The sequence below is a fragment of the Castor canadensis genome, chromosome 3 (genome assembly GCF_047511655.1).
Source record: "Castor canadensis chromosome 3, mCasCan1.hap1v2, whole genome shotgun sequence".
Classification (NCBI taxonomy): Eukaryota; Metazoa; Chordata; class Mammalia; order Rodentia; family Castoridae; genus Castor; species Castor canadensis.
In genome coordinates, this window is record NC_133388.1 from 99424885 (window position 1) to 99496973 (window position 72089).

Sequence of the window (72089 nt, forward strand, 5' to 3'; positions counted from 1 at the left end):
TTCTCACATACTCAGGTCTTTAACATCACTTCACACAGGCCTCCCTGACCACTCTGACAATGCAGCTACTACCAACCCCCGTATCGTCTTCCTCCAATGTTTTGTAAAATTCATTTTTTTTCAGATCCTCTCCTCTATATGAAATTATAATACATGTAATTATTGCTCTCAGCAATGCATGTTCAATCAGGAAAGCATTTTCAAAATATATTTACAATTATTGAAACCATGCAATAAAAAGTAGGTTAACCATAAAAGAATAACTGTAACATTCTAAATCAATATTTAACACAGCTCTGTTAAGGTGAGTGCAAACATAAGAGCTACCTAGCCCTCCTGTGCCCCACACAAGCCAGGGCAAGTCACCTGGTGTCCAGTATCACAAAGCTAGGGTTACAAGTCACTATGCCAACACCTGGTGGTTATATACTTCACTGGCAAAAGAAAGGCAGATTCTATTGAGGGGTCCTCGTGCTTCCTTGTCAGTTGGCAGGTGAGAAGGCTCTCTTTTTACAAAAACCAGTGCACAGTATTGACTTACATGTATGGCAGGCCATGAGACTTCCGCAGTTTCCTGGATCTTCATCTGGGCAGTAAGTATTCCAAATGGTGCTGGTAGTGATTAACACACACTTCAAGGCAGTCAATTGCCACTTTTTCACTGCCTTTGTGTAATTTGGTGGGCTTTTTTTTTTTAATTTAGCAGTAATTCTCCATGCTTTTCTGGGAGTGAACCAATTGGAAACAGTGAAAGGAAAACAAAACAATGAAAATCTTAATTTACTTCCAGATGTCATGCTTTGTCCTGGGATATTTCATTTCCCAGCAGGTGAGGGTGTGGGAACCTAGTCCCACTAGAGCTAAGCCAAGAAAATTCCTGGTTGCCACTGGCAGATGAAGAGAAGCTGAGATGGTGTGGCATGGGGTGGCAAGGGAAGAGGATGAGAGAGAGTGTGTGTGTGTGTATGTGTGTGTTGGCCCAGAAGGTGTTCAAAGAGGGTTTAGTTTGGTGAGTGAGGGGATGGGTGAGGATGTAAAAGAATTGGAGAGGAGAGTGTGGAGAAGAAAATGGGACAGGACAGGAAGGTGGGGATTGCTGAGTGGAAATCACATAATGTTACTGAATTCATATAGAAGGATAAAAATAACTTGAAGTTAATTTGAGATGCCAGTTTACAAAGAACAAAAACTCCAAGCAATTCAGAGGTTGATACAGGTGGTATGTGTCATTGAACCTGTTGCTTCTCCTTTTGAGGCCCTGTAAACTGGTGCTATCATTTTTATTACATCACCTGTAGTAGTACCATCCATTCACATGGTTTGTATCAACTCCGATGTGCTGTAGATTATTTTCATCTTTTCATTCAAATTCCTGCTGGATTTGAAACACATGCATCCAAATCCTGAGGACATGATCTACCCTCATACATCCTAGCTGCATTGTCTATGCAAAGCTGGCTACTTCTCATCATTTCTCATAAGGACCCAGCCACATAACTTCTCACCATCCTCACCTCTGCCTCAGACAGGGTCCTGGGTGTCTCTACTCTCCTCTTCCCATCTGTCAGCAAGCTTGCCAGTTTTGTGCTCCCAAAATTTGATCTTTATTCTCTGTGTTCTTCTTAATCTTTCTTGCCTTTGTTTCGGCCCTCCTCAGATCTCTACAATAAGAAGCTATGAGATTGAGATGTATGACAATCTTTTTGTACCTTATTTTTTGTTCTATTAAAATTGGACAGGTGTCCATTTACTCTAGTTTTCTCTGAAAGTCATGGTGTGTGCCAATTATTTCAGCATAATTTTTGGGGGTCACAGAAGGAAAGTTGCAGAGGTCTATATCTTAAAAATCTGTTATACCTAAGTCCATCCTCATGCTCCAGGGCATGTAAAAGTGTTTGAGGGAGAAGAGGATCAGGGACACACAGCATTCACTGTTCCTAATATGTCTATATCAGCAGGAATCAGTGTGCTACTGAGTTAGTAACTATCCTGTCACATGGCTGTGTATTGGCCATTTACCATGTGCCAATTGTTCCCTTTAGCATTTTACATATGCCTTATGTAAATCTATAACTGCTTACAAGTGTGCTCATTTTTCTGGGAAATAAACTGAAATTTCAAGAATTGAAACTGTGCAAGATGCCATAGTGGAGATTAAATCCTGGATCTCAAATTTGAATTCTTTCAAACTTAAATACTATACCACCTAAAAGTCCACCACACATAAAATAACACTTTTATAAGGATAGTCTCCTGAGTGATGAGATCCTAGGACTCCCAGCCATAGAGTTCAAGGCCAAGGCCATCCTTCTTCCTACTGTGTAGAGATAACACACTTTGGGAAGGGGGAGTATGACTTGAAAGCTACTTTTTACATGTTTCTCAGTATCCTTCGCAAAACTATAGGCATTGTATGTGTTCAATGTTTCTATAAATGCAAAATAATATTTCTTATTGAGGAAACTTATCACTAGTGTTGGATAAATCACAGAATTTCAGGTTATTTATTTCTCAGATGATCATATCTAGGCTCCTCTGCAGTTCTAAATTAGACTTCCAGCTTTGTAAAATTGAATAACTAGTTCTTTTCTGATAAGCAAGCCTTCAGACTGTGTATGCCATTGAAACATGGCCAATATCTAAGTAATTTCTTTTTCCCTCTTCTTTCCTTTATCCCATGGCAGTCATATTTGTAGTCAAGTAGAATCTGCAAATGATATGTGCCTTCCTACAGTTTTTAAATAAGGCTGCATCTTCTCATGACAGACCTTTAGGGTATGTTCTTATCTGACTACCAATCACTTATGATTGAGGACATGTTGTTTAGATTCCAGGAGGAATTCCAAAAAACTAGGCAGTCAGGGTTGCTGCTGTCCTATAAGTCATAGTTTGATTTGTCTCAATATCTAGAACACATGAAGAAGTAAAAATCACAGCAGGGAGTGAAAAAAAGTCCTTCTTAAGTTCACTGATCGTTTTGGGGTAAGACAGTCTTTGGGCTGGGTCTTGAAGGGCATGTATGGTTAAAGAGGTCAGAAAAAGAAAACTTGTAAAAATGTAGTAAACTTATAAAGGTTAAAGTAATCTATCACTGATGAGCTAAAGTAATCTCTTTTAAAAAGAAATGATTATTAGCATTTAATCTCCTTAGTCCCATTACCCAGATCAATATGAATGCAAGCTGTTCACTGCCTAATGAGATTTGGCCAACAGCAGATGGACCACACAAGACTGCAGTGGAGCTCGTGATGTCAGATGCATATTAACATCACAGCACAGTGCCTTACTTGTGTGGTGACACTGCTGTAAATAAGCCAACTGCACTGCCAGTCAGATAAAGAGTACAGTGAACACCATAATGCACAGTCCTTCATTGATCAAAATGATAACAAACTATGTTGCTGATTTGTGTACTGAATATATATGTAACTTACTATTATTTTACATTATTTTTATAGATATAAAGTTATTTACTATAAAAAAGAATACTGTACTATCCCTCAGAAACCACATTTACCTCATCTCTTGATATATTAAGAGATCATATTGCTGGGTACCAATGGCTCAGGCCTATAATCCTAGCTACTCAGGAGACAGATCAGGAGAATTGAGGTTCAAAGCGTACATTGGACAAAAAGTGAGATGCTATCTCAAAAATACTCAACACAAAAAGTGCTTGTGATGTGGTTCAACTGGTAAAATGTCCAAGTGTGAGGCCCAGAGTTAAAACCCAGTACCACCAAAATAATAAAAATAGAAAGAAGCCATGTCAAGTGACTAATATACTAGGTGTTTGTCATTGTACTCTACCATGCTCCCATAGCAACAAACATGAGCAATCACACAGCCATCAAAGTTATTACCACCCTTAAGCAACACATTGCTATACTTTTCCAGCAATCATTGATTCTGCTTAATGTAAATTTATTGGGATGCAAGTTAGACTCTTCCCCCTTCCCAAACTGGTCCCATGCTTCTGAAAACATATTCTCTGACAACTAAATATCTACTGTAGGGTAATCTGATGGGAACAAAAAGAATCAATCTTCATTTCCTTGAAAGCCATTTTTCTTAGTGTGTAGTGTATTAATTGTACAATGGGGTTTCATTATGATATCCCTATCTATGCATGTAGTGTACTTTGATCAAATTCACAACTCTATTTCTCTTTTTTTATCCCCTCACCCCTTTTAAACAATTTTAATGAATTTCATTTTTCTATTTTCATACATGCATACTAAACTCTTTTTTATTAGTCACCCTCCCCCCACTGTCCTCTCTTTTGGCCCTTTCACCTCCCCAGACAGTCCCTGTTTTTCAGTTTTATCATTCATTTACTTTTGGGTCTAGATTCTACATGAGTGAGAATTTGTGATACTTGTTTGAAAGCCAATTTTAAGTTCTCTTGAAGTAGGACACTTGCAGGAATTTTGACAGAGTGATGGAAGAATAATGGAAAAGAACAGTAGCTGAATCAAGGATGTATTTTCAGTAAACTCAGTCTTGGCTAATTAAGGTAGGGGATGGGGAGGAGGGCTGTTGGAACCCTCCAACATTGTATTTTAATGTAGACATTCCATCATGAAGAAATTTGTTCAGACTGTGCACTGCAGTTCCAATGAGCTGTGGATGCCCCAGGTGCAAGGGTGATTGGGAGGGCTCTAAGTCTCCTGTGAACACTGAGACACATCAGAGTGATGCAGCTCTTCTCAGCAAGGTGGAATTCTCAAGAGAAAATTGTGTAGGCATCAGTCACCATTCTATGTTTGTAGCAGTTTGTTCACTGAGAAGTAGAATAAGTAGAGAAATAGAGAGAAATCTGAGGACACTAACAGTATGTATTGTTTTTGTCTCTTTGAAGTTCTCAGATTCATTCCATTCTCATACCAAGTAAACTCTATCTAATTGTAACATTTCCAGGATTCTCTGCCCAAAACATTCTCAGAGAATTCACTGGAGGAAAGTTAGTGGCATAACTAAAGACTCCACAGCTAAAGTCTCTCCCAAGACTAAAACTGAAATTCATTGTCACTCTCCAGGACTTACTGTAGATTCAGCTTCACCTTGGTAAAGACTTCTATGACTAGTACAGTCAGCTCTCCATATCTGTGGGTTCCACATCTTCAGATTCAACCAATTGTGGATCAAAAATATTTAGAAAATATTGTGTCTGTACTAAACATGTACACACTTTTTCTTTGTTCCTAAACAATACAACAACTATGTTAAGGCATTTATATTATAATAAGCATTATAAGCAATGAACAGAAAATTTAAAGTATTGACAGACTGCATGTAAGATCTATGCAAATACTGTGCCATTTTATATAAGGGACTTGAGCATCGTGGATTTGGGTATCCACAAGGGATACTGGAATTAACCCCTTTGGATACCAAGAGAAGATAACATCCATTACCTCCCTTTATCATTGTCTTCTCTTGCCCAGGATACTTTTCTTCTGTGATGACATAGCTGCTTATCTTTGAGGATTGGGAAGCTCTGGTTTACATGCATTTCTCCAGGGTTTGGTGATTCCACTTGTCCAGTTACAGTTGCACCTGGGTTTGGCAATACCAAGAGACGCCATTCAAGAATGCTGGAGTATGAAGCATAACACTTTTTGTGTCTCCATTATGACCCTACCACTGTCCATGTGCAAGAAGGCACATGAAACCAATTTATCACAAAATGGCCAGGTGATCTCAGAACAATGGTACCATTTTGGGGCTAGCAACTCTTCTTTCTTGATGACATGCCATAATTCAGCAATGGCCATGGCCACATGACTCTTGATGACAGGAAACCTTTCTGCTGGTCCAGCATAGTCTGCATGTCTACCACATAGCAGCTGTGTTTCCCATCCCTTTAACAGGGATATCAAAGGACAAAGGCCAGCTGATAGCAACTGACCAATTCTAACTGCCTGCATGGCTGTTTAGTGACTGCTTTGCAGTAGATGCTTGCTGCTACTGAGGCTTAGGTTGGCCCTTTGAACCATTTGAGGGCATTCTTCATGCTCATTTTTATTCTGCAACTAATGCTTAATGTATACTAATGTGTTTGCTGGTGCCAAGCTGCTCTGAGACACTCAAAGTTTGTGAGGGCTGGTATCATGCCAGGTGCTGCTCTTAAAATGGTTTTGGTGCTTGCCACAGTTGGTACAGTCTCAAGTGGGAAGCTGAGGCCTTAATAACTTTCTCACTGAGTCTTCTTAAAGGCTGGAGTATCTCTTTCTAACCCAGGAATATTTATTGCTGGGGATCTGCCAGACCACTTGACCTAATTTGCAGAGATGTCTGAGGGCAGCCTGAACCTCCTGCAGTGCTTTTTCTTGATGTAGGATCAACTCAACACCAGAAGATCTCATATCATCCAAAAAAATGGGTCAGAGAAGCATTCTGAAGCACAGAACATCCTGCCTGCAAAAGTAATAGAGAAGCTATAAAGGTTATGATTCTTGATGATAGGTATAATTTGCAATAGCTTGAAGGGTATGATGTTTGTGAAGATGCACTCATGACATTTTTGATACTTTTCTTTCCAAAAGATGAAATTTAATTTTGGCCACCCTATAAAGAAAGAAGTAAACTGCCATTTTATGAGGACACTCAGGAAGCCTGAGGAGAGGCCTGCATGGTGAGGAACTGAGACCTCCTGCCATAAGTCACTTGTGTGTGCTTGGAGTAAACCCTAGCATATCAGGCTTTCAGATGACAGAATCCCAAATGACAACTTAGCTTCACCTTATAGAAACCCTCCAAAACTAAACCAGCTATGTAAGTCACTTTGATTCCTGATTGACTGAGAATATGAGGTTATTATGCTTTTTGTTTTATGCCACTATGTAATTTGTTACCCAGCAACCAATAACAAATATAAAGGCACCAAATCACCAGAGCCTAAAACTTTTTTGAATGTATACCCTCAGTCTGAACAACAGGAATCCAACCCAGATATCTCAAATGCTTGCTGTATTGCAGTTAAAATGATGCCATTAGCACAATGGACTAATGAAATGGCCTCTGGATATCAGATAATGCAGGTTTCTTCAGAATATATTTTTGTATGAGCAAGGGAGTTAAAATAAGTTCAGCTTTCTGTGCCTTTTTCATGTTAGTTGGTACAAATTACTTCTGATTCTCCTGGTCTATGAGTAAAAATAAGAGTAAGAATTCCATTCCTAGCCAGAGCAATTAGGCAAGAAGAAGGAATAAAAGGAGTACAAATAGGTAAAGAAACTGTCAAAACATCCCTATTTGCAGATGACATGATCCTATACCTTAAAGACCCAAAAAACTCTACTCAGAAGCTTCTAGACATCATTAATAGCTATAGCAAGGTAGCAGGATATAAAATCAACATAGAAAAATCATTAGCATTTCTATACACCAACAATGAGCAAACTGAAAAAGAATGTATGAAAACAATTCCACTTACAATAGCCCAAAAAAAATTCAAATACCTAGGTGTAAACCTAACAAAAGATGTGAATGACCTATACAAGGAAAACTATAAACTTCTGAAGAAAGAGATTGAGGAAGACTATAGAAAGTGGAGAGATCTCCCATGCTCATGGATTGGTAGAATCAACATAGTAAAAATGTCAATACTCCCAAAAGTAATCTACATGTTTAATGCAATTCCCATCAAAATTCCAATGACATTCATTAAAGAGATTGAAAAATCTACCATGAAATTTATATGGAAACACACGAATAGCCATGACAATACTCAGTCAAAAGAACAATGCTGGAGGTATCACAATACCTGACTTCAAACTATATTACAAAGCAATAACAATAAAAACAGCATGGTACAGGCACAAAAACAGACTTGAAGACCAGTGGAACAGAATAGAGGACCCAGATATGAAACCACACAACTATAACTGTCGGAGACAAGGCTCCCTTTGTGAGTCATTCTGTCTTGACCTTGCCCACGGTTGTTTGCCCCAACTTCTCCACCTCCAGCACAAGATGGCGCCGTCCCTGCTTCTCTTCCGGGAGTTTACCTTGCTGCCGGCTCGAACGTGCACCCTATCAGAAGTCCTATAGCAGAACCAGCCAACCAGCCTGCACCTCGTCGTACCCCTCACTCCCTCAGCACATAAATACCCCTGTGTGAACAATAAAATTTTGCAGCTTGATCAGAACTCTTGTCTTGCTGTCTCCTTCGTGTCTCTTGTCCCTTCATTCTTCCCCTTCTAGGTTCACTACCCACGCTGATGTGTCCTGCAGGACGGGACATCTGGCGCCCAACGTGGCTGTAGCTATTCCTGTGATTGCGGGGAGAACACCGTCCTCCGGAAAGGCTTGGCGCCAAGCAGAGTTCGCGATCGCCTCGGCTAACGCAACCGAGAGACAGATCCAGGAGGAGAGTGAGGACGGCGAACGGTGAGTGACCCATCATGGGACAAGCAGTGTCGTCACATGATTTGTTTCTTTCAGGCCTCAAGGATGCCCTCAAGACACGAGGGGCGCGTGTTAAGAAAAAAGATTTGAGGTCATTTTTTTGTTACATAGGAGATTTATGTCCTTGGTTTCCTCTCGAAGGAACCATTGATGGTAAGAGATGGCTCCAGGTCGGAGACTGTTTAAAAGACTATTATGAATCTTTTGGCCCCGAAAAAGTCCCTGTGACTGCCTTTTCTTATTGGAACTTGATTAATGAAATACTCAAAAGTGCTCCCTTTGATAATGGTACCTTAAGACTTGTTAAAATCGGGCAAAATGCTATGCAGACGGCTTCCCGCCCTCCTTCCAGGTGTCCTTCCGTTTCTATTGATATAGATTATTCACAATCTAACTCAAAATCTGATAACCCTGCCCCACCCCAGGACCCAAAGGATAAAGAAATTACCCACCTCTACCCAGTCCTAAACCCTGACGATGCCTTAACTCCTGAAGAACAGGCTACCCTTGAGGAAACAGCTGCCCGTTACCGTTCAGAGCAAGACCCGTCCTTGATGGACCCCCCTTTATACACTCCTCCTGCCTTTTGTGCTCTGGCCCTGCAAGGGCCTACTGCCCCTCCAGACATTTTCTCTCTGCTTCCCTTACCTAACTTAGCCCCCTTATGTGAGTCCCTCCAACACAGATGAGAGCAAATTAAACTTTTAAAAGAATTAAGGTCTCTTGACCTTGAACTTCGCTCATTAGCTTTAGACACAGAATCTATACGTCCCAGCCCAAAACAGTCTAAAATAAAAGCTAAGCCACACCATCGGGCTGTTCTCGCCTTTCCGGTCACTCGCAGCCAAACAGAGACAGAGCTTTCCCATACGGAGAATAGGGAAAATGATGATAGGGACTCAGACTCAGACGAGGAGGAACACTACAATACAGGAGAGGAACAAGAGGAAACAGGACAAAAACAAGGTTCAGAGGATGAGGAGCCCACCTCTAGGCAGGATGAAACCCAAAATGCCTACAAAAAATTAAGTCTACGCTTTCTCGAAAAACTTAAAAAGGCTTGTGCTCAATATGGTCCCACTGTACCTTATACGTTGGCTTTATTAGAAAATCAAAGCACACAATGGCTTACTCCAAATGATTGGAAATTTCTAGCCCGAGCTACTCTCAGTGCTGGAGATTTCCTGCTATGGAATGCAGATTTTAAAGAGCACTGTCGGGAAACTGCTCAAAAAAATCTGACTAAAACCTCTTCTAAATCCTGGACCTATGCCAAATTAGTGGGTAACGCGCCATATGACACCAACTCTAGACAAGCATGTCTCCCTGCGGGGCTTTTGGCGCAAATTCAAACAGCTGGCTTACATGCTTGGAGATGCCTCCCTCAAAAGGGCTCGGCTACCACCTCCTTGGCAAAAATTCGACAAGGGCCCGATGAGCCTTATAGTGACTTTGTTGCCTGGCTCAATTTAGCTGCAGAGCGCTTACTTGGTCCAAGCGAAAGCGAAAGTGCCTTTGTTAAACATCTTGCCTTTGAAAACACCAACCCAGCTTGTCAGGATGTTCTTTGACCACATAAGACTAAAGGAGAACTTTCTGACTTTATTAGACTTTGTGCTGGGGTAGGTACGGCCCATGCCATGGGCCTAGCCATAGGTGCTGCCTTTACCAAAGCTCTCCATAACCCTGGCTCACGGACTTGCTTTAATTGTAATCAGCCTGGCCATTTTGCACGTAAATGCCCAAAGGCAATAACCCCCCAGATCGGGGCTCAAACCGAGGCTAAACCACCCACCACTCTCTGCCCTCGTTGTGGCAAGGGCCGTCACTGGGCTAATGAATGCAGGTCTAAGACTAATGCTCTTGGACAGCCTATTTTTCCCCGCTTGTTGGAAAACTCCTCGCGGGGCCAGCCCCTGGCCCCGATATCCCCCAGGACAAACCCAGGGGCAATAAGGTTTGTCCCTTCCCAAGCCCCCAACCTTCCTCAAAACCCTTCTCCACTATCTCTTCCCTCCAAAGAGCCACCCCAGGCAGTGCAGGATTGGACTTCTGTGCCACCACCGATACAATATTAGATTCAATGCAGGGACCCCAGATAATACCCACTGGAGTTGTGGGTCCCCCTCCATCTCACATGTGTGCTCTTATTCTTGGAAGAGCCTCCACCACCTTACAGGGTGTACAAGTCTTCCCTGGCATTGTTGATAATGATTTTACTGGAGAGATACAAATATTAGCCACAGCTATTAATGGGGTTGCAGCCATTCCAGCAGGAACAAGGCTCGCACAATTACTTCTCCTCCCCCTACACTCAGGAGGCACCTCCACTGCCCAGAGCCTACCATGGGGGACTGCCTCCTTGGGGTCCTCTGATATCTACTGGGTACAACCCATCTCTCAGGAAAGGCCCTCCCTTACCCTAGTTATTGAAGGAAAAGAGTTTCAAGGAGTTTTAGATACCGGGGCCGACGCCACCATTATATCCCAACAACATTGGCTCCCGGGCTGGCCCCTCACCCCATCCTTAACTGACCTCAAAGGAATAGGACAATCAAAAAACCCACTAGTCAGTTCTAAGGTTCTTCACTGGTCTGATAGGGAAGGCAACAAAGGAACTGTCACTCCCTTTGTTATCCCTGGTCTCCCAGTTAACTTATGGGGCCGAGATATCCCAAGCCAGATGGAAGTTATTTTGGCCAGCCCTAACTCCATAGTTACCCATCAAATGCTCCATATGGACTTTGTCCCAGGCACGGGCCTTGGTAAACAGAGACAAGGAATAACTAAACCCATACTAGCCACACAAAAAACCAATACACAGGGGCTTGGGTATTTGGATTTTTAGTGTCGGCCCCTGACCCTCCTGTACCCCATGCAGATAAAATTATTTGGGAAACTCAAATTCCTGTGTGGGTGGATCAGTGGCCCCTTACCCAAGAAAAATTAAAAGCTGCTTCCATGTTAGTACAGGAACAGCTAGCAGCCGACCATGTAGAGCCCTCAACCTCACCATGGAATACTCCTATTTTTGTTATCAAAAAAAAATCAGGCAAATGGTGCCTTTTACAAGATTTGTGCGCCATCAATAGAGTCATGCGCCCCATGGGAGCACTACAGCCAGCTATCCCCAAAAGACTATTATAAAATGGTTATTGACTTAAAAGATTGCTTTTTCACCATCCCTTTACATCCTGAGGATAGACCCTATTTTGCCTTTAGTCTCCCTCGCATCAATTTTCAGGGTCCTATGCAGAGATTTTAATGGAAGGTACTTCTCCAAGGTATGGCCAACAGCCCTAGTCTTTGTCAAAAATATGTCGCACAGGCAGTTGACCCTGTGAGAAAACGATGGCCACAAATTTACATCTTACATTACATGGATGATTTGTTGATTGCCGCACCTGATACTCATAATCTTAATGGTTGCTACCTGGATCTCTATAAAGCCCTCACTACCTTGGGATTACAAATAGCACCTGATAAGGTTCAAACACAAGACCCTTATACCTATTTGGGCCTTCAACTCCAAGGCAACCAAATCCAAACTCCCAAGATACAATTACGTGTAGATCATCTTCACACCCTTAATGATTTTCAAAAATTAATGGGAGACATTCAATGGCTAAGACCGTATTTAAAATTACCCACTTGTGTACTCTTACCCCTTAATGATATTTTAAAAGGTGACTCCCACCCCACCTCCCCTCGAAAACTCACCCCCGAGGCTCAACAGGCATTAAACCAAGTCACAAAAGCCATTACCCAACAGTTTGTTACACAAATTTCTTATAACCTCCCCCTGATCCTGGTCATTCTACATACTCCCCACACACCTACAGGAATTTTTTGGCAAAGGGATTCACATTTTAAAAATAAAGGTTGCCCCTTGTTTTGGGTCCATTTACCCACCACATCCTCCAAGGTTATTACTGTTTATCCTGCTCAGGTAGCTTCTGTTATTGTCAAAGGTCATTTACTCTCTCGACAACACTTTGGCAAGGACCCTGATAAAATCTTAATGCCCTACACTAAAGACCAAACCCAATTTTTATTACAGACAGAAGATGAATGGAGCATTGCTCTATCAGGGTTTTTAGGAACAATTGATAATCACCTCCCAAGTGACCCCCTTTTACATTTTGCCCAATTACATCCCTTTATTTTTCCCAAAATTACTCAAAAGGCTCCCATTCCTCAAGCCCTCACTGTTTTCACAGATGGCTCCAGTAATGGCTGTGCGGTCTTTGTTGTCGGTAATCAACCTACTACCTTTGAGACTGCCTATCAGTCAGCACAGCTTGTGGAACTGTTTGCCATAGCACAAGTTTCTATAACCTTTCTCGATAAACCTGTTAATATTTATACAGACAGTGCCTACATTGCTCATTCTGTGCCCCTGCTGGAGATTTCACCCGCCATTAAGGCCTCTTCCAATGCGGCCTTTCTGTTTCATCAGCTTCAACAGCTAATCCAGACCAGACACCACCCATTTTTCTTAGGCCATATCAGAGCACACTCTGACCTTCCCGGTCCCCTTACACAGGGAAACGCCCAAGCTGATGCAGCTACACGCTCTATCTTTCCAATCTTTGCTGGCTCCATCCAAAGAGCCACCAAGTTACACACTCTTCACCATCTAAATTCCCAAAGCCTTCGATTGTTTTGTAAAATTACCAGATAACAGGCACGAGAGATAGTTAAGGCATGCCCTGCCTGCACTGTCTCCCTTCCCATTCGACAGTTGGGAGTCAATCCCCGAGGATTACTACCCAACCAGGTGTGGCAAATGGATGTTACTCATTTTCCCGAATTTGGAAAAACCAAATATATACATGTTACTATAGATACCTTCAGTGGCTTTATTTTTGCATCTCCACACTCTGGGGAAGCTACCAAAGATGCCCTTTCTCATCTTGTTTCAGCCTTCACCGTTATGGGTAAACCTACACACATTAAGACAGATAATGGCCCTGCATATACTAGTTCTAAGTTTAAACAGTTCTGTTCTACTCTACAAATTTCCCATACTACTGGGATTCCTTATAATCCCCAGGGTCAGGGCATCGTAGAACGTGCCCACCTCACTCTGAAAACTTGGCTGACCCGTCTTAAAGCCTCTACCCTTGCCTTTACCACTCCCAGAGATCGCCTAAACCATACATTATTTACCCTCAACTTTCTCACCCTAGACAGCGACGGCCACTCGGCCGCGGACAGACACTGGCACCCCTCGTCTAACACTGTCCGCCCACCCGTCATGTGGCGTGATCCTCTTACGTATAAATGGAAAGGCCCAGATCCTGTCCTCATTTGGGGCCGAGGCTCAGCTTGTGTTTTGTATCAAGAACAGGCTGCCCCTAGATGGTTACCAGAACGCCTAATAAAACAGTTTAATGACTTAACAAAACCCAGGGAGAAAGACCCTCTCCCTGAGGACGCATTATCTTCTCTTACAGATGCTGTTCACACGCTGGATGAAGATTCTACTTGCGACACTCCTGCTAAACAGGTTTGCTGATGGAGGATTTCGGGACCCTGGCTTAGCTGCTCAAGAGCTTTTTGGTGCCCCCTGTGAATGCAGGGGAGGACACTTGTCCACAGCCCCCACCAGCTATGCCCTGACCATGGATTGCATAACTAAGGTGGCTTATCAGCGTACAGAGCAAAACTCATACACTGGGGGATTTTGGCAGCCTTCTTGGGTATGTGTTAATAAACCAAAAGTCTCCATCGCTTCAAAAGAAATTAAAAATTGTTCAGCTACCTGTCACCACACTTCAGCAGTGCATAGCTCTTGCTATGCCCAATCCTCTCTCTGCTGCGGCAAAAACGGACAACAGTTTTTTGAGGCCATTCTTATAGCTGGCTCTGAACAAGGGGTCATAGGGGGAGGTAGCGCCGACTCTGTCGTGCAGATACCCAGCTTTCTCGGCCAAACCCAATATACCGTTCACCTCTCCTGCAAATTGGCTGGATGTGAGGGCAGCGCTGGCAAACCCTCCTGCTGGCCCCTTAAGGCCCCTACAGGGGTCTCTGATGGTGGAGGACCCACGGATGCTGTCAAACATCTTCAAGTGATTGAGCTTTTAAAACCCCAAATCTCCGAACTCACATATCACCCCTTAATGTTGCCTAAATCTCAGATTCCAGATTTAGATCCCAATACATTAGATATTTTGGGAAGTACCTTCTCCTTGCTTAACACTTCCAACCCCAACCTTGCTAAGGATTGCTGGCTTTGCATGACCACAGGAGCAGTAATGCCCATGGCAATACCTGTCAACTCCACCATAAATAATCAGGATACCTGCCAATCTGGACTTCCCTTTAAAGTACAGCCTATGGATGCACCTACAGTATGCCTTCAAGGCAGGATGCAAAATAATTCTTATGATATTGACGTTGGGGTTAGTTCTTTTGGAAATTGCTCATCAGTTCTAAATTATTCCTCACCCACCCCAGTTCTTTGTCCCCCCAACGGTACAGTTTTTTTGTGTGGAGGAAACTCAGCTTTCCCCAGGCTTCCAGCAAATTGGACTGGTGGCTGTGTTGTTGCCTTATTACTCCCAGACATTACTGTTATTTCAGGAGATGAACCTTTGCCCATTCCTAGCTTAGACACCTTAATTAAAAGACATAAATGGGCAATACAAGCCTTGCCGCTCCTTGCCAGCCGTGGAATAACAGCAGCTATAGGCACAGGTACAGCTGGCTTAGGCACGGCTATACACTCTTACCGTCGCCTATCTCAACAACTTATAAATGATGTACAAACTCTATCTGGAACCATTAAGGATTTACAGGACCAAATAGACTCCCTGGCAGAAGTAGTCCTTCAGAACAGGTGAGGCTTAGACCTGCTAACAGCCAACCAGGGAGGTATCTGCTTGGCCTTAGGGGAAAGATGCTGCTTTTATGCCAATAAATCAGGCATAGTACACACCAAAATTAAACAGCTTCAAGAAGATTTAGAAAAGAGACAAAGGGAGCTTTTCGAAAATCCCCTCTGGACTGGACTCAATGGAATTCTACCCTACCTTCTTCCACTATTAGGCCCCTTGCTAGGTCTACTTTTAATTGTGATCATAGGGCCCTGCATTATAAGCAGGCTGATACAATTCATTAAAGAACAAATTAACACCTTAGCCTCTAAGCCTATACAGGTCCATTATCATCGCCTGGATATGGAAGACCGTGCTCCTGAGACCCTCCTTTCAATAAGAACTCGCTAAATGCTCCATCTGGGTTTCCAAATTTTCTCTCTGCTACCCCCTCTTCTTATATAACATTCTTGACCACTCATCGCCCATTGGGCCCTCCTCCACTGGGCCCCTCTGCTTGGGGGAGGCAGCACCCAGGGAGAGTGATCATAAAGGCTTTTCTAAACGAGGGTGCAGGTAAGACTGCAGGAGGGTGGATCCTAGGATCCCCAGACCCAAGACCTCTGTATGACATGCCCTGGTGCATGGCGCTTGGCATGCTACTAAAAAATCCGCCTCCTCAAAATACATGCCTAGGAGATTCTCTTGAGAACTTAGCAAGGATGCTTGCTTACAAAGCAAAATGATCTCCACCCTGAGGAACTGGGCCTCTGTCGTCCCCTCTCAATAAGCCGACATATTCTGGTCATGTTTGTATAAGAATAAGGGGGAAATGTCGGAGACAAGGCTCCCTTTGTGAGCCATTCTGTCTTGACCTTGCCCACGGTTGTTTGTCCCAACTTCTCCACCTCCAGCACAAGATGGCGCTGTCCCTGCTTCTCTTCCGGGAGTTTACCTTGCCGCCAGCGCAAACGTGCACCCTATCAGAAGTCCTATAGCAGAACCAGCCAACCAGCCTGCACCTCGTCGTACCCCTCACTCCCTCAGCACATAAATACCCCTGTGTGAACAATAAAATTTTGCAGCTTGATCAGAACTCTTGTCTTGCTATCTCCTTCGTGTCTCTTGTCCCTTCATTCTTCCCCTTCTAGGTTCGCTACCCACACTGATGTGTCCTGCAGGACGGGACATATAACCAACTTGTCTTTAACAAAGGAGCTAAAAATATACGATGGAGAAAGAGCAGCCTCTTCAACAAAAATTGCTGGGAAAACTGGTTAGCAGTCTGCAAAAAACTGAAACTAGATCCATGTATATCACTCTATAACAATATTAACAAAAAATGGATCAAGGATCTTAATATCAGACTACAAACTCTAAAGTTGATACAGGAAAGAGTAGAAAATACTCTGGAGTTAGTAGGTATAGGTAAGAACTTTCTCAATGAAACCCCAGCAGCACAGCAACTAAGAGATAGCATAGATAAATGGGACCTCATAAAACTAAAAAGCTTCTGTTCATCAAAAGAAATGGTCTCTAAAGTGAAGAGAACACCCACAGAGTGGGAGAAAATATTTGCTAGCTACACATCAGACAAAGACTGATAACCAGAATATATAGGGAACTTAAAAAAGTAAATTCTCTCAGAACTAATGAACCCATAAAGAAATGGGCACGTGAACTAAACAGAACTTTCTCAAAAGAAGAAATTCAAATGGCCAAAAAACACATGAAAAAATGCTCATCATCTCTAGCAATAAAGGAAATGCAAATTAAAACCACGCTAAGATTCCACCTCATCCCTGTTAGAATAGCCATCATTAACAACACCTCCAACAATAGGTGTTGGTGAGGATGCCGGGAAAAAGGAACCCTCTTACACTGTTGGTGGGAATGTAGACTAGTACAACCACTCTGGAAAAAAATTTGGAGGCTACTTAAAAAGCTGTACATCGATCTACCATTTGATCCAGCAATACCACTCTTGGGGATATACCCAAAAGACTGTGACACAGGTTACTCCAGAGGCACCTGCACATCCATGTTTATTATGGCACTATTCACAATAGCCAACTTATGGAAACAGCCAAGATGCCCCACCACTGACAAATGGATTAAGAAAATGTGGTATCCATACACAATGGAATTCTATGCAGCCATGAAGAAGAACGAAATGTTATCATTTGCGGGTAAATGGATGGAATTGGAGAACATCATTCTGAGTGAGGTTAGCCTGGCCCAAAAGACCAAAAATCGTATGTTCTCCCTCATATGTGGACATTAGATCAAGGGCAAACACAACAAGGGGATTTGACTATGAGCACATGATAAAAGCGAGAACACACAAGGGAGGGGTGAGGATAGGTAAGACACCTAAAAAACTAGCTAGCATTTGTTGCCCTTAATGCAGAGAAACTAAAGCAGATACTTTAAAGCAACTGAGGCCAATAGGAAAAGGGGAACAGGTATAGAGAAAAGGTTAGATCAAAAAGAATTAACCTAGAAGGTAACACCCACGCACAGGAAATCAATGTGAGTCAATGCCCTGTATAGCTATCCTTATCTCAACTAGCAAAAACCCTTGTTCCTTCCTATTATTGCTTATACTCTCTCTACAACAAAATTAGAAATAAGGGCAAAATAGTTTCTGCTGGGTATTGAGGGGGGGGAGAGGGAGGGGGCGGAGTGGGTGGTAAGGGAGGGGTGGGGGCAGGGGGGAGAAATGAACCAAGCCTTGTATGCACATATGAATAATAAAAGAAAAAAAAAAGAGAAGTAATTGTAGGGCTTAATTGTTCTTGTTTTGGCTACTAAAACTATGAAAAATATCTTCAAAATTTATTCTGATTTTAATATTCCCATTTCTTTGAGAAAAAAATATAGGTGCTACATTATTAAGAACAGGGAATATTGTAAATGCATGTGAGTAAATTTAATCTTATGTCTAATTATTTTTCCAACACAATGCAAAACAGACTACTGAATTTTAAAATCATTCCAAAATTGCACTTGAAAACAAAAACTAAAAAAGAGAATTCTTGTTAATTTCTTTGAAAAGATGAGTACAAACGTGAATCTGGTACTTCATCAAAAAGATCAGAACTAGTACTTATATCATTCTTAAGTAAAAAGGACCAGTTCATTCTAGGTCTGAAGGAGACTGAGATAGGCATAGAACATCTTGTAGTGCCAGAAACAAAGGAAGTGGTCAAAGTCCACTCACAAACATCCCTGATGGCATGCTGAAAAACACTGGTGCCCTGGAAAAATTCCTGATAGCCAAAATAAAAAAGTTGATTAACAAAAATCAATAACACAGTGTTGACTTGTACTTCAAAGTATAAATATATCCAAGAACACTTATGCATGTAAATACATAAATAAACAAATCAAAATAAATAAGGGAGAAGAGACAACTCTATCATAGAGCTGAATTCTAAATAATTTGCATAGACTGGTTGTATTCCATCCTCAAGGTGGGGAAAGTCTGCACTCTCCACAGGGATGGGCTGTTCATAGGGACTTCTTCAAAAATACAGAGTATGAAAATGGAAATGAAGTAATTTTAATATGAATAAATCTGACAAGCACGCCCTTAATCAAATCAAGGTCAACATCAACAATTTTATACCATGCTGATATTGTGTACTCTTGAGAACAGGTGAAAAAAAGTTCTTATTTCTGAGGTCTTCCTTCCAATTCCCAGAACCCTAGTCATTTTATGAGAAAAAATGTTGGACAAATTCTAATAATTGAGCATTTGACAGGATATCTGCAGAGAATTCTTCAAAACTGTCAAGGTAATCAAGAATAAGAAAAATCTGAGAAACTGCTGCAGGCAAGAGAAGTCTAAAAAGATTGACAATAAATTATAATGTATTCTGGATGGAATCTTGAAACAGGAAAAGGACAGTAGTTAAAAACTAACTATTCAGTATAAAGTATGGATTTTAGCTAATAAAAATGCCCCACCATTGGTTCATTTATTGCAGTAAATGTGTAACAAAATATTAATAGAGAGAACTGGGTATAGGGTACAGGGGAACTCTGTATTGTCTTACAATTTTTTCTACAAGTCTGAACAGTTCTAAAAATCCACTGTATTAAAAATTCAATCAAGTTTCTCTCAATTTGAGAGAAAAATATAGTTATGATATCTATATCACTTGTGAGCTCTGGATGCTGGGATTTCAAATTTTGTACTTATACTAAATCTTTCCTGTTTTTCATTTTTATAGTTATACTACATTTAGTTTAATATAAACATTTAAAATCTGTAAGCCCTTATTAAAACTTGGTTTTTTGCTCAAACTTTTAGTAGTAGTATTTTTCACAATATGCTATATATGATACTTTTTCAGACATAAATTTTTGCTACTTTTATTTATATTTAAACTATAAGCCTCAACTATTATTAAGAGTATTTTATTGCTTCTACTAGTTCTTATTTTATTAGCAATTTCATCAAGTCACTTGATATGCATTGGATCTTGTCTCACAGGAAGAGCTATGCACTTACCTAAGACAAGCCTGGCATGAGCCTCTGCAGGGTCATTCCTTTAATAACCAGTGTTATATGTGAGAGCTATAGCTCCTGCCTCCATCACTTTCAAATGCACAGTAAATAGTTTAACCCAAAATGATATGTCCTTAAGTTTTACATTAAATGAAGATACCAAATCTGAAATCAGTTAAGTATTGGGGCATAAAGAGGATAGTTTATATGAGCAACTATTTAAGTACTTTGAAAACATATCCACCTAGCTACAGTAAGAGTAATAATCTTAAGGCCTTGTATGTCTAGTTCTAGATAATCTGAATTTTCTTTCTTTCCTTCTTCCTTCCTTTCTTCCTTCTTTTCTTCCTTTCCTTCTTTCCTTCCTTCCTTCCTTTTTTCTGTTATTTAGACAGGGTCTCACTAAGTAGTTCAGGTTGGTCTCAAATTTATTGTCTTCCTGCCTCCACCACCTGACTACTAGGATTACAGGTCTGTGTCATCATGTGAATGTCTGTTGCATTAAAGGTGTTTTATATCACTTGTTGATGGATATAAAAAGTATAATAATGGCTAGTATATCAATTCTGTGCTAGAATTTTCTGACACAGAGTAACCAACAGAAAATGTAACATATCAGTAGTGGTAATATTCATCTTGAAGAACTAAATGTTAATCTTCAAAACATAAGTTATATTGTGGCAATTATTATTCTTCATTCACAGAATGCGAGTCAGGTCATATTGAAAGTTTTATATATTTCTTAGGCATAAAGTTTAATTTGCTTGTTTTATGTAAATATACATTGCTGGGTTCCCCTACCCCATATACATAAACTGATTTAAAGGAGGATGGTGAATAACAAACTTGGTCAGCTCTATGTGAAAATTTGGCTTTCTTCCTTGAAGAGTGCAGCTCAGGAAAAAAAAGGGATCAGAAAAGACAAGTTCACACTATTCCACCAGTCCTTCCTCTCCATAACATCAACATTTCTCACAAAACTTTGATTTTTAGCAATTAACATGGGGTTACATTTGTTATCTCCTATTAAACAATATTGTGGCCACTTTGACATAAGTTTCTTGCATCTGCATAAAAATTTCTGAAGTCCTGAGAATATGTCCATATTCCCTTTCCTGGTTTCCTGAACCCACTTTCTACCTGGAAGGCAGAAAGAATGCATCTCTCTTAATGTTTGGATTCTAGATGTAGTAGGCTTGATCCACCCAAACTCAGAATCTTCTTTTCCAAGAATCTCACCAAAAAATGATCTTGACTCAGTGGGTTGGGAAAAGGGGAAGGATTCCTTGCTTCTTCAACAATTTTTGTGTAAGTCATTTAAGATTGTGGAGACTCCCCAAGAATTAAATGTATGTGGATGTGTAGGTTGTATTTTGAAAGAGAACAGAGAAGGATACAAGTGGTTTTGAGACAGAAGATCTGGTCCAAAATGGGAACTATGGAAAGGGGAACTCAAAAGAAAAAAGATGGCTCTAGATCCCAACTTTAATAAGAAGGTCCCCAAACCTGTGTTACAAATCCTGTTGTTTGGTGCAAAGCCTTCCGTTAGAGATGCTTTACTATTTTTCTGTCAACATAAAAGAGAAGTTTGCAAATAATAAAACACAAAAGAACATGGAGAAAGATCTACTCATATTTACACAAGCTGGGCCTCCTAGCAGTCATCAACTCAGAGACACAGTAAACTTCAACAAATTCAAGGGTAATGCAATAACTAGACAGAGTAGCATCTGTGAGAGACAAGAAACAAGGAAAAGACACGCCAATGTGTCCATTGCATTTGTCTCATTTCAGCACAGGGAGGCAGGTTTGTGGTGCACCCATGACATGTAAATCCAACTTCTTGTTCGCCTGAAGCTTCCAGACACTATTAACCACAACCTTTGCAGAGCAGGGCACTGGCTCCAGGCACCACAAAGAAGCCTTCACTTATAGGTCTCCCTGGAAGCCAAGAATTTTGAAAGGTTAAGGATTTGGGCTCTTGCTTTGTATATCCATCTCTGGACAAAGGGTGGGCTACAAGGGTACCAGTCTTACAACTGCCTTACCAACTCACATTTAAAAACAATACACATGGTGCTCCTGGCGGAGGAAGGAAGAAGGGGCGGGACTGGCGCGCAGCGCGTGGAGGTGCCAAGTTCCGGGACCCACGGGTCTGTGGCCCTCACCGACGCAGTGGCCGCCACCATCGCTTGGTCGCCGTCGGTCTGTGGGAGGCGGGTTATGGCGGCGGCGGCGGCAGTGGGAGCTGTGAATGAGTTCTCTGCGTGGTCGAGGGAAGAAAAAATGCTCCGGCGGCCGCAGCGGCCCAGTGCCTCCCAAGCCTCCGCCCCCTGCCCGGCCCCCGCCCCTCCCGCCGCCCGGCCGTCCCCTCCGCCCTGGTCGCCGCATAGGAGGAGCCTGTATTATTTCTCCTACCAGTTGTTCCTAAGCTTAGCGCTGCTGCGTTTGGTGGCCTTCCACCTGGGGCTCCTCTTCGTGTGGCTCTGCCAGCGCTTCTCCCGCGCCCTCATGGCCGCCAAGACGACCTCCGGGGCCTCGCAGGCGCCAGGCTCTCCCTCGCCCCCCGCGCCCATATCGGGCGGCAAGGCCGAGCGCGTCCAAGCCTTCCACAAGTAGGCCTTTGAGTACATCTCCATCACCCTGTGTATCGATGAGGACGAGAAAGCAGGACAGAAGGAACAAGCAGTGGAATGATATAAAAAAGGTATTGAAGAACCAGAAAAAGGAATAGCTGTTGTCATTACAGGACAAGGTGAACAGTGTGAAAGAGCTGTACGCCTTCAAACTAAAATGATGACTAATTTGGTGATGGCCAAGGATCGTTTACAACTTCTAGAGAAGCTTCAACCAGTTATGCAATTTTCCAAATCACAAACGGATGTCTATAATGACACTACTAACTTGACATACGGAAACGGACATCTCCAGTCAGAAAGTGGAGCTATTCCGAAAAGAAAAGATCCTTTAACGCACACTAGTAATTCACTGCCTCGTTCAAAAACAGTTTTGAAAAGTGGGTCCACAGGTCTTTCGGGTAACCACAGAGCACCTAGTTGCAGTGGTTTATCCATGGTTTCTGGAGTGAGACAGGGACCTGGTCCTGCAACTGCCACTCATAAGGGTACTCAAAAAACAAATAGAACAAATAAACCTTCCACTCCTACAACTGCTGCTCAGAAAAAGAAAGACTTGAAAAATTTTAGAAATGTGGACAGCAACCTTGCTAACCTTATAATGAATGAAATTGTGGACTATGGGACAGCTGTTAAATTTGATGATATAGCTGGTCAAGAATTGGCAAAACAGGCATTGCAAGAAATTGTTATTATTCCTTCTCTAAGGCCTGAGTTATTCACAGGCCTTAGAGCTCCTGCCAGAAGACTGTTACTCTTTGGTCCCCCTGGAAATGGGAAGACAATGCTGGCCAAAGCTGTAGCTGCAGAATCTAACGCAACCTTTTTTTAATATAAGTGCTTCAAGTTTAACTTCAAACTATGTGGGAGGAGAGAAATTAGAGCTCTTTTTGCGGTGGCTCAAGAACTTCAACCTTCTATAATTTTTATAGATGAAGTTGATAGCCTTCTGTGTGAAAGAAGAGAAGGGGAACATGATGCTAGTTGACATCTAAAAACTGAATTTGTAATAGAATTTGATGGTGTGCAATCTGCAGGAGATGACAGAGTACTTGTAATGGGTGCAACTAAGAGGCCACAAGAGCTTGATGAGGCTGTTCTCAGGCGTTTCATCAAATGGGTATATGTGTCTTTACCAAATGAGGAGACAAGACTACTTTTACTTAAGAATTTGTTATGTAAACAGGGCAGTCCATTGACTCAAAAAGAACTAGCACAACTTGCTAGAATGACCGATGGATACTCAAGAAGGGATTTAACAGCTTTGGCAAAAGATGCAGCCCTGGGTCCTATCTGAGAACTGAAACCAGAACAAGTGAAGAATATGTCTGCCAGTGAGATGAGAAACATTTCATTACCTAACTTCACTGAATCCTTGAAAAAGATAAAACACAGTGTGAGTCCTCAAACCGTAGAAGCATACATACGTTGGAACAAGGACTTTGGAGATACCACCGTTTAAAGAAATGCCTTTGTAAGCCTGCAGAACATTTTACTTAACAAGAAACACATGATCTTCAGTGCACACTTATCAGCTACAGAAACTCAGCCTACTTTTACAGGACTTCTGGAGTTTTACAATTATTTGTGCAGCAAACTTGAAAATGAATGACAAAACAAACTTAATTACAATGTGAATGAAATGTTGCTGTTAAGGCCTTCTTGTGTGGATGGTCATGGTTATCTCAATGGGCACTGTTAAGTTAGAGCACAACAAAACTGATTCTAGTCTTCCTTACCAATATAATCATAATGTAAATAATAGTTTGTGTATTGTGTTGCAAATGAAAGTATTCCAGAGACAGTGAATGGTAGAAGACACAGAGAGCCTTTTGTTGTCTGTCTGCTGTTTTTTTCTTAAAATAGTAATTTTTCTATTTTTCTTTCCTACTGTTGTCTTAACTACCTAGGATTAGATTATGAAACACTCTTTTAAGTTTTTTTCTTGTTTTCTTTTTACAAATCCAATGTGTCAAATGAAGCTTTTTCCTAACAACAATAGGAAAAAGCTATTTTGAGATGTTTTTTCTTCATAAATCTACAGAAATTAAACTATTATGGTTTTCACTTTTTATTTTTCTATTACCTTGCTATCACACAACTTAGAAAGCAATATAAGAGCAACAAAGCAAATCTGATAAAATAGAGATGTTTTGAAGGTTTGAGTTACTCTGTCATAAAACATGTAGATCACTTCTCATCTGACCTGCAGCACTTTTTTTCCTAATGTGAAAAATCTGTTCTAGCTGGCACCGGTGACTCTCACACCTGTAATCCTAGCTACAGAGGCAGAGAGATCAGGAGGGTAGAGGTTCAAAGCCAGGGCAGGTAGTATATAAGACCCTCTGGAAAATACTCAACACAAAAATGGGTGGGTGAGTGACTTAAGTGGTAGAGTGCTGGGCTAGCAAGCATGAGGCCCTGACTTCAAACCCAGGTACCTCCAAAAAAAAAAATCTGTTGTAGACTGTTAACTTATTCCAAATGGAATTTATTTTCTCCTAGAATTATTGTGATATTTATGAGAGCCAATTTTAACTGCTTTAAAAGTGGCTCTGGTGCAAGAGAAGGGAAATACTGGGAGCTAATACATTTCTAACTTATCACTTATTTCTTTCTTACTGTTTACAGGATAATTATAAACCAGTGGAACTACCATCTTTTAGTCTTAATAATTATGAATCCCTTCAATGAAACTCAAAATACTGAATTTTTATACATTTTATAGGTTTCATGTGCTTACTTTATTAACTTAAAAAGTTCTAGTCTGTTGATCTGCCTTTTGTTTCAAAAAATATATAGTGATTCTGCTTCTTATTTGTATAAATATGCCTGGATTTTTATTATAAAAATGCATTGTAGGAAGTAGAGACTCAAGGCCTTTTAAATATTATAATAAAGGCACAAATTGATATTTGCCCCTAGTTTACTGGTTAAAAGTTTGTTTACAGAATTTTTCTTTGGTGCTTAAAGGATACTATTTAAAATGTCATGGGTAGAAAGAATAATTTTATAGTAATAATAAAGACTTTTCATTTAGCAAAGATGTTTTGACAGAATACATTAAAACAAAATATTTGCCCCTACTAGACAAGAATTTATAATGAAAACACATTCTCCTTAATTTTATTCTTGCTCTTATTAAAAATTTATCTAAATATAGAAGATGTATGATTTCTTAGGTTCTTGCGCAATTTGTAGCCATAATTTAAATCATTTCTCTTCTAATCATGACTTTAGAACTCCCTGTATGATTAAAAAATGAGAGTTGAGATAAATAGAATAAAAATACTTAAGCTAAAGCTATGCATATTTTAGGTCTTGGTAATATCTTTTTTAAGTCCTCAAACCTTAAAGCATGTTATAAAATACTGATAATGATAGGTGGCAATGAAATATGCACAAGAAGAATTGGTTAAATCCCAAATTAAAACTATTTCAGCAAAGCTCATAAAATTTCATTTTGTTTTCAATTTGGGATTAATGTTATCAATATTTAGATAGCTGGCTTATCAATTAAAGGATTATGTGGTTCTAGCTCAACTTTAAAAATATGTCCTTTATAATTATTATGATATAATTTTATTGGGAAGGTTTTCAGATGAAAGAATTCAAATGTTAAATGTAAAAGTCAAGCTAATATTATAAACATTGAGTTAAAATTACTCTATTAATATCCATCGATATATAAAAATGTTTTTGCTGATGGAGTCTAAAGTTCAGCTAGTGCTAGAGAACTATTTTCTGTGAGTTGCTATGACCAGTTTTATTTTAAGCTGTTTCTTTCAGAGATGAGCCATGAAAATAGAATAATTATATATATATATATATATAATATATATATATATATATATTATATATATATAAAGAGGTAAGGAGTTGGTCTTTTTCAATCAAGATAGGAGTTGCTGAGGTTTTGGGATTAATGGTAGACATAGATTGTAACCTTTTAGATTTTGTGTCAAACTTTGTATTATATTACTTCCTAAAAGATAATGTTTCAGCATTAAGCATTAGTGTGCTCTTCATGTTAATATGGCAGAGTTTTGTAAACTAAATTAAAACTTAACTGATTATTGGACTTTGAACCAAAGGAAAGAATCAATTTATCTTTCCCAGATCTATTAGGGGTAAAAGCTTTTTCTGAGACAGTCTGCCCATTGAGGTTAGAATTAGCTTTCTGAATTGCAAATGTTTTGTGCTCAAAGAAAATTGGAGGAAAAACATATAGTAGAATTCTAGTTTGTGTATACAGCAGTCTGTTTATAGTGTAAAATTCTTTATATTTTGTACAAAAACTAATTCTTTTTGGTAAAATGAACCATTTAACATTTTGCTTTTGGACTCTTAGGTCATAGGATTTTCTTTTAAATACTTGTCTCAATTTTAGTCCTGTCTTTTTTACTTCTCTTCAGAGGAAATGAATTGAAGGGTACAGCTGCATAAAGTGGGTTTTTATCCTAATGGATTGTAAATAAATGATAAACTTTAAAAAAATTAAAATAAAATAAAATAAAAAAATACACATGAATCCTGTTGTGCATGGAAGATTTAGGCTAATGTGTTAAAGGATGGATTCAATAGGGAAAACAATTCCTTGGCCCTAGGATCAGACAACCATCACCCTTCTCTGTATTACCATTTCCTGTTTATATGAATTTACAATCTTCGCTAAGAATCAAATCATGGGGCACCCAGTTTCTCATGAATCATTTTCCATGTAGAAGGGATTTTAAGAGAGGTAGTTCAGTGAGTTAAGCACTCCAAATGGTTGTTCTCCATGTGTTACATGGCTTATTCCTGTTGTTCAGACATAGAGATGTCCCCTGACATGTCCCTGGAGTTGCTCATGTTCATGAGAACACAGTGCAGGAAAGAGGGACTTTGATAAAAGATATAAAACACAAAACCAGAGTATTTCTATTAAGAAAACATACTGATAGTGCAATTGGCATCCTGGAGAAAGTGGGACCCAGAGTGCACTTCTCCAAGGTAGCAAATGAATACAATCACATGGACCTAGAAATCGGTGGAAGGGAGTTACAAGCATCAGGTCTGCAGCTGTTCCTCAAACCAACATTTTTGTCTGTCATCATACCTCAACACATAGGATAATTCCAAGCAACATATCCCAAGATCCAATCATGAGAAAACATAAATAATACCTTGCTTCTGAATGTCTCCCACAGAAGCTGGCTGGGTTGATTCCACTCTTCTGTCCCCATGCTTAATTGTTTCATACCCTTACAAGGGACATGCTACAAATCTTTAAATGGATAACAAGGTTCCCATATAGGCCAATTTTAAAAGCTGGATGTTTGGAGACAATGTCAAATGAAGCATGAAGATTATAGGGAGGTTTCCCCAAAGCCCTCACTGGCATTAGATAGAACATGGTTGGAGTTTATTAGTCTCACCCTTTCCTCCCACCAACAGGGAAGATGAGTTGATGCTGGTAACCCCAGCCTAAGATACATGCCAGTGACAGCCATTATCCAATGAACTCTGTTGCCACAGTCTCTATTCTGTGGATTGATGCCTGGACCTTAAAATGTCCCAACAGCAAAAGAAGAGCCCCCACCCAGGTTGCTCAGTTCTAGGCCTCTGGGTGCAGGACAGGTCTACAGATCCATCTTCTTCCTCTGGGAAGTAGGCAGGCTTTCCTACGGGGTGAGAGCCTGCTGGGGCTTCAGCAGACATGAGGCCACCATAAGCTTGCTGCTTTGACAACAGTGGCACTCTTGGGCTAGGTGGCCCAAGGAAAAAAAAAAAAAACTTTTACAAAAAGGGGCTGGTGGAGTGGGTATAGGCTCTGAGTTCAAGCACCAGTATCTCAGGAAAAAAAAGAAAGAAAGAAACCAACTATTGAATTATAAATTCAAATTATCAAGACAGAAAATCTCTATTTCTCATATTATTTTCTCATTATAAAGTATATTTTGAAACAATATCGATATGGATTTATAAATGTTACATACCTGTAAAGGCCATTTTCAAAATTACATATTAACAGTTTTAAAGCTACAACTTGATTTTTTAGTACAATAGACTTTGAAGTGAGTGACATGACCATCAAGACAGTGATTAGGCAGGCTTAGTGACTAAATGAAATAAGCAATGAAAGCTAAGCAATCTCTGAGTATGGAACCTAATTATAAGAAAAATAGGTTATTAAAATAATTGTGAGGCTAAAATTGATTTGATGGTTATCTTAAATTTTTAATTGCAAGTGCTGGGACATACAGGATTCTGAATATGAAGTAATTCAAAGAAATGTTTTCTTCACTTAAATTTGACAAGGGTTCCATAATGGGACATTAATCTATGAGACCTCCTGTATAATACATTTAGATTTTCCATATTTGTGATACAGTTGTCATTAACAGGATTATGTAACAAAAGTCTCAAGGAGCTTTGACTAACTTAAGCATGAGTCTCAACCTAAGTTTTCTTCAGAAATGACCCCAACTTGGACCTTCATTCTATCTCAAGTTTCTGAGGAAAGAGGGCCCATAGATAAGCTGCCAGGGCTTAGTTGTGTCTGTTCTAGAAAGGCCCAAAATCCAGGAATCATTACAAATCAAGAATTATTACACTACCTTAAATTTACCATGTACTACTGATTCCTTGTCTGAATGTCAAATTGGAAGACGGATAGGAAACAGCTCTAATATTCTTATACTAGCAGAATTTCAGGTGAAATATGAGGAAAGAAATGCAAACAAGTAAGTTTCCTTCAGTGTTCTGTGTTTATTCACCCACCCAAGGAGAAGCAAGACAGTTATGTATGAGTCCTTTCTACCTCTCACCTTGTACATTCAAACTCATATCAAATTACACTGATGATCTTCATTTTACTTTCTCATCACAAATATGTCATCAATCTTTATTAACTTCTTGGTATCTCACTTATTCTTTTCACTTTTGTGCTCATTGCTTAACTTGCCTTGTGTCACCACCTGTAGCCAAATAACACCTGACACTGCCCCCTTCAGATGCCATCACACTCGACCACTGCCAAGGGATCACTGATTCTCAACAGTGCAATTGAATAACTCATGTTTAACTGCATGTGTGAATTATAGATCAGTGCATAGATGCCATCTATATAGTTATATTTACAGGTATGTTGAACACATGCAGAGATAATTCCATCTTTGTCAGTGGAGGGCTCCTACAGCAATGCCACAGCAGCAGCACTGGTACACCTAGCACTGAAGTGCTGGGCTATGATGCGGTTCAATAGTTAAGGAACCCAGGATGCATGGGGAAATGGCTGATCCAAGATAGTGGCAGAAAAAAATACAAGATGAAGCTGTAGTATTTTGTGGTGACAGAAATAAGCAAGTACAAAACATGCACACGTACTTATGTTGGTATGTCAGGAAGCACTGGAGTCAAGTGAAAGAGCCCCAGTGACCCAAGCTGGAAACATTAGAACAAAAATAAATGGATAACCCAGTTTTAGATTGCAAGCTACATTATAAATACATGTACATATATATATATATATATTGGAATACATATATAAATACATATATATATATATACATATACAGTTGAAAGTATTTTTATCTAGATTAATAAAAAATATTGACCTGCAAATATATGTAAAATATCTGCAGTCAATGCAAAACATAGCTAAATATGATTACAAAGGAGGAAATAAAAAGGATATGCAAACAGTGAAATTAAAATTGATCACTTAAAATGCTCAAATCAAACAAGAGAGAAAAAAGGGTGGGAGTCAGTAGAGAAGGAGAAACAAAGTACAAATGCTACAAGTGCAGTGGTTAGGAGCAATTATTATAGGATGACTGAAAAGAGTCAGGAGATGACTGCTTGGCATATATGTGAATAACACAAACTGCAGCACAGAGATGTCTGGATTTTGATGGACTATCACTAACTTTTTGCCCCAATGGCCTCAAGCCATGATCCTCCTGATCTCCACCTCCCAGGTATCTGAGATTACAGGATAAGTCACTGTGACTGGCCCCACAAATATTTGTTATGTAAGGCAGAATGCTTTTTAAAAAAATAATCATATGGAAACAAGCCTACATTTTGGAATAAAGGATTATTATGACTTTGTATGAGGATCAGAACAGATAGTTCCTGATAGTTTCTAAGTACAATGAGCAGTAAACACGTACAAACAAAGAGTGTGAAAAGATCTTTCTACAGGCCAAATCTTCACTGGATGTATTTATATTTTCAAGCTGTGAAGTCCAGGGTTGTTTCCTGAATTCCTGCTCTTCATTGCAGCGCTGGCTTCTTAACTAGTGTTTATTTTATATTCAGATCCTAGCCATATTTGCCAGAATCAAGGCATTTCATTGGCCTCATTCAAACTATAGCATACATATTATGTTCTTATGCATTGTTACTTTCCATATTCTTACAGCCTTGATGAGTCTTTTGTTCTGATCCTGTAGCCCTGCTGCTTACAGGCTGACAGTCAAACTTCAAAACAGTCAAATGGTGTTTCTAGGATGTACTCCTGACATATCAAGTTCTTCTTATAACCTTCAGTCATTATTATTTTTACAAATAATGAGTATATAAAGAGAGGATGAGCTAAAAGTGAAGTTTGGATTACTTAGATGACAATGTGTAAATGTTAAAGCAAATTATGTCAGCCTCCTGAATGGTGTGCTGAGCTCAGTGAGACCGAGCACTGCCATAGCAGTAATGTGGTGGTTCTCAGGTCTGGTAGGACATTATCTGTGCAGGAAGCATCCATGGTACCCAGAGGCACTGAGCTTCAAGGAGAAAGGGTGCCATAATCACCCTCATCATCAACTTCATCACACACCATTATTATATTCTATCATTACCTTCATCATACTTCATGAAGTATGGATGGATCATCACACTCCATCACCTCCATAATTCTTCCTGAGCTGCTGTTCTGGTTTCTGTTCTATAAAGACAGATAACACATTCTGCACTTTGACTAACTGACTAAGCAAGTCCTTTTATGCTGTGCTGACAACTTCCTTCCATATATAGAATGAGATTAAATTGCAATTGCTTCACTTTACAGGTAATTTGTTAAAATTTTGAGGCCAGAGCTTGTGTTAACACTTTCTATGAAGTATACAATTTTACAATTAAATTTCATACAATTAGGTAGCTTAATTTGCAAATTGTCAATTTGTCATTTATATTTATTTCATACATATACTGTGAAATAAAAAAGTATTATAGCTTTTACATCATGAGAGAGAGAGAGAAACAGATTAACTCAGCTATGTGATGACTATTTATTACCCATTATTTATAAGGCAATTTGGATTAAGATAAATCAGGTATATAAATAAACAGTGTGGTTGGTTGTTAAAGATATGATAGAAGAATGTATAGCATATATCAATGCTTTTAAAGCAAAATGTGTAAAGGCAGATTTCTTAAGAAAAAGGAGATTAGTGTGGATGGGATGATAAAGGATGGGGAGAGATTGGTGAATGAGTCCAAGATTATATTAAATAAGAGATTTTCTAGTGCATGGTAAGATGACAGAAATATAATGCATATTTCCAAATAATTAGAACTGAGGTTTTGAATACTATCACAACAAATAATTTATTTTTTGTAGTGACAGCATGAAAACTTTATTAATTTTTGATATATTTACTCATATTTATGAGAATATTTTAAGATCTTTTTTATTAATAAGTTTCCACAGTGCTTGAAAAATGAAAGAAATCAGACATGGTAATTAGAAAATAGTTTAAACTTCCAAGTTTTCTCACCCATGGCAGAAAGTACTTAAAAAACAGAAAAGACTTGGTGATGCTGGATGTTTTAGGTTTTATTTTCTTGGTGTTGCCTCAGATTCTAAGGTCTAATCTTGCTTTCTGATCACTAATAGTTAAAAACATTAAAAAAAATTCGTATGGACAGTATAGCTTTACTGCTTAGGAAAAGATTTCATATGAAATATACAAATACAGGGCTATCTTAGTCCAGTGTCATGTCAATATTGTAGAAGTTCAAGTCCTATATTTCCTTTCATTCACTTTATCTTATTGAAAAAGTCATTACATTTTGTTTTAGAAATAACTTTCCCCAAGTTCAGAACCACTTATAACACTAATAAATACACACATACATGTCAATACACAATGACTGGGTGCTGCCTTGGCATTTAGCACTTACACAGTGAACTGTGAGCACCAATCACTGCAGCCTTTTCTCACCCAGGATTTATAGCTGCTCCAAGAGCTCAATATAGTGCAGTGGACACACAACAATTAGGTGTGGACAGTCCCACTCAGAATTGTTTTAATTTTTCTTGTTCTGCTCCTTTAAATATTTTTAAGCTTCAGTAGGAGAAGATGCAACCATGTCAGAATTGTTACCATCCATTTAATGACTTTATGGGCACTGAGTGACTATGAACACCCTTTAGAATAAATGCCAATATAAAACAGCTTGGGAGTATACCTTAAATTTGGATTGGAAACCTTACAGTTGCTTAAAAAACTGTCAATTGGAAAAGAACTTGAAATAAAAGTGTTGTCAACAAACAGCTCAACACACAATTAACTTAGAAATACTAGAATGACCTCAAAGGACATAGTGCATTTACAAGCAAATTTTGTGTAATTGAGGGCAGTTTTAAAAAATGGAGACTAGAGCACAGCAAAAGAAGGGAACTCTAAAAGGCAGGTTTTGATTATAATAGCCCACAGCTGGGTGTGCATCAACTCTCTTATTACATTATGCAATTTGATCTTCTCACCCAGTGGGCAAAACCTTCCTCAGGGTGAGAAAAGTGAGAATGTCAATGGCAGAGGATCAGTAGAAGACCAGAAAAAAAGTCTTCAGGCATGGAAGAAAGTGGGTCACAGAGAGGTAAAGCCACCTGGCTAAGCTGCCTCAAATGGAAGTTGATGGACCAGCATTTGAATCCAAGAAGGCTGCACCCAAAGCCCAGATTGTCCACCACTAAGTAATATGCTTCATACTGAGTATTCTAAAGCAAGGCACTCCAATATATGTGTCCTGGGCGTGGGAAATTTTCAGAAAGACTGGCCCAGTATTCAAAAATGAACCGTAAGTTTTTTCCTCACCTGGAGTGACAGTTTGTAGGCTGTGGCCTCCTTTACTTGCAGCACAGGCAGATGCACTGTCAATATCAGTCCCTGTGGTCATGATCTATCCCAATCCCTGGCTGCATGCTTCTGGCTGTGCTTCATATTTGTAATCAGGTCATGGCTACATCTCTCTCTCTCTCTCTCACACACACACACACACACACACACACACACACACACACCACATAAAGAAAATACAAGAAAGCTATACCCAAAATGGTTTTTTCTCAGTGCATACATATTCATCCACATCTATTCATAATTACTTGGGTGCACTAATAACCAGAGTTACAACACCACACAGGGCCAAAAAAATATGATGGAGACTGTGTTTATTAATGCATTTCTGAAATATATGTAGACAGCAAAGAAGAATTCTCAACAATTAATACAAAGCCTATGACTAAAGATGAGGCCATATTCACGCACACTTTTGTAGAATGCAGGACATTTGATAGAGTCTCCTAGGAGTTTCAAAAAGTACCTAATAGGAAGAGGCAGAAAGTAATTCCTGATGGAACATTTTTAGCAAGCTGTAATATGTGGACAATGATGCATTTCCCTGTTGAGAAACAATGCACAGTTAATTGCACACTGTGGAATCTGGCAGTTTATGTAAATCATATTTTAGAACTGGCTGTAGCAGGAATTTATGGAGTGCAGGTTGGTGAGTTTGGATGATGAGCTCCTTACGTGTGTTGTCTGGCAAGACTGTCCCTGTGTGGGGGACATGGGATTCACTCTGAGTATTGTAGATATTTGGGATGGGCAGTGGATGGGCTGTAGGAAGTCATTTTTCTACAAACCTGAGAAGAAGCTTCACCACAAGGCTACTACAGAAGAAGAGCACAATGATTCCCAACTCTTCCTGGACATCTATCTGCATTCATGCCTGATAAACAAAGGAAAAGTTTGGTTCCTCCATGAGAAGTTCTGCTATAGTCATCCCTTATGCCTTCTATAAATATCCATGTACTGGAGGAGACATAGAATAGTGAAAATCTAAAACCTATATCTGCAAAATTACAATTAAGCTAAAGGGACCTACTGAGTAGCATGAGTTTCTTGTTTTGCATTGTTTGAAATGGAGTATGGCTAGAACTTCTCAGCACAGGCTAAACACACTGACCTACATTTTCCTAAAGCACACACGGCCCGGCAGCAGTCAATTAGAGCTCAGAGCTCCATGTGAATTTATGTAAGTTGCTAAGAAACCATTTAGGAAATGTTTATTTCCTGACCCAAATAAGACTTCTTGTTCCATTAATCTTCCTAGAATACTTAGCCTATTTTTCTCACTAAATACACAGAACCAGTGTATTATTACAATTATTACAATTCTACAAGCCAAATGTGAATCCTACTAATCTAAATATTATACTTATTAATACTCCAATGCCTTCTGCATTGTGTGAAATCTTATTAACTTATTCATTGATCTGGAGGATACTAAATGTGTGAAGGTAGGATCTAAGTCCTTGTAATCTAAGTGAGGAGATTTTAAAAGCACAAGGGTGTGTCATTGTTCATAGGAAAAATATTCCAAAACCTCCAGTGGATGTAGGATGTTGCAGATGGTATCAAACCCTGTACAGATTTTTACCAACATATATACCTATGAAACAGTTTAATTTATACATTAACCATGGTAAATGATTACTAATAATAATGAATAATGTAGAACTATTATAACAAAATACTGCAATACAATTGGCAGGATCACTATTCTTACCCTTTGGGGCCATTATTAAGTAAATAAACATTACTTAAACAAAGGTACTGTGTGTGAGATGGCTGCTCAGTGCTCAATGGAGGGTAGAGTATGCAGTGTGGATGTGCTGGACAGAGCAAACATTCACATCCTGAGCATGAAAGTGTGAAATAAGCAACAATTCATAATGGTGCATGATTCCAAACTTATCAATTTCTTATTTCTGGAGTTTCCCACTTAATATTTCCATACCATGGTTGATTCTAGATAACTAAAGTTAAGGAAAGTAAAATGATGCATGGGGGAAGTTACTGTAATTGGGGAAAAACCACCTATTCAGCTCTAAAATGAGAGCCTTTTACAGAATGGGGAAGGGATAAAAGACTCCTGAGAGTTCTCCTCAGCCACTGCTGAAGAACTTTTCATATGGATCACTTGACACTGGCTTTCCTACAAGATGCTGGCCCCAGTTTATGCTCAACTACAATTCAATAGATTGTGTCGTCCACACATTTGTTTTGGTTTTCTTAGTTTCAAACTTTGGCCATTGTATTATTTTCCATTATATCATTTAGACTTTAAGTAGTATATGACATACATAGAAAGAAGTGACTCCACTTTTAAGAAGCAGAATCCAGGCTTAGACAGATTAACTGGACCTTTCCAAGTCACACAGCTCAAAAATGACAAAGACTGCTAACGATGCAGAACCTGACCCCAACCCAGTACTCTGCAGACACCTGCCTTTTCCTCTCAACTCCTGTAAGAGTCTTCCTCAATAAGATTTAAATCAATCCACAGCTCCTTTGTGAAGCTCTTCTTATGTTTCCTGACTGGGATTATCTCCTTGAGTGTGTGCCCATGCTCTAAAATTTCCCTACTCGAGGTCTTGGACAGGTCACTCTTCTGTTCTGAGCTGCAATTTGCCATCTATAAATTAGAATAATTAAAGAGAAAAGTTGGAACAACCTTGTTTCAGAATTAAGTGAAAACTTTATTATTTCTCTGAAACATAATGATAGAATTATGGTTTTAAAATCAATCTGCCACATTGCATTTCCTAAATAGTTCTTAATTATAATCAATTTGCCAAGATATAAGTTATAGAGATAGGTTTTTAATATAAGTATTGTGAAAAACAAGAAGGAACTAATGTGAATGTTGGTAGTATACAATGAATGGTTTTAAAAGGAAAAGTCCTCCTTTCTTCTCTCCTTCCTTCATTTCTTCATTTTTCCCTTCTCTCATTCTGTCCCCACTCTAAATCATATGCCTATCAAAGTAATCCCTGTTCCCAGTGCACCCATATTTTTTCATGCTTCTGATTTTTTATGATCTGTTACCATGTTTAGATACTTGTAGATAAACCCACTAACATCAAATAACATGTTTTGAAGTTTTGTTCAATTTTAAGTCCTAGGCCATTCTTTCAACAGAATTAAATTTAGTCCCTTGATAGAACTCTTATTAATGCAACTAAGAAAAGCCAGTTTGAACTAGGAAAGTCAAAATCATAAAGTTATTGGGTATCTCAGTTTCTGCAGTGAGATTTTAGCACAGGGATAGAAGTAGAATGCTGAGGCAGTCAGGGCCACACATCATGTTCCCAAGGCAGGAGTTGGCTGTGCCATGGCTATTGTGACATCGCTAATCAAGATGTCATATGAAAGTGAATTTGGAATCTCTTCGTTATAACATCAATGTCCCAGGAAAAGGACTACAATTTGCTGACCAGGGACAGATAAGGTGATTATAAGCATTACTTTCTTATGGACTGGATAGGCAAAAGTTAATGGTGCAAAGACTGGCAAGCTGTACTAAACATTTTCCAGAGGAATTCTCCAAACTGAAGATTATTTATTTTCTTTGCAAGATAGTATTCTTTGCAAACTAATGATATTCTTCCAATCAGAATAAGGTTCTTCTAGTCTGGAATGAAAACACTGGACTTGAAGGATGCTAAGAGGGTTAAACTGTAAAATAATAAGAAAATTAAATGTTTTAATGTTATCAATGATTCCAGTGGCATGGATATCTGTGTCATTGCTACTCATCATTATCCCTGTAGTCATTGTTTCTCTGTCTTTACCTGGATTCCAGCACAGAGACACCTGCACCAAAAAAAATATGAAGAGTCAATGAATTAAATTTCCAAAGTATCTACTAACATCAGTTAGTAAAGAAATATATATCACCTTTAAAACATTTGATCATTTTGGTGATTTTCAAAGACATAGACAAAATGCTGAAGAATGTAGCTGATCCTGTTTAATTCTGGAGAAGCCTTGAGATAAAATATTACTGAGAACTTTTTTGTATTACAAATATTCCCCTGGTATAAGGCATAACTGATGTTCTTCCCTTTGAATTTTGTGTCTTTCTCTCAAAATAAGCTCCTTCAGGAGAACAACTGTAGCTATATCGATACTTGTGGAAAGGAGGGATCCCTCATCTCTTTCCCTGAAACTAATATTTGTTTTATTAGTCCCCCTCTATAAAATGAATAGGATACATTAGTGGGGGTTGAATTATTAACCAGCAGTAGTTTCTTTCAGTCATAGGAGATAAGGCTGAAAGGACTTGGCTAAAAATTATGCAACTAATTATATGGTGATCCTAGAGAATGTAGTGTTGCTGGCTCAAACCTAGGGTTAGGGCATGTAGGAAGGACATTGTGACATATTTCTCAATTGTTTGAAACTTTAAAACACAAACATAAAAAAAATTAGATTTCTAAATAAGAACCATCTATAGAATTTATATTGGTGATGGGCAAGAACCTTCTTTAGGAAAGAGCAGCTAAAATTCCTAAGAAGCAATCACAATATCAGTTTTAGCATGGGTTAAAATGAATTAGTTATTAACATTACTGCTTCTACTGAGAAAACCTGCAATCTACAAACTTACACCATATTCCATACTGAATGCAAGTTTTTAAATATACTGTTTCTAACACTTTTATTAGTTTTGTAAGAGGTTCCATCAGTTTCTATTTTACATACAGGAAAGTGGAAGCTAGGAAAGGCTGAATGATTTTTCCAATATTGCTAAGTATGAGGTCAGAGCTAGGAGTCTACCCAACCCCCTGTACCTCCCTCACATATGGTTCTCAAGTGAAAAGTGAATTCAGAATGACAGAAAGTTAATCATATCTGCTTTTTGCATACAACCCTCTGAGGTGGACTTTCCTTGTCCTGTTTTCCAGTGACCACATATGAGTGCATAGACACATGCGATGCACTCCATTCTTCTGGCCAAATTAAATGAACCAGTTTTGCTCAGTTTAACTATCTGTAAGCATTGGGGTGGGGGATGGAAATTTAGAACATATGTTCTGGGTACCTACAGGTCTTCAGTACTGCCATTCCTTTATTTAAGATGTTGGTACCTAATCCTTATTTATAATAGGCCCAGTGGAGATGTTAAGACACATATATGACTAGTTCCACACATGATGTCCCAAATTTTGAGGACCATCTTCTTACCTATAGTAAGCCAAAATTCTCATTGTGCACAGTCCCAGAGGAGATACTATTTAACTCTCACTCAGAGTGGCTGCTTGAGGTTACTACTGTCCAGATCAACTTCATACCTGCTTTTTCAGACTCCACATTAGTGCCTATTCATTTTGTCTTTATGTATGGGCATAACCTTCTCTTTTTTTCCACATTGTGAATCATGGTACCTCCATTACATGGAAAACATCATTCTAGTCATTTAAAAACTTAGTAATCTTATGTATGCTATGAGGTTGATATTGGTGTGTGCATTTATGCTGATAATGAAGTAGGATTATGAATTCTTAAAGTGTTAGAAAGTGCTAGATTGAGATCTGCATGCTTACAAACATCTAGGTATTTCTATAATAATTATTATCATTATAATAAAAGATGTATTTCAAATGCCAGGATAATAACACTTATTAAAATGAAAAATAAATTGACTCTATTAAACATCAACAATTTAAGTATGCAGTCATATAACTCTTATTTCTGGAAAACAATTAGGTGGAATACCAAGCATTAATAAGTTTTTCAGGAAAAATTAGTGAAACCAATCAGATACAACACTTATTTTTCTCCTGTATACTTTGGCAATGATTTTTGTGAAGAAAGCAATCTATTTTTTAACATTAATATTGCCAGTGATCACAATTTCCTACTAAAGGAACTGAGAACTCAAATTAGAGCAGTTGCACTCTACAAACTGTTGTCAGGCAACTTTTTGGATTTTTTTTTTCATTTTTCTTTTATTATTCATATTTGCATACAAGGCTTGGTTCATTTCGCCCCCCTGCCCCCACCCCCTCCCATACCACCCACTCCGCCCCCTCCCTCTCCCCCACCCCAATAACCAGCAGAAACTATTTTGCCCTTATTTCTAATTTTGTTGTAGAGAGAGTATAAGCAATAACAGGAAGGGACAAGGGTTTTTGTTGGTTGAAATAAGGATAGCTATACAGGGCATTGACTCACATTGATTTCCTGTGCGTGGGTGTTACCTTCTAGGTTAATTCTTTTTGATCTAACCTTTTCTCTAGTACCTGATCCCCTTTTCATATTGGCCTCAGTTGCTTTAGGGTATCTGCTTTAGTTTCTCTGCATTAAGGACAACAAATGCTAGCTAGTTTTTTACGTGTCTTACCTATCCTCACCCCTTCCTTATGTGCTCTCGCTTTTATCATGTGCTCATAGTCAAATCCCCTTGTTGTGTTTGCCCTTGATCTAATGTCCACATATGAGGGAGAACATACAATTTTTGGTCTTTTGGGCCAGGCTAACCTCACTCAGAATGATGTTCTCCAATTCCATCCATTTACCAGCGAATGATAACATTTCGTTCTTCTTCATGGCTGCATAGAATTCCATTGTGTATGGATACCACATTTTCTTAATCCATTTGTCAGTGGTGGGGCATCTTGGCTGTTTCCATAAGTTGGCTATTGTGAATAGTGCCATAATAAACATGGATGTGCAGGTGCCTCTGGAGTAACCTGTGTCACAGTCTTTTGGGTATATCCCCAAGAGTGGTATTGCTGGATCAAATGGTAGATCGATGTCCAGCTTTTTAAGTAGCCTCCAAATTTTTTTCCAGAGTGGATGTACTAATCTACATTCCAACCAACAGTGTAAGAGGGTTCCTTTTTCCCCGCATCCTCACCAACACCTGTTGTTAGAGATGTTGCTGATGATGGCTATTCTAACAGGGGTGAGGTGGAATCTTAGCATGGTTTTAATTTGCATTTCCTTTATTGCTAGAGATGGTGGGCATTTTTTCATGTGTTTTCTGGCCATTTGAATTTCTTCTTTTGAGAAAGTTCTGTTTAGTTCACGTGCCCATTCTTTATTGGTTCATTAGTTTTAGGAGACTTTAGTTTTTTAAGTTCCCTATATATTCTGGTTATCAGTCCTTTGTCTGATGTATAGTTGGCAAATATTATCTCCCACTCTGTGGGTGTTCTCTTCAGTTTAGAGACCATTTCTTTTGATGAACAGAAGCTTTTTAGTTTTATGAGGTCCCATTTATCTATGCTATCTCTTAGTTGCTGTGCTGCTGGGGTTTCATTGAGAAAGTTCTTACCTATACCTACTAACTCCAGAGTATTTTCTACTCTTTCTTGTATCAACTTAAGAGTTTGGGGTTTGATATTAAGATCCTTGATCCATTTTGAGTTAATATTGGTATAGGGTGATATACATGGATTTAGTTTCAGTTTTTTGCTGACTGCTAACCAGTTTTCCAAGCAGTTTTTGTTGAAGAGGCTGCTATTTCTCCATCGTATATTTTTAGCTCCTTTGTCAAAGATAAGTCGGTTATAGTTGTGTGGCTTCATATCTGGGTCCTCTATTCTGTTCCACTGGTCTTCATGTCTGTTTTTGTGCCAGTACCATGCTGTTTTTATTGTTATTGCTTTGTAATATAGTTTGAAGTCAGGTATTGTGATACCTCCTGCATTGTTCTTTTGACTGAGTATTGCCTTGGCTATTCGTGGCCTCTTGTGTTTCCATACAAATTTAACAGTAGATTTTTCAATCTCTTTAATGAATGTCATTGGAATTTTGATGGGAATTGCATTAAACATGTAGATTACTTTTGGGAGTATCGACATTTTTACTATGTTGATTCTACCAATCCATGAACATGGGAGATCTCTCCACTTTCTATAGTCTTCCTCAATCTCTTTCTTCAGAAGTGTGTAGTTTTCCTTGTAGAGGTCTTTCACATCTTTTGTTAGGTTTACACCTAGGTATTTGATGTTGTTTGAGGCTATTGTAAATGGAATTGTTTTCATACATTCTTTTTCCGTTTGCTCATTGTTAGTGTATAGAAATGCTAATGATTTTTCTATGTTGATTTTATATCCTGCTACCTTGCTATAGCTATTGATGATGTCCAGAAGCTTCTGAGTAGAGTTTTTTGGGTCTTTAAGGTATAGGATCATGTCATCTGCAAATAGGGATATTTTGACAGTTTCTTTACCTATTTGTATTCCTTTTATTCCTTCTTCTTGCCTAATTGCTCTGGCTAGGAATTCCAGTGCTATGTTGAATAGGAGTGGAGATAGTGGGCATCCTTGTCTGGTTCCTGATTTTAGAGGGAATGGTTTTAGTTTTTCTCCATTAAGTGTAATGCTGGCTGTAGGTTTGTCATATATAGCTTTTATAATGTTGAGGAACTTTCCTTCTATTCCTAGTTTTCTTAGAGCTTTTATCATGAAATGATGTTGGATCTTATCAAAGGCTTTTTCTGCATCTACTGAGATGATCAAGTGGTTTTTGTCTTTGCTTCTGTTAATGTGGTTTATTACGTTTATTGATTTTCGTATGTTGAACCACCCCTGCATCCCTGGGATGAAGCCTACTTGAATAGGCTTTTTGAATAATCTTTTTGATGTGTTGCTGAATTCGGTTTTCCATTATTTTGTTGAGGATTTTTGCATAAATGTTCATTAAGGAGATTGGCCTATAGTTCTCCTTTTTGGAGGTGTCATTGCCTGGTTTTGGAATAAGTGTAATACTGGCTTCATAAAATGTGTTTGGCAGTTTTCCTTCCCTTTCTATTTTGTGGAACAGTTTAAGGAGGGTTGGTATCAGTTCTTCTTTAATGGTCTGATAGAATTCAGCAGAGAATCCATCAGGTCCTGGACTTTTCTTTTTGGGGAGACTCTTGATTGATGCTTCAATTTCATTTTGTGTTATAGATCTATTCAGGTGATTAATTTCCTCTTGGTTCAGTTTTGGATGATCATATGTATCTAGAAATCTGTCCATTTCTTTTAGATTTTCAAATTTATTTGAATATAGGTTCTCAAAGTAGTCTGATGATTTCCTGGACTTCCATGGCGTTTGTTGTTATCTCCCCTTTTGCATTCCTAATTCTACTAATTTGGGTTTTTTCTCTCCTCATTTTCGTCACGTTTGCCAGGGGTCTATCGATCTTGTTTTTTTTTTTCAAAGAACCAACTTTTTGTTTCATTAATTCTTTGTATGGTTTTTTTGGTTTCTATTTCGTTGATTTCAGATCTTATTTTTATTATTTCTCTCCTATTTGTTTTGGGATTTCCTTGTTCTTGTTTTTCTAGGAGTTTGAGATGTATCATTAGGTCATTATTTGGGATCTTTCAATCTTTGTAATATATGCACTCATGGCTATAAACTTTCCTCTAAAGACTGCCTTAGTTATATCCCATAGGTTCCGGTAGGTTGTGTTTTCATTTTCATTGACTTCCAGAAACTTTTTAATTTCCTCTTTTATTGCATCAATGATCCATTGTTCATTAAGTAATGAGTTATTTAGTTTCCAGCTGTTTGCATGTTTTTTGTCTTTACTTTTGTTGTTGAGTTCTACTTTTACTGCATTGTGGTCAGATAGTATGCATGGTATTATTTCTATTTTCTTATATTTGCTGAGGCTTGCTTGTGCCCTAGGATATGATCTATTTTGGAGAAGGTTCCATGGGCTGCTGAGAAGAATGTATATTGTGTAGAGGTTGGATGAAATGTTCTGTAGACATCTACTAGGTCCATTTGATCTATTGCATATTTTAGATCTTGGATTTCTTTATTGAGTTTTTGTTTGGATGACCTATCTATTGATGATAATGGAGTGTTAAAGTCTCCCACAAGCACTGTGTTGGCATTAATATATGCTTTTAGGTCTTTCAGGGTATGTTTGATGAAATTGGGTGCATTGACATTGGGTGCATACAGATTGATGATTATTATTTCCTTTTGGTCTATTTCCCCTTTTATTAGTATGGAATGTCCTTCTTTATCTCGTTTGATCAATGTAGGTTTGAAGTCTACTTTGTCAGAGATAAGTATTGCTACTCCTGCCTGTTTTGGTGGGCCATTGGCTTGGTAAATCTTCTTCCAGCCTTTCATCCTCAGCATATGCTTATTTCTGTCAGTGAGATGAGTTTCCTGTAAGCAACAAATTGTTGGATCTTCTTTTTTAATCCATTTTGTCAAACCGTGTCTTTTGATGGTTGAATTAAGTCCATTAACATTAAGCGTTAGTACTGATAGGTATGTGGTGATTCCTGCCATTTAGTTGTCTTAGTTGTTTGAAGGTTTGATTGTGTGTACCTAACTTGATGTTACTCTCTACTGTCTTGCTTTTTCTTATCCTGTGGTTTGGTGCTGCCTGCCTTTTCATGGTTAAGTTGGGTGTCACTTTCTGTGTGCAGGATCCCTTGCAGAATCTTTTGTAATGGTGGCTTTGTGGTCACATATTGTTTTAGTTTCTGCTTCTCATGGAAGACTTTTATTGCTCCATCTATTTTGAATGATAGCTTTGATGGGTAGAGTATCCTGGGGTTGAAGTTATTTTCACTCAGTGCCCGGAAGATCTCACCCCACACTCTTCTTGCTTTTATTGTTTCTGTTGAGAAGTCTGCTGTGATTTTGATGGGTTTACCTTTGTATGTTACTTGTTTTTTCTCTCTTACAGCCTTCAATATTCTTTCCTTAGTTTCTGAACTTGTTGTTTTAATGATGATATGTCATGGAGTAGTTCTATTTTGACCTGGTCTGTTTGGTGTCCTGGAGGCCTCTTGCATTTGTATGGGAATATCTTTCTCTAGATTTGGGAAATTTTCTGTTATTATTTTGTTGAATATATTATGCATTCCCTTCGCTTGCACTTCTTCTCCTTCTTCGATGCCCATGATTCTCATGTTTGGTCTTTTGATGGAGTCAGTGAGTTCTTGCATTTTCTTTTCACAGGTCTTGAGTTGTTTAATTAATAGTTCTTCGGTTTTTCCTTTAATTACCATTTAATCTTCAAGTTCTGAGATTCTGTTTTCTGTTTGTTACATTCTGCTGGATTGGCCTTCCGTTTTGTTTTGCAGTTCTGTTTCATTCTTTTTTCTGAGGTTTTCCATATCCTGGCAGTTTTCCTCTTTAATGTTGTCTATTTTTGTCCTGAGTTCTTTTATCCGTTTATTCATTGTGTTCTCTCTTTCACTTTGGTGTTTATACAGTGCTTCTATGGTTTCCTTTATTTCTTCTTTTTCTTTTTCAAATTCTCTATTTTTGTTGTCTTGGAATTTCTTGAGTGTCTCCTGTACATTTTGGTTGGCTGTATCCAGTATCATCTCTATAAAATTCTCATTGAGTACTTGTAGTATGTCTTCTTTTAAATTATTCTTGTGGGCTTCATTGGGTCCTTTGGCATAGTTTATCTTCATTTTGTTGAAGTCTGGATCTGAATTTCTGTTCTCTTCATTCCCCTCTGGTTCCTGTACTAATTTTTTGCTGTGGGGAAACTGGTTTCCCTGTTTTTTCTGTCTCCCTGTCATTGTCCTTGGTGTTGTTACTGTCCCTGTAATGTGTGCAATTAAGTATTTTCTAGCTTGTAGTAATAACAATGGTAATATTTAGAATGCAAGGGTAAGCTGAGATGGAAAGCAAGAAGTTAAAGAAAAGGGGAAAACAAATATACAGACAAGAGGGAGAAAGCAGAACAAGGTATCAGACAAGAGAGTTTCAAAGGTATAAACAGGGAGCTTTAGTGTACTAATCGACAGTAAGCTGAACAGACATTAGAGAGACAGAGAGGATTGAAAATCAAAGATAAAAAAATAAAAAATAAGTAAATGAAAGAAATATCTATATATAAAAATGAATTAAAATAAAATGTAAAATAGAAAATTAAAAAAAAAAAACAAAAAAACCCAAAAAACTTCCAAGTTTATATGCAATGCAGTTTCAGTCTTAATAATTTGTGTGTCCGTCTCAAACTCCAGTCCTGGAGTTGGTGCCTCAATGTTGTTCTGTAGTTGTCTCATCAAAGGTGATGCATAAAGTAGAACAAAACTACACACTCACACACACACACACACACACACACACACACACAAAGCCCCACCAAGTGTCCCAAGTTCAAATGCAATACAGTTTCAGTAAGTTTTTTGGCTTGCAGGTGTAATTCGGTTGTTCTCTCATCAAAGGTAGGGAGAAAAAGAAAAAAAAAAGCATCTGGAGACAGTTCTGAGAGTGGTATCTGCAACTGTGGCTTGCCTGCCTGCTGCTCTCAGCCTGTAGCTGGCGGCATTATTTATGCAGATCGCTAGGGTGAGTTAGCACTCACCTGGTCCCACAGGCTTTGTTTGCTCAGAGTTCTCCTGTGCAGGAGCCTCTGCTATAGGCTTTCCCCTTTCCAAGCACTGTGAAAGGTGACACCGCCCCCTCGTTGTCAGGCCTGCATGTTTATTTACAGTTCATGTGGGAGATGGGTCTTCCCCCCTCTCCTCTGAAGTTTTCCTCCCACTGCCACTTTCAGAAGCTTTCCTGCTCCTGCTTACTGGGCGGTGCTGCTGCTCCTGCAGGCCGCCCTGTTTATTAACAGTTCACGTGGGAAGTGGTTCTTCCCTCCTCTCCTGTGGAGTTTTCCTCCCCCAGCCACTCTCACAAGCTTCCCCACTCTTGGTTGCGGGGTGCGTGTCCCGCTCCCACCAGAGGCTCTCCGGCCAGGCCGGCTTGTTTACTTACAGTCCCGGGAAGGGCTCCCTTCCCCCAATCTTCAGCGCTCAGGGTGCCCCACCCTCTTTCCAGTGTGTCTTAACTGTTCTTATTGCTTATTACTCAGTTTCTCTTTTTTTCCTGGGTGGAGGTCAGTCTGTCCAGGGGGCTATGCTGCTGTGGCCCAGGCTTGTCTGTGGGGGTACTGCGGTACCGCAAAGCTCACCTGGTCTGCGTCTTCCCAAGCTGTATGGGCACCGGCCACTGGCAGCCCCGGGTGCCCTCTTCGTTTCTCCGTTTAACGTGAAGTGCAGATTCTCTGCACCAGCTGGAAATGTGGAGGGGTCAAAGTTATGCCTTTTCTCATTGATTATGCCTGCAAAGTGTGTCTCCAGCGTCTCTCCAAGATTTCACTATAGGAGGGTCGCTTTCTGCTTCCTACCTCTAGCTGCCATCTTGGAATCTCCAACTTTTTGGATTTAAACAGGGGCAGCTCAGGGAGTTCCAGGTCTCAAAACCAGATTGCATGGGAAACTGCCAACAGAGGCATATGGACAGATGGAGAGGTTTTGGATGGGGCAATCTGGAAAGAAGCAAAAGGCTTAAAGGTTGGCAGCTCTGCCCCTTCCAGTTTCCTGTGCCGTACTCATAGAAGTGGCTCCATCTTTTCAGATAACTTTGAACTTCAGCATTTCAACAGGAAATCTTATGCTTCTTATCTACAGAGGCTATGAAGATACAAAACAATTAAATTGGCAAAGCACATTGATAAGAGAATTGACCTGTGTCTACTACACAGTCTGAGTTGCCCATCACTTGAAGCCTCTGCCCTCACTCCAAGTTAGAAATGCAACTCCATCCTCTTAAAGCAGATTCTATAACAAACAGGAAAAGAGGAACTAACTTGGAAAAACTGAGAAAAAATCAACACAACTCTCCAGTGAGAAATAAAAGCTTTTTTTTCATCTTTCTTTTTTCTTCATCCAATTTGTTTTCCTTTGGATGTTTCTTTCCTTTTTCTTTCTTTCTTCCTTCCTTCCTTCCTTTCTTTCCCTAAAATTTGGTTTCTAGTTGCCAAAATATTTTTTCATTATTTCTGATTTTTCTCTCCTTATCTCTCAATTATACATATATTCCATTTTCATACTATTATATCCTACACCTACCTCCCATCTCTCTATCTTCCCACTTCTCACCATTCCTCACCCCATCCAATATATTAATTATAATCCTTCAACCTTTCAATCAGTGTTAAATTCTCAGATCATCTTCCTAGAAAACAGAATGTTGCTCCCATACAACTTTATTGTGGACACAAATAAGGGTTCCAATTGTTTCTTGCTCGTTCAAACACTTGATTTATTGCTCAATTTTTAACCTTGTTATGAAGGTTCTCTGCTTATGCAAGGAAGTAAAAGAAGCTTAAACCAACATAAGCAGAAATCAACATGTGGGAATTTAAATATGAACAATTAAGGTAATGTCTCCTCTCAAAAACCCCACCACAATAATTCAACAACTGAATCCAAAGATAATAAATAATCCAAAATGTTTGAAAGACAATTCAGAAATCTGTTGTTAAAATTGATCAGTGACCTCTATGTGGATTCAAATAAGCAGGTGAATGAAATTAATAATCACTTCAAGACACAGACAAGAAAGTGAGCAACATGGAAGAGAAAATCATCAAGGAAATAGAAATAATGAAAAGAATCAAATAGAAATGTTCAAAATGAAAACTTTATTAATCAAATAAAAACCACTGTGGATAGTATTAACAGTAGACAAGATCAAACAGAAGAAAGATATCAGAAATAGAGGACAAGGTTGAGGAATTAGTGCACAATCACAAAGAATAAAATGAATACATGTGATTACAACATACACAACTCCGGGACGTGAGAAAAGAACCAAATATAAGTATTCACAGTGTGGAAGAAGTTTCTGGAAGAGAAATTAAAAGGCATGGGAAACAAATTCAATGAATTCATAATAGAAAACTTACCAACTCCATGTAATGATATAGTTATTCATGTACAGGAAGCATTTTGAACTTCAAATAGACATGACCATAGAAGATGAACAACACATATTATAATGAAAATGCCAAAACTAGAGAACAAAAAAGATACCAAAAGCTGTAGGAGAAAAATGCAAACATAAATACAAAAGTAAGTACATAAGTATCAAACCAAAGGTCTCAGCACACAGTTTAAAAGCCATAGATGCATGGAGAAATAAAATTCAAACTGAGAGAGTAACTGACAATCACAAATTCATACATTCAGCAAAGCCATCCTTTAATCTTGATGGTGAAATATGTACCTTCCATGTCAAGGAGTAAAGGAGTAGTAAATTGGTTCATGTCTACCAATCCTGCATTACAAAGAATTCTCAAAAGAATAAGTTACACAGTAGTGGAAGAAAAACAATCACAAATATGAGAGGTTAAGAAAGAGTAAAACTCATAAGGTAACTTGATGAACCCAAGAGAGCTAGGAAAGTGTCAATCATGATCAACTCAATAAACCAGCAAAACCTTAAGATAAATGAACAACACAAGACTCAACCTGGACAAAACCCAACAGAAACACGGAATCAGTAAATACCTCTCAAAAACATTCCTAAATGTAAATAGAATTAACTCCTCAATCAAAAGACCCATTGTTTGACTACATCAAAAGAAGATCCAACAAATTGGTGTCTACAAAAAACATACCTCAAAAACAAACATATACATAAACTAAACATGAAAAGTTAGGAAAAGTCATACCACACATATGGAGATTCATAGGAAGCAGTGGTATCTATTCTCATATCAGACAAAGCAGGTTTTATGCAAAAAGAAGTTAAAACGATAAAGTTCACCAATACATATAATAAAGGGACAAAACAAGCAAGAAGATATAACTCTAAATGCATATGCACTGAACATCAGTGCTTTCAAGTTCATAACATAACACTTCTGAGCATGAAGGAACAGATAGGTACAGATAAAATAATAGTGGGAGATCTCAACACCCCACTCTCATCAATAAGCCAAACCATCAGGCAAAAATTAAATCAAGATATCCTAGAACATACAATATAATGAACAAAATGAACTTAATAGATATTTATAGTGTATTCCATCCTACTGCAACAAATTACACATTTTTCTCAGCAGCCTGTGTACTTTCTCCAAAACAGATCACACCCTGAGTCATAAAGGAAATCAACAAAAGCAAAAAATAACTAAAATAATTATATGAATCCTAACAAACCTCAGTGGAATATAATTAGAAATCAATGCTAAGGAAAACCACATAAATTATTCAAACACATAGAGACTGAAAAATACACATTTGAGAGATCAAAAGATTATTGAAGAAATTAAGAAATTACTAGATTAAAATGAAAATTAGAATACAGTAATGACAGTCTTAAGAGTGAAGTTTAGAGCTATAAACAGTCACACTAGAAAACTAGATCTCAAATAAACAATCTAATGTTTCACCTTTAACTCTTAAAAAAACAACACACTAATCCCAAGAGTAGTATAAGGAAATAAATTATCAAAATCAGAGCAGAAATCAATGAATTGGAAATCAAGCAATACAGTGAATCAATGAAGCACAAGTTGGTTCTTTGAAAAAAATAAAAATGAGATTAATAAACCTTTAGGAAAATTAAATAAAAGAAGAAAGGAGAAGACCCAAATTAATAAAATCAGAGATGAAAAGAGATATTATAACAGACCTCAATTAAATTCAGAAGATCATATGGGAAAACACCAGAAAACTGGGAAACACAGAATAAATAAATACATTTCTGTACACATAAAAACCACCAAAATTAAAATTAAGGATCTTAAAAACTTACACAGAAGTATAGCAAGTAATAAGAGCAAGACAGTTACAAAGAAACTTACAAATAAAAAAAGCCCAGGTTGTCATGGATTCACTGTTGAAGTCTAACAGACCTTTAAAGAAGAACTAATACCAATGCTCCTCAAACTGTTCCACAAAATACAAATGAAAGTAATGAAAGGGTTGGATTGTAGCTCAGTGGTTGAGCACTTGCCTTGCATGCAGGAGGCCCTGGTTCGATCCTAGCATCAAAAAAGAAAAGTCCAAAAAAGAAGGAAGGAATGCTATCAACCTCATTCTACAAAGCCAGTATTACCCTAACAACAAAATCAGGAAATGATACATCAAAAAAAAAAGAAGAAAAGAAAGTAATATATCAATATCCCAGATGAAAATAGATGCAAAAATCCTCAATAAATTATTGATAACATAATCCAATTGCACATATTGAATCATATGCCATGATCAAGTAGGTTTCATTCCAGGGATGCAAGAATGGTGCAACATATGCAAATCACTAAACATAACACAACACATAAACAGAATCAAGGACAAAATCCACATCATCATTTCAATAGATGCAGAAATGGCCTGTGATAAAATTGCACATCCTTTCATGATAAAAGCCCTGGAAAACTAAGAACAGAAGGCACATTCCTCAATATTATGAAGGCTATAGATGATACACCTATGGCCACGATCATATTAAATGAGGAAAAAAAACTGAAGCCATTTCTTCTTAAAACAGGAATGAGATAAGGGTTTCCATTCTTACCACTAGTATTCAATACATTGTTGGAATTCCTAGCCAAAGCAGTAAGATAAGAGAAAGAAATAAAAGGGATTCAAATAGAAAGTAGTCAAATTATCCTTATTTGCAAATATCATGCCTGAAGGACCCTAAAAACTCCACAAAAACCTCTTAGATCTTATAAACACATTCAGCAAAGCATGACACAAAATCAATATACAAAACCACTAGCATTTCTATACACAAAAAATAAGCAGTCATGAAATATATCAGGAAAACAGTACCATGTAAAATATCATACAAAGTTCAAATACATAGGAATAAACTGATTGAAGAACCTGAATAACCTATACAATGAAAGCTATCCTTCACTGAAGAAAGAAATCAAAGAAGACATTAGAAGATGGAAGGACATCTTATGCTCATGGATTGGCAGAATCAATATTGTGAAAATGCCTACTACCAAAACAATTTGTATGCTCAATGAAATCCCCATCAAAGTTCCAATGACATTCTTCAAAGAGATAAAAAAGTCAATACTAAAATTCCTATGGAAGCACAAAACTCTGAATAGCCAAATCAATCTTGAACAAAAATGTGCAATGCTGGAGATATCACAATAGCTGATTTTGAAGTACAGTTCCATAGTGATAAAAACCACCTGGTACTGGCACAAAAACAGACTTAAAGATCAATCCAATAGAATAGAAGTGCCAGACACAGACTATGCAGCGATAGCCACTTGATTTTTTTTAAAAGGAATCCAAAAAACATGTGTTGGAGAAAAGACAGCCTCTTCAACAAATGATGCTGAGAAAACTGGATATCCACATATAGAAGACTAATAACAGATCTTGGCTTCTCAACTTACAGTAGTGTTAATTCAAAGTGGATGAAGGATCTTAATGTGGGACCTGAAACTGTGAAACTACTGTAGGAAAAGAACAGGGAAAACGTAAGGGAAACATTGGAACACGTAGGAAAAGAACAGGGAAAACACTGGAACACGTAGGCATAACTTTATGAATAGAACTCTGATACCTTATCAATTAAGAAAAAGATTGATAAATGGGACTGTATGTAACTAAAAAAGCTTCTATGCAGTAGAGGAAACAGTCACCACATATAAGAGAATGGAATGGGAGAAAAATCTTTGCCAGCTACATATCTGACAAGTGATTAATAACCAGAATATACAGGGAGCTCAAAAAACTAACCCTACATAGAATCAACAACCAATTGAATAAATAGGCAAGTGAACTGAACAGACAATCTCAAAAGAAGAAACAAATGGCAAGTAAATACAGGAAGAAATGTTCAAAATCCTTGGCCATAAAGGAAATGAAAATCAAAATGACATTGAGATTTCACTCTCTTCAGTCACAATGGCTATTATCAACAACACAGTCAGCAATAAATGCTGGAAAGGATGTGGGGGAAAAGGAACCCTTACACTGTTAGTGGGAATGTAATTATTGCAGCCTTTATAGAAAGCAATATAGAGGTTTCTCAAGAAATTAAAAATAGACCTACCATATGATCCAGTGATACTGCACCTGAGCATACACCTAAAGGAATGTAAGCCAGGATACAATATAGTCACTTGCACATCAATGTTTATTGTACCACTATTGCAATAGCCAGGCTTTGAAAACTGCCCACATGCCCCACAACTGCTGAATGGATTAAAAATTGTGGTATATGTACACAATGGAATATTATTCAGTCATATATAATAATTGAAGTTTTGCTTTTGTAGGTTAATGGATGAAACTTGAGGTCAGCAGGTTAAGTGAAGTAAGCCAGGCTTAAAACATCAAAAGTCACATGTTTTTCCTTATATGTGGAAGCTAGACCTATATATAAATACTTGTATAATATTAGACAATACATATATACATCTCTTTCTGTATATAAATGCATATAAATCTATATCTATCTGGAGAACATGATGGTATTATTTGGTCTGGGTCTGTCTTGGGGGGACTGCAGAAAGGCAAGAGAGGACAAGAATGACAGAGAGTGAATAACATTGAAACAAATGCATCTGTGTATGAAGGTAGTATAATAAAATGCATTGTACACTATTGTATAATAGGGAGTAGAGCAATAGAGAAAAAGAAAGTAATAAAGGGGGTTAATCTGAATTAAGCACTAAATATAAATGTATGAAATACCATGAAAAAACCTCCTTAATGAAATGAAGGTCAGGAAGGTAAAACTGATCTTATGAAGGCATGTGTATTAGTGGGAGGAGGAAGTAAACAGAGAGGGTGAAGAAGGGCAAATATAGCTGACGTACTTTGTATTATGTATGAAAGTAAAACAATAAAATTTGCTGAAATTGTTCTATGAAAGGTGAAGGGGTGTCAGAGGGTGAATCTTATTAAGATATATTGTAAGCACATACATAAATGTCACAAGGTATCACCTCTTTACAAGTGGGATAGGCAAATAAAAAATGAAGAAAATTAGAATAAAGTACATCAGAACTTGTGCATAAACCCCAAGGCATCAAAAAAGTGAGAGGTGAATCTGAAAAATATTTCTTTGCAATGAAGAAATTCTATAGTTATATCTCAGTGTAACAAAGTAGAGTCCAATCTCATATTTTTATAGACTTTATGAATTTAAATGTGTTCCTTTGTATTCCTAGATTTTAATATTTTATGTTATGATTGGGCATTGAATTGTATAATATGAATGATGAATGTGACATTTTTCCCTTGTTCTGTTGATGTGATGAGCTATTATTGGTTGATTTTGTTACTTTAAGCTACCCTTGCTTTAGAAAAATAAACCTCCTTCGTCACTATACAGTGTCATTTTAAACGTTATGTTTTTATCATTACCTAGAATTTAGTAATTGGTTTTGGAGATGTGAACCATAAGAGAGATTTACTTTTAAATTTTCCTTTTCTATCCTTTCCATGTATATGTTGGCATCAAAAGGCGTTTTCAGATATGTTTCCTTTTTACTATTACTGGATGGAAATTGTGAAAGATGAATGCAATTTCTTTTAAAAAATTCACTGGTCAAGACACTCAAGTCTTCTGTTCTCTGTGAGGGTTTTCAAGATGGTTTTAATAGAAGTACTCAGATTTAACATTTTACCTTTCTGTCAGTTTTGGTAAATTATGGTTATGTCATTGAATATCACTTATCAGCTATTGGCATGAGCTTCTCATGATATCATCTTATTACCTCTTTTACTCTCCATAAGTCTGTAGTGATACCTGCTTTCTCAGTTCTTACATTGCTAAATAGCTTCCTCTCTCATTTTTATCAGCCCTATTAATGTTATTATTTAAAAGAATCAGTCTTTGGCTTCTGTGATGTCTTTAACTGGAGCATATTGGTTTTCTATTTTGCAAACTTCTGTTCTTATTTTTATTATTAACTTTTCCTAATTTGTATTACATTTACTTTTGTTTTTTCTAACTTTTTAATTTTGAGGTTTATATGATCTATTTTCAGTCTTTTCTCCTACTATGTACATTTAAAGTATAAATTTATCAGTAAAGTATTATTTCATTGTATGAGATAAGATTTGGTATGCTATGTAATTATTATGATGTGGTTGAAAATATTTCTAATTTCTATTTTGTTTTATAAATTATTCAGGTGATGTATAAATTATTTGGAAACACAGTGTTTAATATTTAAGAAGTTTAGAATTTCCATGTTTTCGTTGATTGATTTCCAGCTTAGTCCTGCCACAGTCAGAGGACATATTTTAATGAAATAAATCCTTTGAAATTATCGAGGCTCTGTGTGACTCAGCATACGGTCATTTAAAAAAAATTCAATGTGTACTTCAAATGACTACAAATCTTGTAATTGTTAAATTCTGTATTCTATACATATAAATGAGGTGAAGTCTCTTAACTTTGTTCTCATAACTAGTTTCCATAATCTCTTAATGCATCACTTAATTTCCTAATTGTGTTAGATTTTCTTCATCAGTAAAGACCATTATCCTGTCCATTAATTTTCTCAATTATTTTGAGACAGATTAAAATCTCAAACAGTGATTATGGAAATATCCTTGATACTGTGAAATCTCCAAATTTGTGTCTCACTTATTTTGAAGTTATAGTATGCAAATTTAGAATTAACATATCTGTCTTTCTAAAGCTATATTACACATATTTAGAATTATACAGAATTTTTCAGTGAATTGAAAACTTTATGATTGAGAAAAGTCCCAATTTATCTCTACAATGCCTTCTGACCTTAAAGTATACTTTTATTATATGATCATAGTTATACAGACTTTACTCAATATACTTTTGTTGTGTTTTCCATTATTTTTTTCTGTTTATTTAAAGTCTATTTCACTTGATTCACAGAATAAGATTTAGAGTTTATGCTTTTATGCTATGGCATAGTTCGATGTCTTGACAAGACCCTGAGACAAGATTTGATGTACATGGTTTATTTCAGAGATGATCCATGCATCACTGCCAAGGAATGGGAAACTTAGGGACTGAACTGAGCATTATTGCTGTTGCTAACTTCAGTTTAATCTAGAACACCTCAAAGAACACACACGTCAGATAAAATTTCTAGTGTTCAGAAGGCAAAGTGTTTGCACTATTCATTCACTTAGCCTGTGGAGTCATCTGTTGAAGATCATTCCTGGGGGCATATAGGTAGGGTGAAATGCTGTCCCAAAAAGGTGCTTTCAGGCAGACATATGCAGGGATGAAAGACTGGAGATTGGGCTAGTATTGGAAGAAACAGCAAAGATATTGGTACAGGCAGAACTCTACACTAACAGCTATATCCATTCTGATAATATTTGTCTTTAATTGCATAACTTATAGCATTTACATTTAGTGTAAATATGTGTGTATGAATAGTTAAAATTTGCCACCTGACTCTTTCCTATGTTACCCATTATTTATATTTCTTTTTCACTCTAATCATGTCAGATTTTGGATAAATCAGATATTTTATCTAATTTTCTCTTTGTATTAACTTGCCATATTTTCTTTGACTAATTTATTTTTAGTTGCTACAGGAAGTAAGACCATAGCACACAATCTTAACTTATTAATATATAAAGAAATTTATGTAACTACTTCTGAAATAATTCCAGTACTTTATAACAAGCTAATGTCATTAATTTCCTTTCAAATTTTATTTAATTGATATCATGATTTTAAATTTTACAAAGTTTTCCTTATACCTTATACATAAATCAACTCAAAATGAATTAAGGACTTAAATGGAATAACAAAAACTCTGAAGCAATTAGAAGCAAACCTAGTGGAAAAACTCTGACATTAGGAATGATTTGTAATCATTTTGACACCAAAAGCATAGAAAGAAAAGGGAAAAAAAGACAAATGGATTTAAACCAAGAAGCTTTGGCATAGCACAGAAAACTATCTTTGAGCAGGTACCTCCACAAGGGGAGAAAATATTTGCAAATCATACATCCAGTAGAAGGTATTATCCAAAATATATGAGGAACAACACAAGAGCAAGCAAATAAATAGTCCCATTTAAAAAAGATGTAAAAGAGCTGGGGGGCTGTGGCTTGTGCCTGTAATCCTACCTATGCAGGTAGCAGGGATCAGGAGGGTTGCAGTTTGAAGCCAGCCCAGGCAAATAGTTCATGAGATCCTATTTTGAAAAAACATATTACAAAAAGTTGGGCTGGAGGAATGGCTCTAGGTGAAGGTCCTGAGTTCAAGCCCCAGTACCACAAAAAAGAAGTAAAAGACCTGAATAGAGGCATTCTCAAATGAAGAAATAGAAACAGAGAATAGATTTAGGAAAAAAATACTTGCCATTTTTCTTCATCATGAAAATGCAAATTATAACCAAAATGAGTCATCATCAATCACCCCATAGATGTTGAAATGGCTATTATTAAACATATCAGACGTGACAAGTGATGAGGAAGATGTGGAGCAAGCAAACCCTTGCATAAATCAGTACAACCATTATAGGAAATGTTTGCTGTATGAAGGGTATTCAAAAAATTCAGTCTCACAGTATACATGCAAAGGGAACAGGCTGGGTATATCTGAGAGACAACTGCACTCCTATGGTCACTGCAGCACTAGTCACAATAGCCAAGATACGGAGACAATCTAGGTTTCCAACAACAGAGCTGTGGATAAAGCAAATGTGCTTATAAAAAATAGAATACTAGTTAGCCTTCAAAAAGAAGGAAATCTGGTCATTTTTGACAACACAGGTGAACCTGAAGGGCTTTCTGTTAACCCAGGCACAAAAAGGCAAATAGCACATCATCTCACTTACATGTAAAGTGCAAAAAATGTTAAACTCATAGAGGCAGGGAGTAGAAGGGTGGGGTGAGGAGGGCGATTGGGGAGACGTTAGTTACAGTTATAAAATTTTAGCTGCACAGGAGGCATAATTTTAACAGACTGTTTCTATTTCAACATGGTGACTATAGTTCATAGCAATATGTTGTATAATTGAAAATTGCTGAGAATCTACATTTTAAATGTTTCTACCAAACAAAAGGATGTTAAATCTGTGAAGTAATCCATATTTTGCTTCAGCTCTATTCAGCTATTTCATATGTATACATATTTTCAAGCATCATATTGTATACTATAAACACAATTATTGACAATTAAAGAGAATTAAAAAGAGAAAAGATAATTTCATATAATCTTTAGTCTCATAGACTTGCTATCATTGATTTCTAAGTCAGTATTAGGATAATTTTCATTTGTATTTGTCCATATTTAACCATTCTATTTGTCATTATTAATTCAGTAAATTCATTATTTTATTCTGGAGTTATGTTCTAAATTTGTAAAATACTCTCTTTGAATTTTCTTTAACTTCAAGATTTTTTTTGGCAATTAATTTGCTCAAATTTTTTGGTCTAAAAGTTTTCTCACATTGATTTCTGAATGAATTTTTATAGGATATAAATTTCCAGGATGGGAAGTTTATTTACAGCTTTAGGGATATCATTGTGTTGCTCCTGCTCTCCTCACTTTAGGGGAGAAGCCAGGGTCCAGTCTGTTGTTGTCCTGTGGGGGGTTTCCACGTCTGTTTAGGACTGCATTTCCCTTGGGTAAGGACTGCTTTAAGGGAGGGCATCCACTATTTTGAAAGTAAGTAATAATCAGGCCTCTGCTCCAAATGCCTTTCATGAGTATTAAGGGAAAAATAAATAAAGATGAATATTTAAATCCCAATAACCCCCCTCTCCTTTCCTTTTGGGATTCACATTAAACATGCATTAGACATCTTATGTTCATTGTAATTTGTCTCAAGTGCTCTTTTACTTATTGGGAGTTTTCTCTCGGTTCTTCAGTTTGTCATTCATAATAACCCATCTTTCCATTCTAAAAATCTGCTTCATGATGTCCAGTCTGTTGTGAAAGTTCTTCAGTGGTTTTTAAACTTCATATATTACTACATTTTACAGATTTTAAAATTTCATTTAAAATAAACTCTAATTAACTGAGAAAGATCTTCATCTTTTCACATATTGTCTACAGATTCTCCTCTATTTCAGTATTCAGTACTTTGAAGTCACTGAGAGCTTACATTTATGGTTGTATCAGGTTTGAGCTGATTTCTGTTGTTTTTCTTTTATTTTAATTCATGTTCCCCAAACTTTTCATATGATTAGTAAATTCTCATTGCATGCTGAACATTGTATACAGACATTAAAATGTTTGCTTTTTCATGAGAGCTCATCCTTCCCTGAGTGAGTCTGGGAGAGGAGTACATGGTCATCCCAGTCCAGTCAGGACTGGATGGGGTCAAAGCTGGTCTACACCTCTTGCCATTGCTGCTCTTCATAGTTTTCATCTAAGACTCTCTTGTTTTGCTCTCCTTTTTGTGCTTCCAAACTGTTTACTTTTCTCTCAATTTTCTAAAAATTCTGTTGCACCAAACCTGTTGATAAACCCACAGAGTCCAATTGCCTCCCCATGTCCTGTTTCAGGGCAGGACACCTCTGTCTCAGCAGCCCTGCTGATTCCAGCAGATAATGTCAGCACTCAATTTATTGTCCTGCCTGCTCTGGCCAGTGGTGGTCTCCTGCTCTGCTCTGCTCTCCATCCTGACAAGGCTGTGTTTGCAGGGCTGGGTTTATGTGATGACTACTCTGTTTGCATCACATTCTCATCCCTGTTCTCTTAAAAATGTGCAATCAGGCAAATCACACCTGGGCTTGGCAAAGAGTTGGTTTGAGGCCATAACCAGTTTCCTAGAATGGATAATATCATTGCCCATCATCCAGAATTCAGATAACTTTTAATTAGCTTATCTTTATTTTTATAATTTAATTTATATTAAATTGTTGCTAAGAGTTATTATCATCTTTACTTTAATCTTTGGTTTCAGTTATCTTTTTATTAGAATATATTAATTGAACAAAATAATGAGTCTCATTGTGACATTTTTCATATATTCATATATATAATATTTTTCATCTTTAAACTAAAGTATTACCTTAAATTGAGTTTTTATTTAGGTGTATGAACTAGTTAAACCCTTAATAAGAGCCACCCTCTGTAACTATTAAACTTATATTTTTGCTCTAGTTTACATGTTAAGTGTCTCCAGAAGGCCCCTGGTTATGGCTTGGTGCTCAGCATAGTGTTTCTAGGAAGGGATAGAAACTTCAGGGGGTTGGGCCTAGTGGGAAGTCTTTAGGTCATTGTCAGCAAGATATTTAAAGTTTAACGGGACCGTATCCCCTTCTTTCTCTGTTTTCATTTCTGTGCCATGAGGTTAGCTCACCCATAGCAACAGAGTCAGCTGATTGTGTGCAAAATCTGTAAAACCATGAGCTAAAATTAACTTTCTCTCTTTATAAGTTGATTATCACAGGTGTTCACTATAGTGACAGAAACCCAACAATTTATCTTCAGGTAAGCACCATCAGAGAAGAAATACTGTCTAATCAGGTCTTGGTGGTAAAGCATTGATAAGGAAAGAAGAAAGTGGGAAATTGAGAGGACAAATTTCCTTAAAGAGGTAAGAAAACTGGAACGATAAACATGAAAATAGGAAGCAAAGCATAATTCTGAAGGGAAAGGGAAGTCCATTGCATTAGAGAAGGAGGTGTTTTATGGTTATAAGTACACAGTAGTATTTTCTTAGATGTTTTGTAGTATAAACTTGATTTTTTCCAAAGTTGGAAACATTCTCTGTGAAAGGGAGAAAATCTATTAATCAGTGATTTTTGGAGAATAATTTCCACCATTTGTGGCATCTATACCATTGATATACTGAATGCATTGGAATGAGAAAATGCAGATATCTAGTAGAACGAAATTAGGTGAAAAATAATGAAAAGAGAAGTTTGGAAAGCCTCTATATAGTGGTAAATTATAAGGCTATAAGGGGATAGAAACATACAGTAATTAAGTAGGCTATTTCTGAGCCTTTGAGTTTGTAATTTTCAGAATAATGAAACTATATTGTGTCACAGAGTTCCTATAACTCTTATGATTATAGGCTATGGAGATAAACTCTGTTTGTGAATCCATATCACTTATCTATTCATCCTGGTGTTGTAGCTTGGTGTAAGAACACTTGAACCAAAAGAGAGAAGCCATGATTACAATTACTGTTAGAGAGCAGTGGTTAATGTTAATCATCCTTGTACTGTTTTATATACATCAATTTTCTCCTAACAACAATCCCAGGCATTAAGTCTCTTACAGAGAAGGAGACTGAAGAGACAGGTTAAAATTAGTCCTGAGATACCTAGTTGATACTGCACTAGATGTCCCCCTGGCTTGGAATTGACTTTCCAAACCATTTATATTTTGGTCCCAACTTAAATAGGAACACTCCTGAAAATTTTCCGTGAATAGTCTGAAATAGCTGCCTGTCTCCCAACTACCATATCACCTCATTTCTTACACAGCACTGCCAAAGAGTAGATGTTTGTTTTCTCTTATTTACTTGGTTTATGAGTTTTTGTTTGTTAATACAACATCCCCACTTGATTCATTGCCATAAAATATGGGATATTTCCTGTTTTCTTCTGTATCCACAATGACTATAATAATGCCCCGGAAATAGCAGGCACTCATCCAGCACGCAACAGATATCAGCGGAGTGAAGAATGAATATACAATTTGTAAACTGGCTTGAGATACACCAGTTCTGGTGTTTCCCACCATGATAATCATCCTTAATGGCCACAACTGACAAGAAAAGAAAAGATCATTGAAAGGAAGTTAGAATAGATAGAAAAGGGAGCCCAGAGGGATTATTTTTCCACAGATCGCATGACAGAATATGATGAGTTTGTTTCCAAATCAGTGCATATGTGCTGTGATCCATGTGGTTCCCTTTTACACTAGCAAACAGGTTTTCAATGGAATCAAAGGGATGCAGTGGAATTAACAAGTCAGAATAATAAGTAGGATTTGGCACAAGAGATATTTTTGAATGAGCGATAGTTATATTTTGGTTTCCCTTCCATAAAGAAGTGGTTCAGCAGAAAGACTGCAGAGTGTCACGCGCAGGTCTGCTGTCAGCGTGGCACTTGCTAACACTTCATCTTGCACCTCCCCTCCCTAATCATGTCCTGATGATTTGGTCATCGTCATGGTGGTTTCACAGACTTCCCTCACCTGAAAAATTGTGTCTCACAACCCACAAGCGACATCTTCTGTAAGGTAGATACTGAAGTAAAACTTAATAAAGTGCACTCTCAAAAGTGAAGATTCAGATAGAAAAGATGGAAATTTGAATATGCAATGTCAATCAAAGAGAATTCCAAATGGAAAACATGAGAAAATACTGCTTTCATTTCTTCCCATGATTACCTGAGGGAGGTGAAGTCTCATAAAACTGGGAACATAAAAGAATAATTCTTTCAGGCTTGGCTAAACATTGTACATTCAACTGTCCTCTCAAAATATGTATTTTAGAGCATTTCCTATTGATTTATTGCTTGAAAAAATGTTATATTTAGTAAAAAGAAGTTTTGATATGTTGTGTCTGTCATAAATACAATTGTCTCTTATTTAGCCTTCTGCTTCCTTCCTATTTCTCAAGGTCTTTTAGGTCTGAGTCTTGTAGATTTCATCCTAACATACCTGCACTAAGTAATTAGATATATGTGTGTGAGCATTACATAGACTCAAAAGTGAGCTGTATATTAGAATAGATATGAGAAAACTTGGCTTATAACTGATGGATTAATTATTAATATTATTGATATTCAGTTAATAGTGATTGAGTCAATGAGTTATTTAAAAAGTCATTCAACTTATAGCTGTGTTGAATATATTTTGAAAATAATAGTCTTTGTTAAAAAAAAACTGTATTTCCTTCACTGATTTCACTGAACAATTACATAGCACTTATGATGTGTTATGTGCTAATCTATGCACTTTCCATGCATTAGCTTGTTAAATGTTCACAACAACTTTGTGAGGCATGAATTGTTATTAGACTACTAGACAGAAAAACCCTAGGCTCCTGGAATTAAGTTCTTCAGTTTTCACCAACAATAACTTCTGGGACTCACAGCAGGGGGTCCAGTGCCTGACTCTGCTCCTGTCACCTACTTCTGATGACATCTGAAAGCACCAAGTTTTAAAATGGCAGATACCTTCCTGAAAAGGTGTAGGCTAGTCTAAAATAATTAAGGGTACATTAGTTTTTATAAGTCACATAATTCTTTTTTGTGAGCTACGTGGGATGAGACTGAATATTTCTCTTTTTACATGTGTCATACCAAATACATCTGTATATAATTCAATTCCAGAGAACAGACCATTCTTCATCACTTCATTTGTACTGCAGAAGTCAGTCCAGTGTTTCCTATAAGAAATCGGTTGTCAAGGTAATGGGAGAAGAAACTACTCTGAAACATTTGTGTAGGAATTTCCAGGAGCATAAACATTCTTAATATTTTCATGCTACTGAATTAGCTAAAAGCTAGTCAATTTGTATTCATAACATCTACCAGGATTGTTCAAAGAATCACGAATATTTGGAAGTTTTTCTGTGCTTAACTTGGTAGGAGAACTCCTCTATTTTTGACTATTACCAGAATTGCTGATTTGTCTTTAAATATACCTGAATGTTTTTTCAAACATATATTTCTAATCTCCTTAAATTTTTTTGTGGAACTAGGCTTTGAACTCAGAGCTTTGTGCTGGCAACACAGGCACTCTACTGCTTGAGTCAAAGTTCCAGCCCATTTTGCTTTGGTGATTTTAAAGAAGGAGTTTCTTGAAATTATTTGCCTGGGCTGTCCAGGAACCACAAGCCTCCTGATCTCAGCCTTCCAAGTACCTAGGATTAGGCATGAGCCCCTGGAACACAGCTAAGAATTATTTTAAACTCCTTATTTGTAAGATTTATCTGTATATATGTGCATGACATTTTTATTTAGAAAAAAATATAATGTCAGTTCTGTCCTTTTAATGATATTTTTAGGTGACTTGTTTTTGGTTAATCCTTCGCTAAAGTTTTCTCCTTGTGACAATAATGTATTTTACTGCCTTAGAATTCCAGAACTATCTAAGAAATATCATATATTTATTGCAATTTCCATAGTAACAACACCACCACCCATTTCAGTGTTGACTTCTGTAAGTCAGGTACAGTGCAAAGTGCATTGCACACAGAAAATCTCTGAAGTATACCATCACTGTCTTACTTTACAGAGAGGGAAACTAAACACAAAGGGAATTTGACCAATGCTTCAGACATTATAAGTTGCAAAGACAAAGTTTCCTTTCATTCTACTTTCATTGACCTCCCATTTTAGGATTATTTTTTTTTCTATTCCTTAGAATAATGCTCCTGGATTGCATTGAATCTCTATAAAGTATAAGATATGACATTTTAATATTAATTCTTCTGGTCCAAAATGTGGGATATTTCCAATTTTTTATTTCTTTTCAATCATTAATTAATATTTTTATTTTTCAATACGTACAGTTTCACATTCCTAGATGAATTTATCCCTAAATAATTTTTCTCCTTTTGATATTATTGCAAGTGACCCTATTTTCTTAATTTCCATTTTAGCTACATTATTTGGGTATTAAATGATATATATGAGTCAGTTAATAAATGTTAAAAATACTACTGGTTTTTGTATGCTAATTTCATAACATGCAACAGTAATAAATTCAATTACTCATTCTAACAGTTTTTGGGAGCTCTTGGGGTTTGTTTACATACAGGATTATTTCAGCTGCAAAAAGAGATAATGTTACTTCCTGTTTCTGACTTAGGTGTCTTTTGTACTAGGAATTGCTCTCTTAATATCCTTTTTTGTATTATTCATTGCTGGTAGACAGAAATACAAAGGAGTTTAGGGAGTGGATTTTCTATCCTGTAACTTTGATAAAGTTTTGTGTTAACTCTAATAGCTTTCTTATGGATTCTTTGTCATTTTCTACATACAGAATCATAGCATCTGCCAAAAGAGATGGCATTACTTCTTTCCAATGCTGATGGCTTTATTTTTTACCTTTCTGAACTAAGGGTTTCCTGCTTGCTAGCCAGGCACTCTACCACTTGAGTCACTCTGAAGCCCTGAATTCTGATTACTTTGATTTCTTTTTTCTGTTTAATGGCTTTGGCTAGAAATTCTACAAGAATGTTAGAGATTTGAAAGCAGGTATCTTTGTCATGAACCTGATCTTAGGAGTAATCTAACAGTCCTTCAGTGACTGAATATGATGTACGCTGTGAGTTTTTCATAAATGCCCTTTATCATGTTGAGGATATTCTCTTCTATTCCTACTTTGTTGAGTGCTTTTATCATGAAAGGGAATTTTGCCAAATGCCTTTTATACAATATTTTAGATATCCTGTGATTTTCCACATTTTGCTATGTTAATTTATCATCACATTAGCTTAACAACAATCACATTATCATTATTGATTGATAATCTTATGAGAACCATCTTGCAAACACAATTAGTCATGTGATTTATAATTTTGATATATGTTGAATTCAGTTTCTACTATTGTGTTAAGAATTTTTATGTCTCTAGTCACAATGAATATTGGTCTTTAATTCTCTTTTCTTGTGATGTCTTTAGTTTTGGTATCAGGGTTATGTTGATCTCATAGAATGCAGTTAGTGTAAAAGTGAGGTTCTTGGTAGGAAATATTCCCCTTCTTCAATTTTTTTGGAAAGTTTTGAGATGAATTAGCATTAATTTTTACATATTTAGAAGAATTCATTGGTTAAGCCATATGATTCAGGACTATTTATTATGAAATTCCTGATTATTAATTTTCTTTATTTGATACAATTGCATAGGTTTTCTATTTCTTTTTGATTCATTATAATTTGTGTATTTCAGAGATTTTTTCATAACTTCTAAATTATCTAGTTTCTTGGCATATAACTGTTAACAGTATTTCTTTTAAAATCTCTTTTATATGTCCATAAGATTTTCAGAAAATCCCTATTTTAATTTCTCATTTTAGAAAAATGCCTTTTCTCTCTCTTTTCTTTGTAAAAGTAGATAGTTTTTCTAATTTTAATGATCTTTAAAAAAAACATTTCATTCTTGGATTTATTTCTCTACTGCTTTTCTACCTTATTTTTCCTCTAGTCTGTGTTAATTTCCTTCCTTCCTTTTAGTTGTGTTTAGTTTATTCTATTTTCTATTTCCTTAATGTGTGAAGATAATAGAAGTTAATTATTAATCTTTCTCCTTTTTCATATCAAAGTGTATATCTACATATTTCTTAACAGTAAAACTACAAGTTTGTGTATATTATGGGTGTGTTTTCATTTGTCTGTAAACATTTTCTGATTTTTATTGCAATTTCTTCTTTAACTCCTTGGTTGTTTTGGAGTGTGTGATTTAATTTCCACATATCTGTAAATTTTCCAGTTTTCTGTTATTAATTCCTAACTTAATCCTTTTGTTATTGATTCCTAACTTAATCTTTTGTGACCAGAGAACAAAATATCTTGTATGAAATGTTTCTATTGAACCTTGTTTCAAGTGGCCTATCATGGAGAATGTCCTACACATAGTTACTAAAGCAGATACCTTAAAAGCAACTGAGGCCAACAGGAGAAGGAGACCAGGAACTAGAGAAAAGGTAAGATCAAAAATATTTAACCTACAAGGTAACACGAATGCACAGGAAATTAATGTGAGTCAACTGCCTGTATAGCTATCCTTATCTCAACTAGCAAAAACCCTTGTTCCTTTCTATTATTGCTTATACTCTCTCTTCAACAAAATTAGAGATAAGGGCAAAATAGTTTCTGCAGGTATCGAGAGGATTGGGGGAAGAGAGAGTGGGCAGAGTGGGTTGTAAGGGAGGGAGTGGGGGCAGGGGGGAGAAATGACCCAAGCATTGTATGCACATATGAATAATAAAAAAATAAAAATTACAAAAAAAAAGAATGTGTATTCTGCTAAGGCTGTGCATGCACCTGTTAGCTATCTGACTTATTTTATTGCTGTGGCCTTGGGTTCAATTCTTTACTTCTCGTGCGTCTGGCTGTTCTATCCATTCAATCTGGGTTGCTATAGTTCTCAACTCTGATTATAGGGCTCTGCATATCTCTCATCAATTCTGTAAATGTTTGCTTCATATATTATGAAGGTCTGTTATTAGCTCTTTGAATGTTCACAATTACTTCTGTTTTGCTGTGTTGAGCTTTTTAAACTAAGACACTATGTCTACTTCAATTCTGCTTGAAAAACTTTTGCCTGGCATATCTTTGCCCATCCTTTCACATTTGGCTTATTTATGCCTTTTGTTCTAATATGTGCTCTGTTATACAGAACATAGTCACACGTTTTACCTATCCATCCGCCAATCTCCTCCTTTAACGGAGAGTATAAATCATTTCTGTCTGAAGTTATTACTGATAGGAAGGGACTTACTGATGTTTGTTTGCTATTTGTTTCTACATGCTTTTTCCCTTAATGTCACCATTGTTGTCTTCCATTTTGCTCAGTTAAATCTTTTCTACTGAAATATTTTAATTCCCTTGCCATTTCATTTTTATATATTCTATAAGCACTTTCTTTGAGGTCACATTGGGATTATGTTAACATCCCCAGATTATAAGAGTCTAATTTGAATTTATAACAACTTGATTCATTAACATGTGGAATCTGTGTTGTTCTTCAGCTCTGAGACACATCTAGTTATTCATCATGTGCTGTGTAATCTACATTAATAGCTATTTTTATAAATTTGTCTTTTAAGTAGCTTATAAATAAATAGTAGAGTCACGAAACAAAATTACAACAATAGTAGATTTTAATTTGCTCATGTATTTATACTTACCAGGACCTTTATTTTGTTCTACAGATCAGATTCCATCTAGTGACCATTCACTTAAATTTACTTTGATATTTCCTGTGAAGAAGGCATAGTGGTAACAAACTCCATCACTTTCTGAATAGAGGAATGTCCTAATTTCTCCTGCATTTTTGAAAGACAAATTTGCTGTAAATAGAATTTTGGGCTAAGATTTTTTGTTGTTTGTTTTTTTTTTTAGCACTTGAACATTAATCAGTTACTTCTGAATTCAAAATTTCTGAAGTGAAATGTGCTAAATCTTATTGAGGACCATTTCTATGTTACAAGCTGTATTTTCTCTAATTTCAAATTTCTAGGCTTTTCTCAGATTTTTAACAGTTTGGTTATCTTGATATGGATCTCTTTTCATTTATGCAATTGAATGACAATTTAGATTCTTAGATTTTTAAATTCTTTTCTTTCATCAAATTTAGAAAGTTTTTAAAGAACGATTTTATAAATATTATTTTTGCCCTTTTTTCTCTCTTATTCTGATAAATGTATGTATTTGTGGAGTCTTTGCTCTAATTTCCTGTGCAGGGAACAAGAAATGCTTCTCTCTGTTTTCTCCCCCTGGCCCTCTTTGTTCTCACTATATACAACCTGTGTTTAGTCTGTTGAAGCATATTCCTCTCCTAATAAAGTTTACTGTTACTTTTACTAAAACAAAGGATGTTTATGTTTGTCCAATTGACAGTGTCCTACATTTTTCTTATACTTTGTTCAGTGTTTATTACTGATCTTTTCTACACACTCAATTCTAATGTCATCTCTTCAAATTCATGGATTTTTTTTTCTATTTCCTGTTCAAATCTGCTTTTGTACTACTCTGGTTAATTTTTTCATGTCAGTTATTGTATTTTTTCAGCTCCTCATTTTTTTTGATTCCTTTAAAATTGTATTTCTTTATAATTCATTTTACTTTTTTCTGGAATCTTTTGTAAATCCCTCAGAAAACTGTTTTATGTCTTCATATATTAGAGTTTACATCTGGGCTTCATCATGGATAATTCCTCTCAATTTATGTTGTTCCTTAAATAGTCTGTATTTTCCTACTTGTCCCTAAGTCTTTTGAATTTTATTTTTTTAGCTACACATTTTATACTTATAGTGGGGTAACTTAGGGGCTGGATTTTCCCCTTGCCCAAGTTTTTTTGGTTTTTGGGCTTTTTTAATTGTGAAAGATCTCTCCTCACTTCTGAAGGCCAGCTTTTGGTAGAAGCTTAAGATCTTCTTCTTGTCTGACTACATATTTTGCTTGGTACTGAGGTGTCTTTAAAAATTTATCACTTACTGTTTCTTTTGAATGTCCTAATCTTTTAATATCTTGACACCAAAAGAGGAAAATGAGGGAAAAAAAAGAAAAAAAGAAACAGCTGTATTCACTTAAATCCCCTCAAAGCTGCACCTTAGTGAGGAGAGGCCACAATCAGCAGTCAAAGTACAGAGCTCCAAAACCAAGGACCCTGGCTCCAGCAATGTGAATCAAAACCATGGGCACAACTGTCTGCCATGGAAGTGGGGGCAGGGTAGTCTCTGAAATTGACCCAAATTAACACAAATTATAAGCCAATTCTTTACCTGGCTGTTTCAGAAGACATAAATACTCCAGAAGTCTAAAATAAGTACTTTGGAATATTTCTGTTAGTGTAATTATTATCTAGATGGAACAATGGATGGCTACTGCTTTTTTCTCTACCATCTTCCCTTACATCAACCCCTTCCTGTGATTTCAGTCTGGGTAGACAGAGGCTTTTGAATATATTTCATGTGTGACTTTGCTTGATTGGCACTTGTACCTTCTAGCACATCCTCTGTTTCAAATGCACTCTAACAACTAAAATTTACCTTTGTAACATTTTCTTGAAGCTGAGATTTTGGATACAAGGTATACTTTACTTTGACATTTATAAAGGGAATTGAGCCAAACATTATAACTTCATTCAACATTTTTACTTAATCAGAAAGTTACACTATAGTGTTGTCCTGTGGCACTGTCTCCAGTTTTCTGAGTAGCAAATTGAGAGCATCAGTTTCTGTCACCAACAGTTTTGTGAGTGTTGTTAGCTATGACAGCTTCTGAGATCAAAGACTGGGCAGTAGGTTTTCATTTAGTAATTCTGATATTCTCCTTTCCATGCTGCAGCAGTGTGCCAAGCTCTCTGAGATTCTGTCTTCTAAGAAGGGAGAGTAAAGCTCGCTTGTCCAATCATTCTGATGATTATAAAAAGCTGCTCTCATTGTTCATTACATCTCTTCCTGACAACTACTTCCTGAAATGACTCTGATCATCATATGAGAGAAACAGAATAGACTGCACTACAACTGTTACAGACAGCCCAGGGAAGATTGGCAGAATCTATTGACTCTTCTTCATACTGTGTATGTATGGGCTAAACTTTTATGTTTAGTAGATAAATGCTGACATGGGCTTCATTTCCAGTGAGTTTGTTTCTGTATGGAGGTTTGGGGTTCATGTACTTCTTTCTTATCTGACTTATTTAAAAACATCCATTAGGATAGATCCACGTTGGATGTGGATCCCATGAATTTCCATTTAATAAGTATAAGTTCTAATTTAATAGAATTAGGGAAATAAGATACTTGAAGTCATATTGCTTCCCTTCAAATGTTATTATTCTAACTTATTTATTATCCCTCCCCCCTTCCCTCCCTCTCTCCCTGCCTCTCTTCCTTCCTTCCTTCTTCTGCAGCCCATGCTATACACTGATAGAAAAGCAGGATGTCATAGGATCAGTAAATCTTGGCTTTCTTAGTTACATTCATGCTTAGATCCTACCTCCCTGAGAGTACAGTCATGTGTATGATCACAAGTGCCTTCACATAATTTTCCTTCCCAATAATTTTTCCATGTGGAATTGGCCACATAAATATACCTATGCCTTGACTTTTATTTTCTTGGGCTAAATAGTTGACAATCCAAAAATTCCTGTAGGTGAGTTCACTCCAACACAGAGTGGGAATAAACCTATTGACACATTTTCCAATCCTCAACAGCCTGCAGCACCAACAGCAAATCCTAGTTCAAAGCATGGACTCTGGGATAAGGGGCTCTAATAGATGCACCACACTGTGGAGGCTCTGCATAGTGTGTGGTCATGCAGGTATAGGGGCCAGAGTCACACAGGAACTCTGTACCTTCTGCTAAGTGAATCTAATACTGCACTAAAAATAATCAAGTAGAAAAAGAATAATTCACCCATTAGGATCTCAAATTACAAATGGCAGAAAGATACTTCTTAAGCTGAAAAAGGGAAAGGAGGAGGGACATGAGAAAAGGAAAGGAAGGGAGAAAGGAAAGGAAACAGAAAGCTTTCATTACTGAGCCCAGGACTGGGCCTGAGGAGTCACTGTGGTCATTGTATTTCCCCTCACTCTGTCCTCCTGCTCTTTGATACTTAGGCACCATAATACCACCACCCTCTCCCAATAAGTCCTTCTCTTTGCTCCTCAGTCAGCACTGATCTAGTTGCATCTCCATGCCTGATCACAGGAGATCTCAGGATTGAGACATTCAACACCTTGCCTGTCAAAACTCAGCTTTTTGGCCTGTTGTAGTCATTCACCTGTGGGACTTCCAACCTCTACCTGAGTTCTCTCCTGTCCCTTCCCAAGCTCACTAAGCACATGCCTGTCTCCAAGACCACATGGGCCAAACTCAGTGGGATCCCAAACAGTCCAGTGCTGATTCAAAGTCTTCTGACCAGCTCCTTATCCTCATTCCTCTTTTCTCTGTGTGCTTCTCACTTATCTGAAAGTTCCACAATGTTCTAATCCCTAAATTCTATTCATGTAGTACTTTAAGAATATACAAATATCATTGTTTCAATTTTCTCTGCGATCCAGACACACTCCAATTTTATTTGGGACCCTATGTTTTTCTCCTCAAGTTTAAATTTTTTAACAGAAGAGTTGCCAATTTGGGCCACACTAATCCTTCCACCTATACTGATTATCCCTTCCAATAAGCAAATTCCTGCTAGACCTCTACCTGTGGCTTACTAAGCAAACCCACTTAAGTGTCCCTCGAGTCTCCTATCACATCGTAAGTTCAGTGAATTGCAACTCCATGCTCCTCAGCCTGCAAGAAAAGACAAAAACCGTAAGGATTCCTGTGATTCTTCCCCGGGCCCTCTGGATGACATTCACAGTCTGAACCTTCTCTGCCATCTCTGGCTCCAAGGGAGACCACCGTTCCCCTCAGGGTGTTGCCTTCTCTTCAGTACTCAGTGGACAGTGATGCCTATAAAATGGCAGGTCACAGTGTGATCAAAATTCCACCCAAGCTAACTTGTTCATTCAGGAAAATCCACAGTCTTTCCAAAAATTGACTTGGGTCCTGATGTCACTCTGAACCACCTTACCCCCACTGTCCTTATTTTTCACTCATATAGCCCCAAGTAGATATGTCTGGCCTCATTGGGACACTTATTCCCCTCTCTTCCATCATCCTCACATACCCATATAGTTCCTCCTCATTTTTTCAGTGGTTGGTCAAATGTAATCTTATCAAAGAGACTTTTCCTCTCTACCTTATATAAAATCTAAGTTCTTCCAAATCGTAGCCTTTCCTATAGCATTTGCTTCTCATTCTTTTTCACTATGATGCTTACCAACTGGCATGGCCTTCAATTGTCTTTTGCTCCCTCTATAAGAAAAGTGGGATTTTTTTTTTTTTTTTGCTATATCCCTAGAAATTTGGGTAGTGCCTTATACATATTTAGCACTCTACATTTGTTGAATTCAGTGATTAATTATATTTTGTACTCAGATGCAACCCAACACCACTAGTTCCAAAAGTGACTGATTGGCTGATAAATAATCATAAACTTACATTAATTATGCAAAATTCCACTTCAACAAAATCTTTTCACTTTATTTCTTTTATTCATATGTGCATACCAATATTTGATTCATTTCTCTCCCTTTCCCCTGTCCCCTCCCTTTCCCCCATCCCCTCCCTCTCCCCCCTACCCCTTTGCTACCAGGCAGAAACTATTCTGCCCTTATCTC

The 72089-nt window shown here is 37.4% G+C and overlaps 1 pseudogene; it reads left to right on the forward strand.

The window, feature by feature from the left end:
- Positions 1–22006: 22006 nt before the first annotated feature.
- LOC141421319 (spastin pseudogene) lies at positions 22007–24212 on the forward strand (annotated as a pseudogene).
- The last annotated feature ends 47877 nt before the right edge of the window (positions 24213–72089 follow it).